The sequence below is a fragment of the Equus asinus genome, chromosome 3 (genome assembly GCF_041296235.1).
Source record: "Equus asinus isolate D_3611 breed Donkey chromosome 3, EquAss-T2T_v2, whole genome shotgun sequence".
Lineage (NCBI taxonomy): Eukaryota > Metazoa > Chordata > Mammalia > Perissodactyla > Equidae > Equus > Equus asinus.
The window spans coordinates 17,964,981-18,037,069 of record NC_091792.1 but is presented as its reverse complement, the minus strand read 5'-3'; the positions used below and the strand labels follow the sequence as shown (position 1 = coordinate 18,037,069).

Genomic DNA, 72,089 nt, shown 5'->3' with positions numbered 1-72,089 from the left:
CCAATGAATCTTCTAATGGTATATAAGCCAAAACCTAGAGCATTGTGGAAAAAAGTGTTTATTCTCTCCTATTTCCCAAGTATACAAATTAAATTTTCTTGTCTTCAATTTCATATACTTTCCTAATAATAATAGGGTAACTAATTTGTACCACTCTCAGTCCTATTTTCAATAATACCAAGTTCTAGGTGAAAAAAAAAAGCATTCCTCCAAATCCACTGAACTACAAGATTGAAATTATGATTGTGTTCCACAGTAGACAGAGGCACTCTCACCCGCTACAGATAAGCATACAAAAATAAGAAATTTGCTTATTAAAGTTTCAATAAGATACTTGAAAAATGCATATAATGAATGCACAAATGATAGATAAAATTAAATATGAAATAAGTTTAAAACCTTCTTTTCCACTCTCTGTAAATCTGAAGTTATAGAATTCCTCTAGTAACTCTCATGATGCGCATATGATCATGAAGAGCACAAAATAACATATGCCAGATCATATAGCCTATGCTGACCAACAGTTGTAGAGCTCTCATATTTTAACCCTACTATTCAATTAGGGGGCGGGTGGCACATGGTGCAAATTCCACACTAAAGGCACATGTCAAAATTACCGATACGCCAAATACATTGAAAAAGTGTCTATGACATACTAATTATTTTTTATAATTCTAAGTACATGACAAAAACAAGAAAGAATCTTCTTGGCTGGTGTAAATACACAGAACATAAAAGCTTTAGAGGGTCATGGGTTTAAAGCGTTTGAGAAACAGGGTTTCACAGGGTCAAGCTAATTAAGGGCATGGCTCCAAGTCCACCTCATTAACCATAGACATTGGCAGCTCTTGGAGTATGAAGTTGGGAGATGACTGCGTTTGGCTTCACCTCCTAAATCATCCCTAATTAGAGCTAGGAAGTCCAGACACTAGAAAACTTTCCTCCTAACATCCAGAAACCAAATCTGACTGTTGAGTGCAGCAGTCTACTCTCTCAACGTGAGGAATATGCCTTTCTCTTTTTCCATTGCCTTAAGCTAGCATGCTCTTTTGGCTTTCAATATATTTGTCTTTTTAGCTTTTAGGGAGAGAAACTAAGCTTCACTTTTCATTTTTTTCTTTTTCACATACAAATTTTTTTCTGATTCATTAAAGTTGATAATTTAAGTGTAATCTAAATTATACAAGCCATGTCCTCTGCTAGTCATTTGAGTTATTTTTTCCCATCCCTTCTTTTTACTGTAGCAGACATTTTTCAGGGAATGGGCAGCAATTGTAAATTACATCTTCAAGAAGAGTTTAGCGAGGAAATTGCCTAAATGCTATCATTTGTCTGCTCAGAACCACTAGATTTTCCATAACATGAATGAAGCCAGTCCAGCAGGCAATTTCCAGGGTGGCAAACTCTCCTAGCACTTTTTCTTCACATTAAAAATGTTAGATTACCTAACAGATCACCCAAGAAATGTTCTAATATCAGTTGGGGGTAGTCTTATCTTGTAATCACCTACACAACTATCAATGCCACATTTTCGTATTGTACTTCAGTCAAAAGGTGGACAACACAATATTTATGTACCTCTATGGGATAAGATATCTGGTCCCTTTATAAAAGGTATTTCACTGACACTACAAAAAATGTAGACCCTTTCTTCTAATGCAGCTTGATGAATACATCTGAGACTCTTTTCTCAAAGAGCTTTAAAATGCACAGAGACTTGAGCTAATACAATTGCTTCAGCATAACAATTGGGCAGTGGATTATAAGGCATGTACTAGTTCATGCAGCCATTCGTTCATCAACATTGAGTACTTATCTTATGCCAAGCATGGTATAAGCTTTGCTTTGAAGATTTAAATTAAATAAACCACACCCTTTTCCTTTAGAAGGCTATGGTTTATTGAGAGAGACAGACACATAAATAATTATACTCACGGCGATAAGGTAAGTGCTATAATGCAGACATTAGAAAGTTTTATGGAAGTCCAGAAGATAAGGCCACACATTTTGCCTGAGGAAGTACAGAAAGTCTTGGGTGGGTTCTTAGAGATCCTACTGATAGAGAACAATGGTGATCGGGTGTGGCAAATGGGGAAGGCAGCAGGAGGCACAGAAGAAAGGTGTAGGTAAAGGAGATAGGACTTCTGAAGACATGTTTGAATATGTTTCGTGTGGCTGGAGTGTGAAGAGGAAACTTAGAGGTGACATTGATAAGGAGAAGTTGGATGGAGCATTCTTGTGAATCCCTTGGCAGAGACCACTAATGTATTGGAGATGACAGACCAGAAAAGGAACTGTGAAAGAGGCAAGATGGCATTCTATTGCCATCATTTTAGGATCAGGCTTCCATTTCTAAGCCACATACTTAAGAAAATCGACTTTTGGAGTTTGAATGTTCACGGAATCTTGACCCATGTATGAAAATTCAGCGAGAAAAGTAGCAACCAAAATACTTCTTTTCAAAGCTATGAGGAGATTTTGGTTTGGTTTTACTTTTGAAAGAGGGGACTTGTCCCCACCCTTGGAGCAAATTGTTCTTTGGTGGTAAAATCAATTAATCAGGCCATTAGTTCTGCAAATGGGAAGCACAGACCACAAACTAAAATGCAGTTATGTGAGACTATGTAGATCAAAGGACCACTTTAACAGAAAATGTAAGGGGTGGTCTGTCTGCATGGAGGGGAGAGATTGTTCTCTAAAATACTTTTTTCAAAGTCTGGATTCAGATTTACCTGTTGCTTTTTAAGAAGTATGAATCAGGGCCGGCCCAGTGGCACAGCAGTTAAGTGTGCATGGTCCACTTCGGCAACCCGGTTCGCTGGTTCGGATCCCTGGTGTGGACATGGCACTGTGGCTAGCCATGCTTCCTACATACAAAGTAGAGGAAGATGGGCACGGATGTTAGCTTAGGGCCAGTCTTCCTCAGAAAAAATAGGAGGATTGGCAGATGTTAGCTCAGGGCTAATCTTCCTCAAGGAAAAAAAAAAGTATGAATCATAGTCCAAAACTTTCTTTTGTTTGTGTAACAAATTCATTCCAGACTCTTAGCTCTGGGATGTCAGAAAGCTAAACATTGATTTTTCTGGTGAACTCCTTCCCCACAACACGGTCATTTATTGCTAGGTCCTCTTCGATGTTAATTTCCGGGATGATACCTGGAGTGGAAGGGAGATGGGGCATCTGCATATGGGAGGAGGTGCAGAATAGATAGTATCTCTCATCTTTCATCATTTGTTTACACAAATTTTTAGGGATATATGTTACCCTTGTCCATGGAACTTCATCAGGAATGGTGACTGCCTAATTCTTCTGGGGACATCAGAGGCCGGAAATCTTTACTCTATGGTCCCTTCTGTAGAGCCTGTGGGGGACTGGAATTGACCACCCCAAGATATGTCTCTTTGGCATGGATTATTTTGGGCTGCTTACTTTTAAAAATTGTAGACATGAGAGAAAATCTGAAAAGTAGAAGTTATCCTCTGTAAGAGACGTTTACATTTGTAAAGGAAATCTCCATCTGTAAAGGTGTCTCCCTCTCTGTACCAGGAAGAAGGGGGATCACCTTATCTCTAGAAACTCTTATCAATGCAGAAGGCAAGGACTTAAATCTGCATAACAACCTTACTCTTGTTTACTGTGCTTTTCTGGTCATCTCCCATAACTGACTCCCCACTCCCCCAACACCCTCACTTGTCTTTAGCTGAGGATGGTATTTAAGGTGAGACCTCTGCCATTTTGGGAGTTGCTCAGTTTTTCTGGGTCTCTCCTATGTTTACATGTTATAAATCTTTTATTTTCTCATGTTATTCTGTCTCATGTAAATTTAATTTGTAGTCTAGCCAGAAGGACCCAGAGTGGGTAGAGGAAATGTGTTCTTCCCCTATAGTTTGGTGACTTGGACAAGATCAAATTTCACTGGTTGGACACTGCTCACTCCTGGACTGCTGCAGCTGAGAGATCCTGGACCCCGGACAAGTGCTGGCAGGAGGTAAGAGTTCTTACCACATCAGTCTCCCAGATATCTGCCTTCAGGGTCCAATGGAAGCAAGAGTGGTGTGTTCCTTTGCTTTCCTAAATTTAGATTAGCAGGAGAAAATGTTGGTGAAGCTCCCTTCTTGGACTCAGTGACTCTTGGATTTGCTTGAGTACTCATTGGTTGTGGATCCTTTTCTTCCCAGAGATCGTACTTTTCCTTGTTTCTGTCTTTTTTTGTCATTTGTCATAAGACACAGGCATCTCTATAAGCCTGTTGCCTGGACCTTTTGTCTTGTTTTATGTCTTGAGAGCTTGGCTTTGTGGCCTTTCTGGTTTCTGTCATCTGGAGGATGCATGTACTGGCATGCATCTTGGCGGCCAGTCGAGTAGACTGGAGTTCTGGGACATGCTCTCTTTGTCCGGCTGTGTCAGCTCTCAGAGAAGTTTGTCATAAGGGGTCCCAATTGCTGCCATAAGGGGCCTTTGTCATCTCAACCTTCATTGCTTGCTGTGCAATGAAGGTCTTTACTTTCTTAGACTGTTTTTGGGAGTGAACTTTCTGGATCTCTTTTGGGTATGCCTCTTGCATCCATGGTTAAGCTTATTGGTATGAGTTGCTGTTAAGATCTTGGGGCTGGCCCTGTGACACAGCAGTTAAGTTTGCACATTCCATTTCAGCAGCCCGGGGTTCACCAGTTCGGATCCTGGGTGTGGACATGGCATCACTTGTCACGCCATGCTGTGGTAGGCATCCCACATATAAAGTAGAGGAAGATGGGCATGTATGTTGGCTCAGGGCCAGTCTTCCTCAGCAAAAAAAGGAGGATTGGCAGCAGTTAGCTCAGGGCTAATCTTCCACAAAAAGAAAAAAAATACATACAAACAACAGAAAAAGATCCTACTCATCAGTGTGGCCAGATGATGGATCATTGAAATTGGAGAAACTTCTACATTGGGCAAAAAAATTGTGAGAGCTCTCAGCATAATTTTTATTGGTACCTATGAAAAGGCCAAATTAAAAAGGAAACACACGCAAGAAAATAGTGACTAGCCTTAAGACTCTGACTTAGGTTACAATTGAATTGATGAAATGTAGAAGTCTAAGTGTTGATAAGATTACAAAGTTTGGAATGCTTGAGCTGATTTTTTAATAAAGAGGTTATATCAACTTTGCCTGAGTATGTTTTAAAATGTCTGGTTGGTAATACTTCCCTATCCAATATTATAAGACCAAGACCTATTGATAAAGTCCTAATGAAAACTATAATTAGAGGTATAAGAGTTGATGGAATTCAGATTAAATTTTGTAGAAAATTGATATGTTTATAGGCTTTATGTAAAGTGATTGTATCTCTTTTTGCCTGATTGTATTATAGATTGTATTGTGCAGACATTGTCTCACTGGGGAATGTTTCCCTTGCCTGATTGTAAGACTTTTAAATGTGTTAGACATTGTCCTGAAAGTTTTAGAATATACAAATCTTTGATTCACCTCTTAAGTTAAAATTTTCCCTGATATAAAGAAGCAGTTGGAAGGGAGTAGCTGAGGAGGGGGGTGAGTCAGCCTCTTTTTCTATCATTCAGGATGTAATCCAGTTCTTTGGAGAATTGGAAGCAACTGTCTTTGTTTTTCAAATCTCTGCAAGGCCAGAGGTATGGTTCTAGAGGGAAGTTTAAGGTTCACCTGTCTTTTTGCCAACCCCAGGGTCTCCTCTGTTCCTCACAAAATGCTCCTAGATGTTGAGACAAAAGATTGAGACATTAGAAACAGATAAGGCAAATATGCCCCAGAAACTCCATCTTGAAGAAAACTTGACTGTTTTCCATGTGCCTTTATGATGTAAATTTTCTGCTCCCATTTTCTCTAGGACCTGAGAGCCATTCTTTGAAATGCAAATGTTCCTTCCAAACTAGTGAGTTTTGTATTGCACCTGATTCATAACAAAAATTTAATGTCTCTGTCTGTGTCTACCTGTGTGTTTATGTGTGTCCATATGTGTGATATTTTACCCCTGGATGGATGGCCAAAATCAAGAGCTGTTTAATTGACTTGAAGTAAGCACTTACATGTCTTTCAAGTTAATGTGATATGAAATAATCTTTGGTAAATGAAATCTTGTTTAATGATGTGGGCTCCATGAGCTGAGGAGTTGAAAGAAAGATTTCTTGGATTCTCAATGTCTGGTAGTAGTGCTCCTTTATTCAGAGAATAGCATGGGGACAGGATCCAAGGGCAGTGAAGAACTGCAAACATGGGTTGAAGGTAGGGCTAAATTTATAAGGCATAGGTATGTGAGTTATTTCTTTACAAAACAAAGGGAAAGATTATGTTAAAAAGTCATTAAAATGGGATCAGTGCAGGTGGGGTCTGGTTATTGGGTGGTCCTACAGGTCGGATCAGGTCAGGATGTCCTATGCTTCCCAGAGGATGATATAGATCGGTATGTAGGGCAGAATACCTTGGGCTTTTCTCCCTGGGGCAGCCTTGATCCTCATCATTTAAGATTGTTGGTTTGATTAAAATAGGCATGTCTTAAAAGTTATCAGCATTGGATATGATATGCAGCCTGGGTTTACTAGTTAAAAAAACAAAAAAAAAGCTCATGTTATCCCTGGCACAAATTTGTCAGCATAATAACTTAGAATGATAGCTAATTTTGTCTAATGTCTCACAAAGTTTTTGTGGGTAATCTAAACACAATTGTTGGGAACAAATGATTTACATATAAATGAAATAAGAGTTTATAGATAAAATTTCAGCCATAATTATAGTTTATGGCATGTGGATTTAAAATAACTTCCAAAATCTCTTTGGTAACTTGAAACTTTGAAGTTTTACTAGGTTGATCTAAATGATAAAATTCAATGAGTATCTAGATCATTTCCAATTAAGGTAAGATATTAGATATTAATTATTAAATGTAAGTTTATCTACTTTTGGCTTCTTATTGCAGAGAGGCTTAAAGTGTTTGGGTCTATTAGTAAACATGTCTTGTGTTTTGTTACTGTGAAGTGGCATGTTTCTAGAAATTTTTATGAAAAGTGTTTAGAATGCTGGTATAAAAGACAGTCCATAAGTACTTACCTTTTTAGTTTTTACTAGGGTCTTTAAGGGTTAAAAAGTCTAATTAATATATCTAATTAAAGGCAAATGTCTTTGTATTCAAGGAAAGTCAAATGTATGTTTTTGGTAAAAAAAGGTATATAGAATGGAAGTATTCTTGTTTGTTGAGTTAAGAAAGATAAATTTGTCCTGAAGTACCAGAAAGGAAGAACAAAAGCGTGGGACAAATTCTGAATGCAAAAAGAAAGTTATAGAAGGTTTGTGAAACAGAAGATCTGAGAGTTTTATGCCTGGTCAGGTTGGCTAAGATTAAAGTAAATCCAATTAAGTAAAGGAGTTTTAATGTAAAAAAAAAAAAATTAAGCTGGTGCAAAAATTAAAATTTGGTTTTCTCTTAAAGGATAATTTTCTTGAACTTTTGGCCTACTCTAAGTCTACCTAAAAGATGGAAAATCTATGTTTCCTAAAATGATTTCCTATGTTCAGAAATAGAGAAGTCTCTCTTAAGATTTTTTGACTTTTTAAACTGCTCTTGACTGTTTCTGTTGTCACTTTGAGTAGATACCTGAGCATTGTTTCGCAGTGAGCATTGTTTCCTATATGACCAAGTGTTTTAAAACCTTTTGATATTTTTGTCAAGCCCTCCCCTCCAAAAAATATTTAAGTCCAGAATAAAGGCTTTCTTTTGGCATGGAAGAAGGAGGAGAATTTCTCTGGGGATTTTCAATGGACCCCTGGGACTTCTCTAAGAAATTTATCTCTCTTCCTATAAAGAGGAAAATACTAAACTAATTAGGCTTATTTTGTATGTTAAATTACATGGGAAGCATTGCCAAATAAGTGATAAACCTTCTTAGGTGGTATTATGTGGGTAAATGTTATTGATATAGGTGTTTAAAAAATTATATAACATTCCTAAAATTCTGATCTGTCCTGGTAATAGGCATAATTCTGGTTATTATTTTGAGGTGTTGTGTGTCACAAAATTAACCAAATTTCTTTGTCAATTTCCATTTTTGAGTCTTTTGTTGTTTACAAACAGTTATTGTTTTAATCTCATACTTTTTACTTTTCCAAATATGTCTCATCTTCAGAGAGATTCATGAAAAGGACTCTGACACTTACTCTGGAATGCAGATTCCTTTTTTCTTTTTTCTTTTTTTGAGGAAGATTAGTTCTGAGCTAACTACTGCCAGTCCTCCTCTTTTTGCTAAGGAAACCTGGCCCTGAGCTAACATCGTTCCCATCTTCCTCTACTTTATATGTGGGCCGCGTACCACAGCATGGCATGCCAACTGGTGTCATGTCCACACCCGGGATTTGAACCACTGTAACCCGGGCCCCTGAAGCAGAATGTGCTCATTTAACTGTTGCACCACTGGACCAGCACCTTGGAATGCAGATTTCTGATGAACTTTCTGGTTATAAAACTGAACTGAGTAAGAAATTACAGGATTCTAACAGAGAAACTCATGACTCCATAAAGCTACTAAAAGAAGATTAAGATCAAAAATCAATTATGCAGAACTGAATGCACTGATGAGGATAAATGATTTATATGACTTTTCATTTGAAATATTGTTGATTTTTTGATGTTTTGTTTTCTCAGATTTAAGGAAATCTTTTTCTCTTTTCTCTTATGCTAACTATGACTTATAGAAATTTGGTGAAATTATACCTTTGTGAGCAGAATTGAAACATTTATCTTTTTCTCTCTACCTGATCCCTCCAGAATTTGGAAGCTCTTAGTAAGTATTGTTATTTTCATGGTAATATAGTTATCTGCATAAGTTCAATAAGAATCTGTTCTCTTTATAACAGGACACAATTGGAAACATTGGTTATCTTAACAAAGCTTTGACTGGAATGTCATAATTGAGAGAAACAGGCATAGAGCAGATATGCAGAAAGCTTTTGAGAAACAAGGATTGGACTTTATGGAATAAAACCACTTGGAAATATGGGCCTGGTACCTCGTTTACAGAGATTCCAGCAATCTTACATGCTAAGTAAGGAAGCTTAATCATCAGGCAGGTGCAAGGAAGCTTCAAATATTTTGGGGGACCTCAAAAAGAGAGAAATCCACCCAAATCTGTAGGTGTTACAGGCAAATCTGATGGCAAATCCTTGGCTTGGCTTTCCTCGCCTTGAGAGGCCTTTAAAGTTCAATCTGAGATTCCTTATAAAAAGTACCAGCAAAGCAGATTTTAAAAAAGCCTATATAATCAATGACTATTATTGCTGTACTTATGTAAATAATTGGGCCAATTTTATTGAAATTAAACTTATTTTGCAAACCAATTAATCTTAATTTGGCTATCTTTGATAAAAATGAGGGTGATTTTAGAGAGAAAAATTGTGTTTCAGTAAAAAACTATAATACAGATCCTAATTGTGTTCATTGTCTTTGAGGCTTTTCTCTACTTGTGAACTGGACTGGATCCTGAATTCTTCTAGTCTCCTGAAATATCTGGCTACAAATCCCTGAACTAGAGTTTTCAGTTTTTTCCATCATTTTCCTTTGGAATCATTGAGAATTGAACCTGGCTTTTTTCCTGAAGCCCTGCAAACTGAAGCTGAACAACTTGATCTAAACTTATTCACGTCTGTTGCTGTGTAAGCTGTAAGCCACTCAGAAAGATATGTGAACACCCAATGATGTCATCAGAGACATCTTAAGCTGCAAAAGATGCTTTGACACTGACATCTAGAAATCTTCTTGAGTGGCTGTCCCCTGGGCTTAGGAACTGGTTTATAGTTTGCTGCAACCTTTAACCTTGTTTTTCCTTTTGATTTCCATAGAAGTACTCATTAAATACCTTACTGCTTGCTTCCACAATATAGGCCTAACTTTGGGAGCCCACCTGCATCACCGACTTCTAAAATGAACTTATCTGGACTGATCTATTATCAGGACTAAGAAATGTTTTCAGTGAGATGAAACAATCTACCACTCAGCTTCTGGACTATGAAACTTCTTAAAGTTTCAAAGGATGTGAAACTCAAAAGTTTCAAAAGCAGGACTGTGGGGGACTGGAATTGGCCACCCCAAGATATGTCTCTTTGGCATGGATTATTTTGGGCTACTTACTTTTTAAAACTATAGACACGAGACAAACTCTGAAAAGTAGAAGTTACCCTTTGTAAGAGACATTTACATTTGTAAAGGAAATCTCCATCTGTAAAGGTGTCTCCCTCTCTGTACCAGGAAGAAGGGGGGATGACCTCATCTCTAAAAACTCTTATCAGTGAAGAAGGCAAGGACTTAAATCTGCATAATAACCTTACTCTTGTTTACTGTGCTTTTCTGGTAACCTCCCACAACTGACTCCCCTCTCCCCCAACATCCTCCTTTGTCTTTAGCTGAGGATGGTATTTAAGGTGAGACCTCTGCCATTTTTGGAGTTGCTCAGTTTTTCTGGGTCTCTCCCATGTATACATGTTATAAAGCTTTGTTCAATTTCCCCCTGCTAGTCTGCTTCTTGTGAATTTAATTTGTAGTCTGGCCAGAAGGACCTAGAGTGGATAGAGGAAATGTCTTCATCCCCTACAAGCCATATTGTAAAACCATTTCCTTCTAGACTCTTGCTACCTCATTGATGAGTTGATTGTCACATTCTATGACACAGACTAGACATTCCAGTTGTACCATAAAACCATTTCTCTCTAGGGACTGGTTACCTCCTTGGTGAATTGATTAGAGCCCAGCTTGGGTTTTTTTTGGCTCCTGAGATCTTTCTCTTCCATGTACTCCCCATCCTGGGGAAACTTCTTTCCTTGTGTAGTTGGGAAGCTCCTCTCACAAGCCAATTTCTCTAGCAAACTCTGTGGCCTTAAATAGTCTTCTCCTGTATTTTCTCTCAGGAGCATCTATAGTGATTTACTACTTAAATCATTTATTTTGGAAATTTAAAACCTGTACAGACTATCCCTTGGACAAGGAAGTAGTTAACATGCTGACTATCTATTTGAATGGGGAGAAGAGATAGAGAGAAATCTGCTTGTGGGGGGGGGATGCAGGAATTAAAATCTCAAAATACTATTTTGGCAACTCATCCCCTGGTAACATCCATGCTTCCTTAAAACAAAAATGAATGCTTTTTGCTCCCACATCCAGCCCTTAAATGAAGGTGGAACTTATACCGCTGGACCAAATGGTTTATTTAGGAAAGTATATCCTAAATGCTCAGCATCACCTGGGTTGGAAAGTTGAGACTGTTCATAGGGTAAATTGTTCAACTTGCTCACCTGCGGTGGTGGTGGAGGGTAATAATACTACCATATTGAGTGTTCATTCTGTGCCATGTGCTCTTCTGCTTCCTTTACATACCTAATCTCATTTAATTATCACAATAACTCTATGAAAAAGGTAATATTATTATCCTTTTTTATACCAGATGAAGAAACTGAAGCAGTGACAGGTAACATGGGTTTTCAAGGTTCAGCACCAGGAAGCATCAGAGCTGTGACTCCAATCAGTTAGTCTGTCTCGGGAGCCCATGCTCTTGACCACTCTGCTCTGCTAATATATCACACTCTACATCTCTCAGGGTGACCAGAGATGGCACATCAGAGTAGGTGGAATTTCCTCTGAGTCTTGATAAGACACTCAGTCATCTTTAGTTTTAACTCTGCTGTGTGAGGATTTAGTTTTGGTAGAAAGAATGTGTTTAATCCCCAGTCAGGATTTTTGCTTATGCCCTCATGCTCCACAGAGCCACCACCCATTGCTTAGATCTGCGCCCTCTAGCTTGGGAGCTGGCCTCCTGAACGTGATGGCCATCATTCAGATGTAGACCAGGGGGTGCCACTATGTGCTCAGTTATTTCCCTCCCCTGACATCCTCCACTACCAGATGGGGTTTCCTTGCCTTATTTTCTACTCAAATTGATCTCAGCTGTTTATTGGAGAGAGAAAATGGGCTCCAACTAGGTCTGGATATGTGCAAAACCAGAGAGTCCATGAGTGAAACAGAAAGAGGCCCATGTTGCTTCTCCTAAATTATTTGTAATATTTTGTAAATGTTTCCCTACTGGGGACAGGCAGAACTTTCTCTAGCTTCCTTGTGTAGGCTTGCCTTCTGCTCTCAGCAAGCTAGGCTACAAATGGAATGTTGAGGAGGCCCGCTGTTTGTCAGGGTAGCCCTCTGACCCCTCTGCCTGCATGCTTGAAACTTAGCAAACAAGCGAGCGCCTAACTTAATGAAACATCTTCAGTGTGTGGGTTAGCACTTCAGTCATGCTAGTTGGAAGGAATGAAGCTGATTCTACTGAAATTTTATTTCCTGCTCCAAGAAGAGGCCAATGCTATTCAAAATTTGAGATAGAAAAGTCCAGGCTCTAAAAGTCAGCTTTGATGTATTTTTTCTAAGCGTTCTACAGAGAATTGTAAAATTTAATGTTGTTAGTAAAATTCAACCACCTGACATTTTGCCCTTGCTTCCTTTTGCAATTTCTATGCCTGAGATTAAAAATCAGTCTGTAGTGTGCTCTCAAGCTCAATCTCATCATAGACCTCTGGTATCCTTGAAATCAGCATTGATCTCTGAGAGGACATATCATTTCTCAGTGAGTACTAATTCTCCAAAACATTGTAACTACCTTTTCTCAAAGTTAGTATTTTCAATTCTGGGCGTTTTCATCCATTCTTGGTTCATAAATGCCCTTTCTCAAAAGATTTAACAACCTTTGATGAACCTCTACGTGTTATTAAGTATAATTCTTTGTCCAAAACTCAGACACAGGATAAATATTTGTTTTTTATTATTCAGGTTACCATCTGACTCAGAGACCACAACCTATAGTGACGAAAAACAGAACCTCCACTATTCCTGGACATCCAGCTTGGCTTCTGCCCCTGTTCCAAGGCATCAAGGGTTTGTCCCATGGTTGTTAGCCTCAGTGAGTCACCAGCTTCCACTGAGACGCCCATCATCTCTGTGTGCTTAATCCTTTAAGTTCCCACTGCTTTGAATTGAATTCACACCACAGTTGGAGCAAGGGAAGGCTTCACAGGGCTCAGAAATACTATAAAGCTATTTTTCTCCAGCGTATCCCTGCCACACTGCCAAAAGTCTGCACTAGGGTCTCCTCTTCGCAAAACCACAGGCATCTTTTTCATTGTTCCTCCGTAGTCTGAGGAGACTTTTTCTCCTATCCCGAGGAAAGCCCTAATCCCTACCCTCACAACTACAGAGTTTCTCCAAATATCATTTTCCAAATCCACTCATCCTCTTCCCGGATATCTCCTTTAGGAGCACTTCATTTAATCTCATCTGTGGGCTTCAGATTTAAAATAATAACAACTTACATTTATCCCTCAAACATAATATGCAGAAAGCAAGCTCAGGGCCTGCTATCTTGTTAAACAGGAGGAACGTAAAACAAAAACAAAACTAAACAGAGAAACTCATAAAGCAATTTTTAAAATAAAATTTAGCCATGTTTGTTTTAGTTGAGTATGTATAAGAGTGTATCGTTGTGTTGTTTGATCATTTATTGATGAGAAAAGCGGAGCTGATGTTCAGAATTTTGTGAGAAGCAGGACACAAGCAGTGCCAGTTCAACACCAAGGAATCAAAGCACCTCACTAAGTTGCAGAAAAATACATTTACTTATTTCCATGTTGAAACTAACATTTTCCTGTTAAGCCATCCAGTGTCAAATGTATGTTCACAGAGAGACAACATCCAGTTGTGGCTGGGCCAAGAAGAGTAGCATTATCATGGCAAGCTTACGTGCTGGAGAGACAGAGGAAGACCAAGACAGACTTATTACCAGATCCACATGAGACACTGCGTTCTGAATACTCTCAAATATAATAGAGGTAGAATGAGGGAAGGTGGACCTGGAGCAATGGTTAATTTCTTGAATAGTAGTGTCCAGACACTCATTGTAACTTCTTGCTAGATCTCCCTGAGTTTCACTTTTGTTTCAATTATTACCACTATGCTTTCCAAATGACTATCTTTGCCTGCAATGGGAACACCTAAGTTGCTGCATCTTTTCAAAGGGTTAGTCTCATTTCTAAATCCCAATCTTTCCCATTCAGGCCTGACTCTCTAGTCGTTCTGAGCCCAGAACCTAACTTAAGGCTCTTGTTTGTCTCTTTTTCCTCCTTTCTTATCCTACAAGAGTTTTCAGACTAACTTTTTTACTGATGAACGCGTGGGGTGGTCTGTTCTTATATTTCTAGATGGGGAGAAGAGATCAAGTTCGCTGTTATATGACTGTCACATAATTAAAGATCAGTTACTTTCCAGGTCATCAGAGGTTGTTTTCTCCACCATTCTTTAAGCATTATAGGGAAAAACTAAGAGGCCAAACTTGAGAAAACATAGAGGGTCAAGAAAAGTTAAACTTCTCTTGAATGTAGAAATGAGGGAAATGTAGAATAAGGAGATGATTATAAGTAAAGAAAATAGTAGAGGGCGTTATGAACAATCCAGGGAGGAGACTCTGGAAATGGGAGAAATAATATCAGCTGTGCTACAGCTGACTTACTCACTGTATATTAGCAGTGCTTTATTTGGTATGTCACATTTGGAAAAATAATCACTTAACATTGTTAGACTTTTGTAAGATGAAAAGGAAATAATATTGCCTTCATTTTGGAGCCTTTGAATGAAGGTCCCTATTATATGCTCACAATATCATTAATGCACAAGAAAACGTACCCGATTACTTCAAGTATTTTAGTTGCCAACATGTACATTTAATATGGGTTTGTTTAAATCAGTGTCCATGTGCACTGTTAGCAGAAAACATTTCCACTAGTTCGGTCTAGAATAATTGAGTCCATTTATACTCAACAGTCTACTGGCACACAACCTGTATAGCATGCTGGGAGAACTCAGTTTGATGTGGGCCTTCTCCCAATGTCTGTAGTTACTGGCAATACTTCCCTATTGTTACATCTCTGACCTTTGCATCCCGTGGAGAGGTTGCTCTCTCTTGGCTCTGCATGGGCAGGATAAACTTTGGAAATAGTTTGCTAATCGGACTGTCCTTTGGTGGATAGTCACCATATCTTTTTCCGATTTGGTCATTTTAATCATCAATTGTCATGGTACTAAGGTTTTCTCTCTCTTCATGATTCATTAAAACTAGAATCTTCTCGGAAAACTGTGTGCTAAACTTAGATCACATGAATAAGTTGGTAATGATTATGTAAGGCAACAGTGGTATCTTAAAACACGAAATATTCTCTTCCACGGGATGCTGAAATTTAAGTAAGAAGTTGATTAAGATGAAAATGCTGAAGTAATAATTCAATACTTCAAAGTTTTAATCAATATAAGCTCTTAAGTCAAATAATTAGACCTAATACAAAATTTTACAGCTCAACTTATATGATTTAATAAAGAAATATATTAATGTTTAATGAGTAACAGATTTTCCACTGTCTTACTGAAAGAAAAATGTGGTAGTCCACAACTACATGAGTAGATCATGTTTTTACAGAATGCCTACAACTCACACTGGGAAGACTGTTTTGAAAGGATTATCTAATAAAAAGGGAGAAAGGACAAGCGGGTACTAATGTATATCAATACCAAACATAACTCAGTTACCCTGTCTGGGAGTCACAATCTATTACACTCTAGTGAAACAGATGTATTTTCTATTTTCCAATTATAGTCTAGATTTTTACTGAGGTCAATAAACATAAATGTTATAGGCCTTTCATAAAATTTTTTTCCAGAGAAATATACGTACTTTAAAGTGCCACCAAGTACATTCCAGTATATAAAAACAGTAGCAAAATTAAAAATTTATGAGAATGAGAAGCAACAGTCACATTGAAGAAACAACATCACGCATGAAATTACATCTTTCTAGATGTAATTATTCCTTAGGCATCCTAATTAAATCGGTAGCTGCCTCCCATAATTTATGTCCATTTCCTAAAATTCTTTTCTTTGGCATTAAAAAATAAAAAGCTATCGATTTCATATTATTATTTTGAAGGTTGATCTTAGGCTTACTTTTTGTTTTCAGGTTAAGACTGTGAACAGAATACAGTGTAATTTCTCACAAACTTATGATAGCTCTAAAATTATTTTTAGATTTTTTTTTTTTGAGTAAGATTAGCCCTGAGCTAACTACTGCCAATCCTCCTCTTTTTGCTGAGGAAGACTGGCCCTGAGCTAACATCCATGCCCATCTTCCTCTACTTTATATGTGGGACGCCTACCACAGCATGGCTTGACAAGTGCTACCATGTCCGCACCCGGGATCCGAACCAGCGAACCCTGGGTCGGCGAGAAGCCGGAACGTGCCAACTTAACTGCTGCGCCACCAGGCCGGCCCCTATTTTTTAGTTTTTAACATTTGAATTTTGCTAACAATTACTAACCTCCACTAAACTTGGAAGAACAGTTCAAGAAATATTTTTCAGAATAGTTTGCCAACCTGATACCCCATCACCATCAAATACTTTAGTGTGTAATTCCTACAAACAAGGCCGTTATCCTGTATAACCACAACATACCACCAAAACCAAGAGATTAACATTTGTACATTACTATCATTTAATTCTCAAATCCCATTAGAATTTCTTCAATTGTCCTAATAATGACTTGTATAGCAAAGGATTCAGTTTACAATCACATGCTTCGTTTAATTGTCACGTCTCTTCATATTCCTTCAGTCTGGAATATTTCCTTTGTCTTTCCTTGACTTTGGTGACCTTCGCATTTTTAAGATTGTAAGCTAATTATTTTTGTATTCCAATTTGAGTTTGATTAGATTTAGGTTATGCAGATTGGGCAGTGATATCATAAAAGTGATATTGTTTTTTTCTCATTGCATCTTATAAAGTGGCACACAATTTCAATCTGTCCCATTACCAATGATGTTTACTTTGATCATTTGATGAAGGCAACGTCAGTCAAGCTTTTCTACGCTAAGTTACGCTGCACCCTTTGTAATTAACAACTGCTTTATGACGCTGTAGTTTGAAATGATAAATATTCTATTTCTTGTCAAGCTCTCAATATACCCATTAATTGTTTTATATTTATATTGACTCACCATTTGCTGTTTTATTCAATGAATTAAATCCTTTATTATCACTATTTGGAAGATCAAATTATTCCTTATTTAGTCAGCAGGACTCCATTCAAGCAGGCTTCTAGGGGTTTTCTGTCATTTTTTCAGCTTTTTTGACATCACGAACATTCCAGGCTTATCTTGTGCTCTCTTTGCTAAACTTTGATTTAAGATCTAGGATGCCTCCCCCACACCACTCTATTTGTAAATGATTTATAAAAGTAATACGAGAGTTTTCCCATTGAGAAGTTAGACCTCCAGAGTGGATTCACACCTTGGATATAATTCATTTTCATTCATAATGCAGAAACCATGTTAGGCACATAAAGGCAAATCTGAGTGAGGCACCACTCCTGTCTACCTGGAATTAACTGTGGAAACGAGCAAACAAACAAAAATTAAACAAAAACACCAAAAGAAAGGATCAAGTTTTGAATGCCAAATAACAGAACACTCAGTTTCAGAACAGTGGGTAAAAGGTTAGAAACGTGAATGCATGTTTAATTTTGAAAAAGTTCGTTTACTCTGATACCAGAATATGTATGTGAAGATTGTATAAAGAACTATTTTCACACTGCAAGGCACGAATAATTCACAGTAACTGATTCACATGCTACTATTGTCACGGAAGCATTAGCAAAAAGGACAAATTTGGAGAAGATATAATGAGAGTAAAAAATTTTGCAAATATCTTAGTTTACACTAAAATTCTTAGCCCTAAGTGGCCACTAAGCCTGTTATTTAACTTACTTGCTGTGTCAGAACACACTTCTCAAGAATTGGCAAACCTAATCTGAAATAAATCCAATCTGCTAATCTCTGAGAGGAACCATTTACTGAGTGATGAGTAAATCCATGAGAAGGGAAGTCTGAGGGAGTCTGCAAGCATGAAGCCCGAGGCCAGTGTGACGCAGGATCAGCAGCCAGGCCTGCCGTGAACAGAAGTAACCATTATGTACTTGTCAGACTTTATGAGACAGTTTAGATATAAACAGCATGAGTAGCAGCCAAATCTAGTCTTTCCATCCTTCTCTTCTCTCCGTAGCTGTGGCTAAAACCTGCGCCAATGACCACTGGGATTTGTAACACCCTTTTGCCAGTAACAGAGGCCAGACGGTCATTAAATTGGATATAAACAAGGCAGAAATTAAGAATGGGCAATGGGCGGTCTGGACCTCCTATGAAACCATCTGGAGAAAATCCAGATTTCCCAGATGTAATCTTAGGCCTTAGAGTTCAAATCAGCAGTTGTGATCTGAAAGAAATGGAGGTAAGGCCATATCGTGTGAGGATGGGAAAAAGTAAAAAGTTCTCACCACTGAGCATACAGGATACATACGTGTACATCTGAACTCCCCTAGGGTCATTCTCACATACATACATTTATGCATATTTCTCTTCCTCTCATGTTATCCATACATCTGCATATCCATTCATAAAGTGGACTCTCAGATTGATTTTAATAATCAATATATCTTTATTAAATAATTAAATGAATTTTAACTTCATGCATGAAAACTAAAGAAATCCACCTAAAAATGACAGTAATTCTCATAAAGTTTTAAAATTCCTCTTCAGATTAGGTCCTACTGCATTTAGTGGAAACAGATTTCCTTCAGGATGTATCTTCTTAAAGGAACCCTGTGGTCTTAGCTCTCTGGAGTCGGTCCAGCCCAAGGAGAGTTGTTTAGATTACAAGTCCAGGCACAGAGAACACTTTCGTGCTGCTGCAGTATGATAGTACTAAACACAGAGGCAAATTCTCATTCAGTTAATGAAGCTGAGGCTTCAGAGCCCCTCACTTGCATGGACAACTTCTACAGCACTGGGAGGCCAGTGCAACTTCCTACTAATTCTCGTGTATTATATATCTTAAATGAAGCCCCCCAAATTGTATGTTTCCAGCCCCACAAAGAATACGTGAGTAAAAAAATTCTCCTATTATCTCCTAACTAAATTTGTTTCTAGGCAGGGTATGGAATTGTTTATTCATTGACTCAGTCATTCAAATGTTGTCTATTGAACATTGGCCTTGCATGAGATACTAGACAAAAATTTGCGAAAAAAGTCACAGAACTAGCTTTCAAAGAGTTTATATTCTCTTAGGAGAGAGAAGTGGAAACAAAAATGTAAAGAGTAGGAAGCTAAATTTATCACACGTGATGTTCTCTGTACCCAATACACGTGAGTTTGCAGGAAAGTAGAAAGTTCAGAATAAAAAGGCAGTAAGTCATTGGAACACATGTTGAAATTTTGAGTGTGCTTTGACTATATTTACATTATTGTTAAGGTAGCTTTTTTGGACAGTGCTATTTAAGCTTACTAGAGGTCTTTAGGGACCTCGTATAAAGGGCATAAAGACAGGAAACATTTGGTAAACTACATCATATAACATGAAAACAAGTTATTATTCATACTTAAATGCCATGTTGTGTTTTGAAAGCATAACAACCCTTCTAATCAGGCTGTGGAAGTCGTAAAATGCCACCCAAATTTAGCTGTTACCACAAAGTCGACAAGGATGTGTTTTTTGTCTTTTTTAGGTATCTAGACGTTTCTCTGGTAATGTGTAATCTCAGTTCACTCCAGTACATACATTTTTCTTGCTAATTTCTATTGACTTAATAAAATGAAGTTAAAAATTGAACAACATAATATTAGGCTTTTAAAAGTTTCATGCAATTTAATTTTACTATATTCATTAACAACTTCACAAATATGTGAGATCAGGATTTCATTCAAACACAATGTGAATTATAAATCTCTTCTCAAATAAATTATGTTGCTACATACACAGTGTTAGGTCCTCTGCTGACATTAAGTGGAAATTTAAATTAAAACCAATCCAATATAAGTTGACAATTCTTCAAACAGTATACATAATCAAACCTGATTTTAAAACAAATTGCTTACCACTGCCTCAGTTATTCACAGAAAATATGGCATTTGTGAACCTCAGCAATATGAAGAGAATGTTTGCCTCACAACAGGCATATTCTTGTAGCAAAGGTATAATCTTGGTTAATTATGTTTTCAAGAATCATAAATTCAAGGGCCTGCCCGGTTGCACAGTGGTTAAGTTCGTGCATTCCGCTTCAGCAGCCCTGGGTTCATTGATTTGGATCTCGGGTGCAGACCTACGTACTGCTTATCAAGCCGTGCTATGGCAGGAGTCTCACATACAAAATAGAGGAAGATGAGCATGGATGTTAGCTTAGGGCCAGTCTTCCTCAGCAAAAAATGAAAAAAAAAGAGAGGAGGATTGGCAGCAGATGTTAGCTCAGAGCTAATCTTCCTCAAAAAAATTAATTAAAAAAATCATAAATTCAGTTCCTAAAAGGTGTCAAGTAATAGGCTAGACTCTGTCACAATAGACTTGAAAACCAGTGGATATAGACACATAAACAAAAATTATAGCATAGCAAAGAAAGAGCCTTTACATAAGTAAGAACACAATGCGGTCACAGCACACTAAGGATGGAACCAATTGCTCTGCCACAGGCTGTGAGGTGATTCTCCAAGAAGAAGTGGCAATTTCTGTCTTTTCAGAAAAATAACTGGAGCATTCACATAAAGAAAAAGATGGTTTTTTCAGGCAGGGAAACAGATTGAAAAATGACATGAAGCCATGGTAGAGCCTGGTACACTCAGGCAACGACAGATTCTGTAGCTGGATTTGAGAAATGGCTCAAACAGGTGCTGAAGAGATTGATAGAGTAGAGAGCAGTCAGACTGTGGAGGACAGGACTCATTCCTGTGGACAGCAGGAAGCCAAGGGAGATCTGAAGCTGGCAAATGACATAAGCAGATTCCTTTGTATATAAGCAACACTTTGAGTCATATGGAAAATGAAATATAGGGGGTGAAAGTGAAGAAAGAAGTGACCAGATGAGAGGCATTGGAAACAGACCTTACAAGAGATGATATGGATCTGACCTAAAGACAGTGGAAATAAGGGTGGAGGGAGAGAACAGGATTTTAAGACAATGCTGAGGCAGAATCTCTAGTATTTGATGAGGAACTGACATGACATGAGAGTAGTAGAAGGAATCACTGAGATTATACTTGCCTGCTCGGAAGATTTGGGATTCTCATTTAACTGAGATATAGAGTGCAATAAAAGTACAAGGTAGAAAGAAAATCTCAGTTTTAAATACATTGAGTTTGAGACTCCTTGAAATGTGCCAAGTGATGTAAAAATTTATCTCCAAACCAATAAATTGATATCATGGCCTCCAGGCCCTATTCCTATTCCCTCCAATCCGTCTTCTGCATTGCTGTCAAAATGACTACAAAAACTCAATTCTGACCATGGGATTCCTTTTCATCAAATCTTTCATTGGGTCCATGTTACCGTCAAACTTAAAAGTAAAACAGCCAGTTATTTCACCAGCAAAATGAGTTTATTTGCGAATAGCCAAAGAATTGCAATTCGGGATGTGTGTGCTATGGTGGACCACAGGCAAATCCAACAAACAAGGGAGAGGAACGCTATTTTATAGAGAAAAAGGAGGCAATTGGATGGGTTGTTTTGAATGAAAGTCCATTGGAGAAAAACAAGAGTTCAGAGTGGTGATGACTTCTCATTGGCTGAGTTGCTAGGATAGTCAATTTCTGTTTAGGATGCAATGTATGTTTCTTCCTGTAACTGACGATTCTTTCCTATCGCCTCCTTTCAATTGGGGTCTGTATTTGACTCTCTTTCCCGTAATTGACCTGGAGTGGCACTGCATGGGTAGCTCCCTCTTCTGGCCTCTTGAGTCCATTTTAAATGAAGTTTACCTTTATTAATTTTCATGTTTCATAGAGGAAAAAGGTTCCAGATTCTCTTTTGGACTCCACAATCCGGACCCACCTGCCTCTCTAGGTTCTCTTGTTGCACTCCTTTTTTAAAACATTTCTTCAGATAAGTCGATGTATTGCTCTTTCACATTTCCCTTCCATTTTTTCCTGGCTGTTCATTCTGCCTGGAATGCCCCAACAAGCAAACATTTTTTTAAGGCTCAAATCAAGAATTATCTCTACCATACCTTTGCTAAAACAGGAATTGACTATCCCCCTGTACATTATATGTGCCCATCTAGGCACTGTAGATACCTATGGCCCTTTAGTGCACTTATTTATCAACACATCTCCTAGAACATCCGGAACAGTAAAGTACACTGTTTTTACATCTCCAGTGTATTGCACAGTGACTGGGTTTGGAAAGAAGGAGAGAAAAAACTATTAATAGAATGAAGGGGAGATATTAAAACGTAAGTACCTTCAAAAAATAATTCTCCTGTTAAGAATTTATTCTACAGATGTTAAGTGCATGCACAGGCACTTGCAGAAAAATGTTAATTGTGTTAATGTTAGTGGTACCAATCAATGAGAAACCACTTAAATGTCCATCAATGGATGGCTGGTTAAATAAATTTTGATACTGCCAAATAATGAAATACTTTTCAGATATTAATAGAATTTGGTGCATTTACATGTGTTGATGTAAAAATTCCAAGAGAGTCACAGTGAAAAATTAACAAATTACTACCAGCTTAGTGGCTTAAAACAACAGAAATATATTGACTCTCCGTTCTAGAGGCCAGAAATTTGAAATCAAGGCATTGGCAGAGCTGCACTCCCTCCAAGGACTCCGGGGAGAATTGGTTCCATGCCTCTTTTATCTTCTGGTGATTACTAGCTTCCTCAGCTCTTAATCACATCACTCCAATCTCTGCCTCTGTCTTCACATCTCCTTCTTTTCTGTGTGTATCTCTTACAATGACACTTGTGGGACTTAGATTACAACCAGATAATCCAGGATGAGCTCTTCATCTCAAAATCCTTAACTTAATTACATCTGCAAAGTCCGTTTTTCCAAATAAGGTCACACTCGCAGGTTCCAGGGTTTAGACGTGGAGATATCTTTTGGTGAGCTGCCATTCAACCCACTGCAGGCAGATTTTTCTATTTGTTCAAACATGGACATTACCTGAAAGGAGATGCAAGAAATTACTGAGGTTTTCGTATTTTTTGTTTTTGTTTTAAACTCCCTCTTCAGTGGAAGCAGGGGCTGGTGATTCTGGCATGGGAAAGAAAATTTTCTTCCTATACATTCTCTTAATGTCTGAGTTTTGTTTTTTACTGCAATTCTTTTATAGTTGCAATTAAACAAAATGTAATCTAAATCTTTAAAGGATTCCAAAAATTACTTGACTTGAAATTTATTTAATAACTTGAAGTTTTACTTTTGAAAACCCCTTGCTATGGTCTGAATGTTTGTGTGCCTCCAAAATTTATATGTTGAAATCCTAATGCTCAATGTGATGACTTTAGAAGGTGGGGTCTTTGGGAAGTGGTTAGGTAATGAAGCTGGGGCCCTCAAGAATGGGATTAATGCCCTTATAAAAGAGACCCCACGTTGCTCCCTAGCCCCTTTCACTCTGTGAGGACACAAGAAGAATTCTATGACCCAGAAGAGGGCGATCATCTGACCATGCTGGCATGCTGATCTCGGACTTCTGGTCTCCAAACCCGAAAAATAAATTTCTATTGCTTATAAGCCACTCTGTCTGTGACGTTTTTGTCATAGCAGCCTGAAGGGACTAACATACCCCTTATACAAACAGACTAAGTAAAATAGAGGCAGAGTGAGTAAGGAGTTTTGTGAAGGCAATCACACCCTAAGACACAGAAAAGCTAGATAAGTTGAGTTTTCAATAACTAAACCATTGGAGAAGAATAGAAATACCAATTCCAGAAAATCATATCATTTAAATACATTTCTTCTTAGCTTCTTGGATGTAAGAACTCCACAACACATTCCTGCCCTATCAAAAATGTTAGCATCTCTGTATCACAGAGGAGAGTGGTCCTTCTCTCATCCCTAGTCCACTATAGACAGGATCACTGCTTTGGCCCCTTGAGGGTTAGGGCATCCTGTGGAAATCCAGGAGTTACTGGTGAGGAGCAGAAAGTACATCTAGGATCATCTAGGATGATCAAAGTGACTTACAGAATGACTTTGGTGGAAATGACTAGTTCTGGAACACACTTCACACTTGGGAATTCCCAGAAATAACCAATGTGGTTTTTTTAGGATTAGGAGGTCTTCTAAGAGCAATGAGCCAAAAAATTTTCCTGATTAATTATATTGTGATATGGTTAAATATTCCTTAAAAAAGACCTGAAAATATTTTATTTCTGCATATTCATATACTTTTCATATGAGCAATTAATGAAAAGAAAATAATCCTAAGCATTATACCAGTTTCTTTAGGGACAGAAAGGTTTCTCCACTACCAACTGATTATGTATATATATATATATATATATATATTACATATATATAAAGTATATACAAATATATACTTTATTTTGGGGGCGGTTTTAGATTCACAGCAAAATTGAGAAGGTACAGAGATTATCCATGTACTTCTGCCCCCACACATACATAGCCTCCCCCGCTATAAACATCCCCTACCAGAGTGGTACATTTCTTAGGTTGATGAGCCTATATTGAAACATCATCATCACCCAAAATCCAGAGTTTACATCAGCGTTCACTCTTTTTTTTTTATTAAGATTAGCTCCAAGCTAGTGTCTGCCTCCAATCCTCCTCTTTTTAATGAGGAAGACTGGCCCTGAGCTAACATCTGTGCCCATCTTCCTCTACTTTATATATGGGATGCCTGCCACAGCATGGCTTGACAAGTGATGCATGGATCTGTGCCCAGGATCCGAACTGGTGAACCTCGGGCCACCAAAGCTGAACGTGTGAACTTAACTGCTGAGCCACGGGGCCAGCCCCTAGTATTCACTCTTGGTGGTGTACATTCTATGGGTTTTGATGAATGTATAGTAGTGTCTATTCACCATTACAGTATCATACAGAATAGTTTCACTGTCTGAAAAATCCTCTGTACTCTGTCTATTCATCCCTCCTTCCTCCCTAACTTCTGGCAATCAATGATCTTTTTACTGTCTACATAGTTTTCTATTTTCCAGAATGTCATATAGTTGAAGTCATACAGCAGCCTCTTACACTTAGTAATATGCATTTAAGAGCCCTCCATGTCTTTTCATGGACTGGTAGTCATTTCTTTTTAGTGTTAAATAATATTTCCTTGTCTGGGTGTACCACAATTATTTATCCATTCGTCTATGGAAGGACATCTTGGTTGCTTCCAAGTTTTGAAAATTATGAACAAGCTGCTATAAACATCCATGTGCAAATTTTTGTGTCGACATAAATTTTCAAATTATTGGGGTAAATACCAAGGAGTGTGATTGCCGAATTTTATGGTAAGAGTAGGTTTAATTTCGTAAGAAATTACCAAACTATCTTCAAAAATGGCTGTACCATTTTGCACTCTCACCAGCAATGAATGTGAGTTTCTGTTGCTCCACATCCTTTCCACATTTGGTGTTGTCAGTGTTCTGGATTTTGACCATTCTAATAGGTGTGTAGCAGTATCTTATTATTGTTTTAACTTGCATTTCCCTAACAGTAAATGATGTGGAGCATCTTTTCATGTGATTATTTGCCATCTGTGTATTTTTTTGGGGGGGGGGAGATGTCTTGTTTTTTTTTTAAATATTTTATTTTTCCTTTTTCTCCCCAAAGACCCCCGGGACATAGTTGTGTATTTTCAGTTGTGGGTCCTTCTAGCTGTGGTATGTGGGATGCCACCTCAGCCTGGCTTGCCGAGCGGTGCCGGGTCAGCGCCTGCGCCCAGGATTCGAACCAGAGAAACCATAGGCCGCCAAAGCAGAGCATGGGAACTCAACCACTCAGCCATGGGGCCGGTCCCTGGTGAGATGTCTTTTAAGGTCTTTGGCTTATTTTTTACTAAGTTTGTTCATTTTCTTATTGTTGAGTTTTAAGAGTTCTTTGTATATTTTGGATAACAGTCTTTTATCAGATATTTCTTTTGCAAATATTTCCTCCCAGTCTGTGACTTGTCTTTTCAGTCTTTTCCAGAGCAGAAGTTTTTAATTTTAATGAAATCCAGCTTATTAATGATTTCATTCATGAATTGTGCCTTTGGTGTTGATCTAAATAGTCTTTCCCAAACCCAAAGTCATCTAGATTTTCTTACACATTCTTCTATTTTCTAGAAGTTTATGATTTTGCATTTTACAGTTAGGTCTCTGATTCATTTTGAGTTAATTTTTGTCAAGGGTATAATGCTTGTGTCTGGTTTCATTTTTCTGTGTACAGTTATGCCAGTACCATTTTTGAAAAGACTATCTTTATTCCATTTTATTGCTTTTGTAAAAGATCAGTTGAGAACATTTATGTTGATCTATATCTGGGTTCTCTATTCCATTCCATTGATCTACTTGTCTATTCTTTCTCAAATCCCATATTCTATTGATTATGATAACTTTATAGTAAATCATGAAATCTGGTAGTGTCAGTCCTCCAACTTTGTTTTCTCCTCCAATATTTTTTGTCTATTCTGGGCCTTCTGCCTATCCCTAGAAACTTTGCAATCAGTTTGTTGATATCGACAAAACAATTTGCTGGGATTTTGATTGTGATTGCATTGAATCTGTTCATCAAGGTGGGAAAAACTGACAATACTGAGTCTCCCTATCCGTGAAAATGGACTATCTCATTTATTTAGTTCTTCTTTGATTTCTTTCATCAGAGTTGTGTAGTTTTCCTCACATAGATCTCATACGTATTTTGTTAGATTACTACCTAAGTATTTCATTTTAAAGAGATGCTAATGTAAATAGTCTTGTGTTTTTAATTTCAAAATCCATGTGCTCTTTCCTGGTATATGGAAAAGTAATTGACTCTTGTTTATAAACTTTGTATCTTGCAAACTTGAAATAATTACTTTTAGTTCCAGGAGACTTTTGGTTGATTCTTTCAGATTTTCTACATAATCATGTCATCTGTGAACAAGGACAGTTTTATGTCTTAATTTGGTTTCTCACATAAATTTGGGGAAATTCTAAGTCAATATTGCTTCAAATATTTCTTCTATTGCTTTCTCTCTTTCTCCTTCTTCTGATATTATCATTACATGTATGTTAGACTTTTTGTAATTGTCCCACAGTTTTTGCATATGTTTTGTTTGATTCAGTCTTTTTTTCTCTGTGCTTTTCAGTTTTGTAAGTTTACATTGCAATATCCTCAAGTACAGCAATCTTTTCCTCAACCATGTCCAGTCTACTAATGAGTGCATCAAAGGCATTCATCATTTCTGTTACAGTGCTTTTGATCTCTAACATTTATTTTTGATTCCTTCTTAGAATTTCCATCTCTTTGATTCTGGCACTGCCCATCTGTTCTTACATGCTGTCAACTTATCTATTAGAGACCTTAGCATATTGGTCTTAGTTGTTTCAAGTTCCCGGGCTGATGTTCCAACATTCCTGCCATATCTGATGCTTGTTCTGTCTCTTCGAACTGTGTTTTTTGCCTTTTAGTAAGCCTTGTAATTTTGTTTTTGATAGCTGGGCATGATGAACTAGATGAAAGAAACTGCTGTAAATAGACTTTAGTAATGTGGTGGTAAGATGGAGGGGGAAGAGAAGCATCTGTAGTCCCACGATTAGATCTCATTCTTTTAGTGAGCCTGTGCCTCCAGACTGTGAACTTCAGAAGTTCTTCTTAGTCCCCACCTCTTTAAATGAAACAGGATGACTATAGTGGAGTCAAGTACTTGCCTTCTCTCATATAGTATGCTAAAGGGGACCGGAGTTGGGAATTTCTCTTTCCCCTTGTGGAAGACTAGAGCAGACTGGAGTTAGCTATGTCTCTTCCTCCAGGTTAGTTAGGTTCTGATAATACTCCAATAGCTTATGCTCTGGTAAAATAATTTCTTTTGAAGGAAAGCCTTGTTAAAAAGAATAGAATGCTCTGGCTTATTGAAAATGTTTCCTGTTCCCCTCCCTTGCTGGAAGGGATATTTTTCTCAAATAATCACTATGAGAACCTGATCAAGTTCCTGGAGTTAAAATTCACAAAAGTTTGCCCCCTTCCTCCCCTCCCATGACGGGGTCACCCTGGAGTTTGTAACTCTCAGACTTGTCCACACTGAGCCCCCAGCAACTCATCAATTTCAGTTCAGATTTTCCTACCCCAGCACTGATTCCTGTGGAGATTTCTTCTCCTGGGTTACTGCTATGGTAAGTAGTGATTCTCTGTACTCACCTGTCTGTCTCTTCAATTTTACTGACAGTGGTTTGCCCTTTTACCTCATTTTTCTGATGAATCTAAGAATAGCTGTTGACTTTTTGCATTTGCTCAGGTTTTTACTTGTTGTTAGGATGGACTCCCAAGCTCCTTACATGAAAATTGGAAAAGAGAAGTTTGTGTTATTTTGTTTTAGTTTAAATTTTAATTCCTTTCAGGGTACAATCTTGTGCTTACTTGTATTTGAACTGTCACCAAAGTAAGGATTAGAATGGCATAGGGAATGTCCCTCCTATGGGAAAATGAATATACTATTCCAGAACTATTTTTAATTGACAATGCTACACTAATTGGCTAGGCATGGGCCACATGCTTATCTGTGAACCAGAGAATGTAGTGTTCTGGCCAGCTTGGGCCACATGCCCAGTGTTATTGTGGTGGATACAGAGGAAGTAGGGCTATCAAAGTAACAACTCCATCAGGTAGGGAAAACAAAAAAGTCTGAGTAGACTAAACTTAAAATAATATCACTATAGTTACAATATATAAATTCATGAAGGGTCATTTACCAGGGTAAACATCAAACAGACCCTTTGATTTAGAAAATATAGGCAATTTTCTTTTTATCAACAAAATGAATATAGCAACTGAATAATGTGTGAAAAATAAAAGTAAAAACAAGGAAAAGAAATATTGAGATATAGGAAGAATCTGTGATTTTGTTTTTATTTTACTCTAGGGACTTAAATTAGCAGCTTTCATTTCACAGAAAGCTGTTCAGTTTTTTCCAGTCTTAACAGCATCTAAGAATAGAAATGGAACATTTTAGAACAAAATTAAATGAGCAGATTATGATTATAATACTGAAGTGCTCGTTGTGAGCACATATACCCATGCATTAGTCCATTTCCATCTGAGGTTTCTGCCTACCCTTCCTTCCCTCTGTTATCAGTGTTATTGACATCCTCATTCGATTTCTGCTAGCTACTCAGGACATGTGTAATCATTTCATAACTTAGGGGTAAGGCTTGATCTTTTAAACTCAAGGAATAATTATTATTTCAAGTAGCTCTTCTTTTTCAATGAGAATCCTCTGGGATCAGTCTGGCTTCCAGCTTTATGTGAATGAGAACAACATTGTGTTTATTGGTGCTGGAATTCTGTAAACTACAGAGAGATTTTGGAGCCCATTTCTTCTGTCTTCCAGTACTTCTTCCACCCTTCTACATAGAGCTCTTTTTTTCCACATTAACTTGAGTACATAGCAGTAAGATACTATGTATGACGTTGAAACTGCTTCTAACGTGACCTAATTTCTTACGCCACATGAACTGGAAAATCTGAGTTCTAAAGAGTAAACCATGCCTTTCCAATAACAGTGATCCAATTTCCTAAAGTTTATTTATTTTTTAAAGAATATTTATATTCTTAAAATATTATTCTTAATTATTCGACATTGTCAAGGTATTGGCTGAGTTTTTGGAAATTCTGAAAATCTTTTTATGAATCCAATGGTTTTCATCAATAGGAATACTTATTTAAGATTGTTTCAATATCTTTTATATATATCATTGAAAATGCAGGTAATTGAAGAAGCAGTTAAGCACTATAGCTCATCATTATTTCTCCATTAAAAAAATCTAATTTCAGGGAAAAATAAAATTTTTAACTCTTCATAAACAGAAGTCATTATTCCTGGTGAACAAATATTGTGTGATTAAATATTTTAAATTCTTTACATGCATTGTGTTATCAGTATTATAATGTTCTTGGTATATCCTTCATATAGCTTCACTGAGGGACCTTTGCTAATTAGCTGTGAAGTCTTTGAAATCTCTACCATCTTTACAAGGTTTTCTAAAATTCCGAGACTATCACAGTTAGTGGAAGAGATGGCAAGGAGACAGATGGGAGAAAGGTTTTCCACCTATTGGTAGCATATGCCAAAATCAATTGAAAAATGGGAATTTTTTTCAAACTACAAATGCCTCCTCCAAACCCAGTAACATGGTTCTGATATAAAGCTCCCTACCTTGAGGGTCAGAATCTCAATGGGCCACTTTAATGCTGGAAATATGTATTTCATTCCGCAAGTTGTCAAGATGGTCAAAAGTTTGAGAACTACCAATCAAATCAAGAAAAAATGTTAAATCAAACGAGCTGTTTAACAATTAGTAAGTAAAACATTTAGATAAGTATTTTTTCTGTATTCACTACACATTTGTGTGTGTGTGTGGTATAGAGTGGTCTTTATTCAAACTTGGTATTCATCTTAAACTGTGTGCATGAATATTTTCAAGAAAATATCTAGAAATGAATTATCTTTGCTAGAATTTTAAACGTTTTAAATTATCTTCTCAACAGAGTATAACATACATACTCATATTATAGAATGATTTGTTTGCTCAAAACCAGTGTTCATCATAGACTATATATTTCAAGAGTCTTGGGATTGTGTGTATTTTGTGTTGTATCTTCAGCACAGTGGTTGGTACATTGTAGACACTCAATGAATTTTTTTTTTTTGAGGAAGATTAGCCCTGAGCTAACTACTGCCAATTCTCCTCTTTTTGCTGAGGAAGACTGGCCCTGAGCTAACCTCCATGCCCATCTTCCTCTAATTTATACATGGGACGCCTCCCACAGCATGACTTGCCAAGCAGTGCCATGGCCACACCAGGGATCCGAACCGGCAAACCCCGGGCCGCCGAGAAGTGGAACGTGCGAACTTAACCACTGTGCAACGGGGCCAGCCCTCAAAGAAATTTTTAAATGAAAGATGTTTATTGGGTGAAAGAGAGATCATCACAATTTATTTTGTACTTTATTTACATTACAAAATAATCACTTATTATGCAGAAATTCAACTTAACCTAATTATGTATTTTAAAAAACGAGCCAACTAGGAGATAGCTATCCAAGGGAAATAGTATGAAGATAATACCCAAAGATCTTGTAACACTGAGAGGAATAAAATGCACATAAAACATATTTTTTTAAAAAATTTTTTAAATTTAATTTTATTTTTTTTAAATTTTTGGATGTACATCATATTTCAAATTCTGTGTACATTACATCATGTTCACCACCCAGAAACTAATCACAGTCCATTAAAATATCTTAAAAATAGATATTAAGCCAATAATCTGATATGATAAAAAGCCTATTCTCCAGAAGTCCTTACTACTAGATTACAGAAGCATATTAATTTTCTTAAATTTAAGTGATCATTTTTATACAAAAGTAAACTGTGAAGGATAATACTTACCTGGTAGACTTAACCTGTCATTACTTTCAAATAGTCAAAGATCATTTTCACTTAAAACTATGATTATATGAAACTGTTTTATCAAACATTACTGGCAGGCGTGTTATCACAAATTATTTTTTAGGGAAGATGACAGGGAGCCTGCTGCTAAGTCAAGGAAAAACTGTTTCTGTCATCAGAGTGGCAGCAAACAAGAAACATAAAATTGCAGTTGTGTAAACAGGCTCGAGATGAATGGCTCCCATTCTGTTTTCCTTTCACTGGCCCCTTTAGTGGGTCAAACGACCCTGTAGACCACCTACTCTTAGTCTCACCACCCACGGACACAGCTCTTAGGGTTTCCTTAGGTTTCCCTCCCGCCGCCACTTGATTTTTGTCATTTAAAGTTACAGGAAAATGAAAACTAGAGGAACTGATTAATAGAAAAAACCCAGCACCCTCATATGTGTTCTTCTGCAAGATGCTCCTCATAGACCGAAGTAGCGGAATGCTTCAAATTTAGATCAAAATCAGTGGTAGGAGATGATAGAAACACCAACACTAATTGTACTGCTTCTCCAAATACCATTTAATTTTTCTTTGCAAATCAAGAAAATTGATTCACTTTCCATAAAATGCTACAACAGCAATTATCTATATCTATTATTTGAGATTCCTCAGCAACTTAGCACTTTAAACAAGAGCACAGTTAAATATAATCCTATGCTTTCAACCCCAATGCTGTCCTCATCTTTAGTGATGTTTTCTGAAAAGCTAACTGAATCTCTGAGCTGAAAATGATTGGTTCTATAATTATAGCTTTTGTTTCCTAGATTCATTCTCCTCCCTTAAAATCTGTCTTTCTTCTTTTTTTTACTGAGTAGTTACTTACCTTTAGCATTAATTTGTACCTCTAACACTGAAGTTTAAACACAAAATGGAACAATTTTACTTAAAGAACATGTATTTGAAAGTTAAATAAACATCCATTTATTTATTCACTTAAAGAACATGTATTTGAAGTTAAATAAACATCCATTTATTTGTTCACTGTATTGATTTAATAGTTGGAAAGCATACAGTTTTTTTCAAGCTTGCTATATTATCGTATTTGATAAAGCTTTTTGCCTAGAACCCACAGATCTGTTCTTTATGGGAGGTATTTTGAAATACCTTCTTTTTGATAGCCACTAGCTAATCTTGCTAAGCAAGTTTTTTATTAATGTTTCCAAAGTGCATTTTGGAATCGTTAATTCCAATTTAGTTTGGAGAATCCACAGCAATTTAGATTATTTTGCAAAGATCTATGAGAGTAGTCTGAAGAGTTGCCTTCAAAGCCAGACACAAACTAAAGGTGATAGAGAGAGCTTCCACACGGAAAGAAGAGCTAGCAAAAGAAAAAAATCATGACAAAAATCTCTCTCAACCAAAAGATGCTTCCTGTTTCTGATCTTAGATGTGTTACAATTTTACAGATCATTTTCCCCAAAATGTCTTTTATCTGGTATTTTTCCAAATTATATTTTGCAAAAGAAAAAAGTCAGTCTCTATCCACTACAAAAATCAAAGAGTTTGTAGTTCTTAGTCTTCTTTCAGTGTATTTATAAATAATAAACAATTTTTGTTTCCTACCACAGAGAAAACGTGGCGTTTTGACAACTCCTGGAAGAGAAGTGTTTTACAAAATGCCACATGACAAATAAGGAAAAAAGAAAAAAGTGAGAAAAAAGTATGCTAAAGGAGAAACAGTCCAACCACCAATTTGAAGTGTCATAGGAGTCCATCCCTTTGTAGAGGAATCTGACAAGCATTCTCTCAGAGGCAAAACTAGGCGGAAAAATGGATGTTAAACAAAGAAAATGAAGTCAATTGGAAGCAGAATAGATAAAGTGAAGCAAGCCAAGTTGGGCCATTAAGTTAAGAAAGAAACAAAGATTATTAAGATAAGTATATATAATATTGAAGACTAAAAGGAGAAAACATTTAATAATAATGCAAATGTTTGAAATAAATTTTTCATAACATTCAACATTTCATGAAAGGAAAAATGTCAAAAAGTATATAAGTATTCAAAATCTTTTGAAATGATCACTTTTATTCTATTATAAAGGAAGCTCAGAAATTAGTTTAATGAGAGAAGAGAGCAGAGTTGTGCTTTGGGTCTTCTTCAGTATATACTCTTTACTAAATATAGAGATTATTATGTCCATGGAAACTTAGTTCACTAGATGTATACATGTTAATTTCCTATGTTAGGTACATGAGTTAATATGAAGATATATGAATGTAGGACATTACATTAAAGTCACATATTTTATCCAAAAGTAGAAAAAAGTAAATGTAATAATTTTGGGATCAGGGCTTGCTTACAATAAGTACAATTTAAAGTTAAACTGAGTCATCTGTGCAAACTGTACTTAATTAAATAAATAATTCTATCATTTTTCTGTTATTAATATAACTCATGTCCATAAAGGAAAACTAGGCTACATGAAAAATGTTCAAAACTTTAAAAAATTACTACCCAAAGAAAATAACTCTTAAAAATGTAACCCATTTTTTCCAGTCTCTTTTTCATGCAGTTTATCATTGTTCTTGTTTTTGGCTTTATTATTTTATTGTTTGTTTTTATCTACTAGTAATCATATGTAACTAGTCTTTTCCTCTTCAGTAAAACATTTATCATAAACCTTTTCCATATTAATACTAATGAGCATAGAAGGCACTTTTAGTGATAATAGAGTTGTGTGAAAATAGCACATTATACTTATTCTCCTATTAATAAATATGCTTTTGCTTCTTAATATTTACATAAGTTTTTAATTTGGTATAAGACTCTGTGATCAGCTTCAAACAGACTATTATAACTATAAAGTGTTTAATGTAAATTTCATGGTAATACAAAGAAGAAGTCTATAGCAGATACAGAAAAGATAAAGAGAAAGGAATCAAACCATACCACTACAAAAATTGTCAACTCACAAAGGAAGACAGCAAAAGAGGAAAAAGCAACCAAGAGACTATAAAACAGTCAGAAAACAAGTAACAAAGAGCAAGACAGCAGAATAAGTTTCAATCTAAAGTGGACTTCACCAAGATATATTATAATCAAACTCTCAAAAATCAAAACAAAGAGAGAATTTTGAAAACAGCAAGAGAAAAGTGAATTGTCACATACAAGGTGACATATAAAGTGAATTGTCACATATTCCTACAGGAATATCAACATATTTCTCAGCAAAAACCTTCTAGGCTTGGAGAGAGTGGGATGATATATTCAAAGTGCTAAAAAAAAAAATCTACCATCTAAGGGTACTTTACCCAGCAAAGCTGTCCTCCGGAAATGATGGAGAGGTAAAGATTTTCCCAGACAAACCACTTAAAGGAGTTCATCACTATACTTGACTTAGAAGAACTACTAAGGGGAGTTCTTCAAGCTGAAATGAAAGGAAGATAATTAATAGCATGAAAGCATATGAAAATATAACTCACTGGTAAAGTATATAGTCAAATTCAGAAGATTCTAATGCAGTAATGGTGGTATGTAAATAACCTACAAGAGACCCACTTGAGCTTGAAGGACACATATAGGTTGAAAATGAAGGGATGGAAAAAAAATATTCCATGCAAATGGAACCAAAAGAAAGAAAAAATAGCTATACTTATATCAGACATAACAGACCTTGTGTCAAAAACTGTTATAAGAGACAAAGAAGGTCATTATGTAATGATAAAAGGGTTAATACATCGAGAAGATATAATATTTGTAAATATGTATGCACCCAACATCAGAGCACCTAAATGTATAAAGTAAATATCCATAGTACTGTGAGAGGTGATTGATATGTTTACAGCATTGACGGTGCTGATGGATTCACAGGTATATACTTATCCCCAAACTGACTGAGTTGTATACATAAATATTGTTCTTCTATATGTGTGCTTCTTATATGTCAATCATACCTCAATAAAATGGTTTAAAAATAAAATAAGACTATGACAAATACACAGAATAAGGAGACATTGGACACAATGATACCATATAAACAAAAACAATATTTTATATGATATATATGTATATATTACCATAAGGGTCAGTAGATAGATAGATAGACAAGTAAAAATACAATGTATAGTAAATATATGAAGAAAACAGTCTTCTTACATTAAGAGACTATTTAAAGGCATAAATGTAAATAACATCATTGTCAATATCTGATTTCATTGTCTCCTTTTTTTAAAAATAATTTTAATGAATATGGTTTCCATGCCAGATAAGCTTTTTTTTTATTTTTGAGGAAGATCAGCCCTGAGCTAACCACTGCCAATTCTCCTCTTTTTGCTGAGGAAAACTGGCCCTGAGCTAACATCCATGCCCATCTTCCTTTACTTTATATGTGGGACGCCTACCACAGCACGGCTTTTTGCCAAGTGGTGCCATGTCCACACCTGGGATCCAAACCGGCAAACTGGGACCACTGAGAAGCGGAAGGTGCGAACTTAGCCGCTGCACCACCGGCCAGCCCCCTCATTGTCTTGAATGCTAGTGAAGAGGAGGGGGTTTAGATCATATAGGATCTTACAGAAATAATAGACATTGTTTTATACTCTGAGGAAGAGGGAAGCTTCTGCAAGGTTTTGAACAAAGAATTGACGTATTCTAACCTACATATCATAAGGATCACTCTGGATGCTATTTTTGAAGAGAAACAGTAAGAACGGAAGTAGGCAAACCTGTTAAATTGCTAATTGCAGTAATCCAAGTGAGAAATCATGGCGGCTTGGACCAGGTTCACAGTAGTAAAGGGTTGAGAAGCAGTCATTTATGAGAAATATTGATGGCAGAGCCAATCACTTTTGTTGATGGATTAGACATAAGGTGTGAAAGAAAGAGGGAAGTTAAGAATGGCTCCAAAGTTTGAGTAAATACTAGAAAAATGAGATGCCATCCACTGAGATGCAGACTATGTGAAAAGCAGAATTTTCCAGGGAGGGGTGGGTTGCAGTGGGGGTGGAGTGGCAAGGTCAGGAGTTCCGTTGAAAAAATAGATTACCAATTAGACATCCAAGAGAAGATTTAAAGTAAGCATTTAGATATGTGAGTCTGAAGTTCAGGAAATGTGTGGAAGTAAAAATGCCACTGGAATACAAATGGTTTTTAGAACTCTGAGATCACCAAAGAAGTGAAATTACATAGGGAAGAGTTCTAAAGACCGTGCTCTGTGGGCGGTCCAGTATTAAGCAGTTGGGTAGGAAAAGAAGACTAGATGGAGGTGGGGCCACAAAGGAAACTGTTGTTACTATACTTATGAGAGAGAATGGGAGAAGCACACAGACAATGCTTTGCAGGGATATTCCTGAAGGAGAATAGAGAAATGATGCACAAGCATGTGGGCAAATTATTGCAAAGAGTAGTTTTCATTTATTTCTTTTAAGATTGTGAAAACTATAGCATATGTGTATGCATATGAGAAGGATTGGTTAGAGGGAAAGGCCGTGATTTAAGAGAGAAAATGGAGACATGATGAAGCAACACAGTAGAGCAGATGAGAGCAGATGGGGTCTGATCCACAGCGGAGGGGCTAGCTTTGGATAGGAGCGCGGAGAATCACCTATATTAATGGGCGAAAAAGGCAGAGAATATGCTAGTAGGAGGGTAGGTGTATTGGTAGGAGTTTGTGGAAGTTCATTTCTGGGTGCTTTCATATTCCCACTCAAATATTCAGCAAGATCATAAGCTAAAAGAGAGGACAGAGAAGAGGTGTTTTGGGTTTGAGATTTGTGGCTACAATTTGAAGTTAGTACAATCCACTTGGTAGAGAGATTTTACCCAGCTATTTTTTGCCACCTATATTATTTACAATTTCTTAAATTGATATTAAGCCATATTTCTTTTCATAATTTTTTTTCCAAAGTGAAGTTTTAAAATGGATGTCCTTCATCTCCTCTCTTATTCACTTGATTCTTTCAGCTGATTTTGTAAAGTTCATAGCTTAATTATATCTTTTTTTGAGGTTAACAATCAGAATAGTATTTTGTTCCATCAAATTTTACAAGGAAAGGTAGGAGTTGGGGAGATTGCTAGAAAATATCCAGAAAGGGGAAGCCACACTGACCAAGTATGTATCTACTAATTTACTCCTTAATTCAGTGTTTCTGTGTGTGTGTATGGGATGGGAATATGTCATATGTATATGACATTCATATATAATGGAATGTTTTCATTGGTACAAAACTTTAATCTGTTTATCCACGTGACTTTACAATGCAGAATAATTTTAGAACTCAGTGAATTCCTACTTAGGCTGGAAGTATACTGACCTCTGGAGTGGAGGTGAGGCATAGTATTTCTCTAGTGGAAAACAAGACCAAGGTGGTCTTTACTTTAGTCTAGAAAGAATCTAATTGTCACAAATTGAATCAAGGAAAACTTCAGAGCAGAGGAGATTAAATAGAGACTAAGCTCACGAGGCATGGGAACAAGAGATCATTCGCTATTCATTGGTTGATTTGCTCTTAAGTTTCACAAAAATTAAATTTAGGAGTTATAATTTTCCTCCTTTAACTGTAAAATATTGAGGTAATTTGGGCAAAATATGGTCACAACTTGCATTTTGTGCCAAGTGTTAATATTTATTTTATCCAAGGGAGTTTTCTTAGCCAATGTTTAAAAGAGCACATATGGTTCTTTTCTGTGGAAAATACTTAATATATGTTTTCAGAAATTTGAAAATAATGACAACAAAAGTAATCCATCAATCGTGTATTTCCATGTGCTGAGATAGAAAAAAATAGCACAAATAGTCTTATTTTCTTAAATTTTATCCAGCAGTTTTAAAACACCATATTTCATTTAATTTTGGCATTATTTGTTTCATTGTTTCTGATTCATTAATTTTCTTAGTTGTTTTAGTTTTCTTACCTCGTTTCTTCCTTCACAAAGAAAGTAATGATAATATTATTTTAGTTTGCAAAGACAAGCTAAATCATAACCACTACTTTTTTTTTTATTAAGGTTATGAAAGTTAACATCCTTGTGAAATTACAGTTGTACATCATTATTAGTCATGTTGTAGGTACACCACTTCACCCCTAGTGCCCTCCTCCCACTCCCCTTTCCCCTGGCAACCACCGATCAGTTCTCTTTGTCCATATGTTAACTACCACCTATGAGTGGAGTCATACAGAGTTCGTCTTTCTCTGTCTAGCTTATTTCACTCAACATAATACCCTCAAGGTCTATCCATGTTGTTGTGAATGGGACAACTTTGTCCTTTTTTATGGCTGAGTAGTATTCCATTGTATATATATATACCACATCTTCTTTATCCATTCATCAGTTGCTGGGCACTTAGGTTGGTTCCATGACTTGGCTATTGTGAATAATGCTGCGATGAACATAGGGGTGCATAGAACTTTTGGAATTGCTGATTTCAGGTTCTTAGGATAGATACCCAGTAGTGGGATGGCTGGGTCATAAGGTATTTCTATTCTTAACTTTTTGAGGAATCTCCATACTGTTTTCCATAGTGGCTGCACCAGTTTGCATTCCCACCAACAGTGTATGAGGGTTCCCTTTTCTCCACAGCCTCTCCAACATTTGCCACTCTTGGTTTTAGATATTTTTGCCATTCTAACAGGTGTAAGGTGACATCTTAGTGTAGTTTTGATTTGCATTTCCCTGATTATTAGTGATGATGAGCATCTTTTCATGTGTCTATTGGCCATCCGTATATCTTCTTTGGAGAAATGTCTGTTCATGTCCCCTGCCCATTTTGTAATTGGGTTGTTTGATTTTTTATTGTTGAGTTGTGTGAGTTCTTTGTATATTATGGAGATTAATCCTTTGTCAGATAAATAACTTGTGAATATTTTTTCCCAATTAGTGGGCTGTTTTTTTGTTTCAATCCTGTTTTCCCTTGCCTTGAAGAAGCTCTTTAGTCTGATGAAGTCCCATTTGTTTATTCTTTCTATTGTTTTCCTCATGTGAGGGGTTATGGTGTCCGAAAAGATTCTTTTGAAGCTCATGTCAAAAAGCGTACTGCCAATATTCTCTTCTAGAAGACTTATTGTTTCAGGCCTAATCTTTAGGTCTTTGATCCATTTTGAGTTTATTTTAGTAAATGGTGAAAAAGAATGGTTGATTTTCATTCTTTTACATGTGGCTGTCCAGTTTTCCCAGCACCACTTGTTGAAGAGACTTTCTTTCCTCCATTGTAGGCCCTCAGCTCCTTTGTCAAAGATTAGCTGTCTGTAGATGTGTGGTTTTATTTCTGGGCTTTCAATTCTGTTCCATTGATCTGTGCATCTGTTTTTGTACCAGTACCATGCTGTTTTGATTACTGTAGCTTTGTAGTATGTTTTGAAGTCAGGGATTGTGATGCCTCCAGCTTTGTTCTTCTTTCTCAGGATTGCTTTAGCAATTCGGGGTCTTTTGTTGCCCCATATGAATTTTAGGATTCTTTGTTCAATTTCTGTAAAGAATGACACTGGAATTCTGATTGGGATAGCCTTGAATCTGTAGATTGCTTTAGGTAGTATGGACATTTTAACTATGTTTATTCTTCCAATCCATGTGCATGGAATGTCTTTCCATCGCTTTATGTCGTCGTCGATTTCTTTCAAGAAGGTCTTGTAGTTTTCCTTGTATAGATCTTTCACTTCCTTGGTTAAATTGATCCCAAGGTATTTTATTCTTTTTGTTGCAATTGTGAATGGGATTGAGTTCTTGAGATCTTTTTCTGTTAGTTCATTGTTAGCACATAGAAATGCTACTGATTTATGTATGTTGATTTTATACCCTGCAACTTTGCTGTAGTTGTTGATTGTTTCTAATAGTTTTTCTATGGATTCTTTGGGGTTGTCTATATGTAAGACCATGTCGTCTGCAAACAGTGAGAGTTTTACTTCTTTGTTGCCTATTTGGATTCCTTTTATTTCTTTTTCCTGCTGAATTGCTCTGGCCAACACCTCCACTACAATGTTGAATAAGAGTGGTGAAAGTGGGCACCCTTGTCTTGTTCCTGTTTTGAGAGGGATGGGTTTCAGTTTTTGTCCGTTGAGTATGATGTTGGCTGTGGGTTTGTCATATTTGGCCTTTATTATGTTGAGGTACTTTCCATCTATACCTATTTTATTGAGGGTTTTTATCATAAATGGATGTTGGATCTTGTCGAATTCTTTCTCTGCATCTATTGAGATGATCATGTGGTTTTTGTTTATCATTTTGTTAATGTAGTGAATCACGTTGATTGAGTTGCAGATGTTGAACCATCCCTGTGTCCCAGGTATGAATCCCACTTGACCATGGTGTATAATCTTTTTGATATATTGCTGTATTCTGTTTGCCAAAATTTTGTTGAGGATTTCTGCATCTATGTTCATCAGTGATATTGGCCTGTAGTTTTCATTCTTTGTGTTGTCCTTGTCAGGTTTGGGGATCAGGGTTATGTTGGCTTCATAGAATGTATTAGGGAGCACTCCATCTTCCTCTATTTTCTGGAATAGTTTGAGAAGGATAGGTATTAAATCTTCTTTGAATGTTTGGTAGAATTCTCCAGGGAAGCCATCTGGTCCTGGACTCTTATTTTTGGGGAGGTTTTTGATTACTGTTTCTATTTCTTTACTTGTGATTGGTCTATTCAGATTCTCTATTTCTTCCTGATTCAGTTTGGGTAGGTTGTATGAGTCTAGGAATTTATCCATTACTTCTAGGTTGTTCAATTTGTTGGCATATAGTTTTTCATAGTATTCTCTTATGATCTATTGTATTTCTTCGGTATCTGTTGTGATTTCTCCTCTCTCGTTTCTGATTTTATTTATTTAAGACTTCTCTCTTTTTTTTTTAGTGAGTCTGGCTAAGGGTTTGTCAATTTTGTTAATTTTTTTGAAGAACCAACTCTTTGTTTCATTGATTCTTTCTACTGTCTTTTTTGTTTGAATATCATTTATTTCTGCTCTAATTTTTATTATTTCCCTCCTTCTACTGACTTTGGGCTTTGTTTGTTCTTCTTTTTCTAATTCCATTAGGTGTCGTTTGAGGTTGTTTATGTGAGATTTTTCTTGCTTATTGAGGTGAGCCTGTATTGCAATGAATTTCCCTCTTAGGACTGCCTTTGCTGCATCCCCAATCACTTGGTATGATGTGTTTTCATTTTCATTTGTCTCCAGATAATATTTCATTTCTTCTTTAATTTCTTCAATAATCCATTGTTTGTTCAGTAGCATGTTGTTTAGTCTCCACATTTTTGGCCCTTTCCCAGCTATATTCTTGTAGTTGATTTCTAGTTTCATAGCATTATGATCAGAAAAGATGCTTGATATTATTTCAACCCTCTTGAACTTATTGATGCTTGCTTTGTTTCCCAAGGTATGGTCTATCCTTGAGAATGTTCCATGTGCACTTGAGAAGAATGTGTAACCTGCTGTTTTCGGTGAAGTGTCCTATATATATCTATTAGGTCCATCTGATCTAATTTTTCATTTAATTCTATAATTTCCTTGTTGATTTTCTGTCTGGATGATCTGTCCATTGGTGTTAATGGTGTGTTGAGGTCCCCTACTATTATTGTATTGCTGTTGATGTCTCCTTTTAGTTTTGTTAATAGTTTCTTTACGAATTTTGGTGCTCTTGTGTTAGGTGCGTATATATTTATGTGTTATGTCATCTTGGTGGGGCATCCCTTTTATCATTATATACTGCCCCTCTTTGTCTTTCTTTATCTGTTTTGCTTTGAAGTCTACTTTGTCTGATATAAGTATGGCAACACCTGCTTTCTCTTGCTCATTATTAGCTTGGAGTATTGTCTTCCATCCCTTCACTTTGAGTCTGTGTTTGTCTTTGAGGCTGAGGTGTGTTTCCTGGAGGCAGCACATTGTTGGATCTTGTTCTTTGATCCATCCTGCCACTCTGTGCCTTTTGATTGGAGAGTTCAATCCATTCACGTTTAGAGTGATTATTGAGACGTGGGGGCCTACTGTTGCCATTTTATCACTTGTTTTCCGGTTCTTTTGCATTTTGTCCTGATGGAGAGCTGTTACTTTGTGTTATTGTCCTTCTGCTTATCTCCTTTGTTCTGGATTCTGTAACCCCTTTCCTTTTTTTGATTTTTCAGGAATGAGGTTCTTCTTGAGCATTTCTTGAAGAGGAGGTTTTGTGGCGATGAACCCCCTTAACTTTTGTTTATCTGGGAAAGTCTTTATTTCTCCATCGTATTTGAAGGATGTTTTCACTGGGTAGAGTATTCTTGGCTGCAGGTTTTTGTCCTTCAGAGTTTTGAATATTTCATTCCAATCTCTTCTAGCCTGTAAGGTCTCTCCTGAGAAATCTGCTGATAGCGTGATGGGGTTTCCTTTGTAAGTTATTTTCTTCTGCCTGGCTGCCCTTAGTATTTTCTCTTTGTCATTGACTTTTGCTAGTTTCACTACTATATGCCTTGTGGTTGGTCTTGTTGCATTAATAAAGTTTGGAGATCTATTGGCTTCTGTCACATGGAGTTCCATCTCTCTTCCCAAGTTTGGAAATTTCTCAGCTATTATTTCTTTGAACAGGCCTTCTGACCCCTTCTCCTTCTCTTCTCCCTCTGGTATACCTATAAGCCTTATGTTGCATCTCCTAATTGAGTTGGATAATTCTCAGAGAGTTTCTTCATTTCTTTTTAGTCTTAGTTCTCTCTCCTCCTCTGTCTGCAGCATTTCTATATTACTATCCTCGAAATTGCTAATTCTGTCCTCCACATTATCTACCCTACTGTTCAGAGAGTCCAGATTTTTCTTAATCTCCTCCATTGTGTTCTTCATCTCCAGTATTTCTAATTGGTTCTTCTTTATAGTGTCAAGCTCTTTTGTGACATAGCTCCTGAACTCATTGAGTTGTCTATCTGAATTCTGTTTTAACTCGTTGAGTTTTTTAATAATGGCAGTTTTGAAATCATCGTCATTTAGGTTGTAGATTTCATTGTCTTTGGGATTGTTTTCTGGGTGCTTATGATTTTCCTTCTGCTCTGGAGATTTAATATATTTTTTCATACTGCTTGATGGCGTGGATTTGTGCCTCCGCATAGAGATAGAGTTTAGTGGCTACTTCCACTTGTTGTGACTGGTTGGCGGGGGGGGGCAGCTGTTTAGACTGCACCAAGCAGGAACCCTGTCAGCTGTTACTGACTGGACCTGGACCCCTCCTCGTAGTCACAGTGGTCCTGTGGGGTCCCTTGTCAGTTGTGGGGGCAATCACAAGGGGGCCTCAGGCTGCTGGTGCCTAGTGTTGCAGCCCACTTAGACGCACTCCCTCCTTGTGGTCTACAGTGGTGTTGTGGGCTTTCCCAGCAGCCAGGAGCAGGATCACCTATAATCGCTGCTTTGTCCCTAACAGAGCCCACAAGATCACACTTGTCCTCTATAGGTTCCAGCAGAACTATGGGTGTCCTCTGCAGTCTGTGCTCACCTAGCTGTGCTACTTTTGCCCCAGGGACTTCCTGCCTTGCGATTGCCAGTCGGGACCTCTCCACTAGTGCTGTGCAGAGGCTTTCGCTGAGGCTGCTGTAGGAACCTGGAGTTCCCCCCTGGGCTATGTAGCCATTTCACCAGAGCTCTACTCTGCCCCACTCCACTCTCACAGGATCTCTGGGAGCCCCTTGCCTCGTCTGGGACACGGCCAGAGTCCGTGGGCCTGGCGGTGGCTTGTAAGCTGCTGCCTTGTGGGGAATTCTGCTCTAGGGAGCTTCCTGGTGTTCTGAATGCTGGGTAGGGCCTCCCTGCCAATGGCGAGCAGAGGCCCTGCCTGCTGGGGGAGTGCAGGACCTTGGAGCATCCCCCCGGGCTGCAGAGCCAGGTGTTGGAGCTCCACCCAGTCCCCAAGCACGTCCACGGGAAGTCTGGGCACCCCCTGCACCGACCCGTGTGCCAGAGACCGTGGGCCCCACAGCAGCTTGCAGTCTGGTGCTGTGCCAGGGAATCCGCCCATGGGGAGCTTCCCTTTGTTCTGGATTCTGGGCGGGGCCTCCCTGCTAATGGTGAGCGGAGGCCTTCCCTGCCAGTGGGTGTGGGACCCTGAGGATTCCCCCTGGGCTTAGGTGTGATCACGGGGGGCTTGAGTAGGGCTGTTGTCATCTGTTTCCACCATCACTTCGTTGGTGAGTGTACACTCCCACCCTTGGTGTGTGGCAGTGCTATGGGGGAATCTGCTGGAAGAGAGCCTGCTGCAGGAACTAGGCTGTCCGGGGGTCGGGGGTTGGAGAGTTTTCACCTATTTCCACCTCCTCCCGGGGGGGAGTTTGTCCGCCTTCCCATGTATAGTAGCACGAGACTCTTAGGCATCTTGAGATGCTATCTGGATATCCTTTGTTAATCGGTGAATGTCCAATTAGTTGTAGATTCGAGGGGGGAGAGACGAAGAAGACCACTCACCCTGTCATCTTGGTCCCGCCTATTAGCACACTCTTATTGCAGTTGTCCTCTTAATTGGGTTGGTACCCAGTGTAGCTCAGGGGCGTACAGTTGTGATAGGCCTGAGGCCAACAAGGCTGATGTCAGTTCTCTTAGGAGTGCAGCTGAGTAGGGCTAGCCCTTGGCATGGAGGCACTCCGTTGTTTCAGGTGTTGGAAGGTGGGTCTGATCCTTTTTATGGCTATTTGTGAAACACAAGTCTTCTGCTGCTGATAAGCCTCACCCCGCTCTGGACCACATACACTGTCAGCACAGTCCTGGTCCATGCACACTTCTCAACCCCCTGGAGTGTACCCCACCGCCACACTGCAGAGGCCCCCACCTGTGCCCCAATGCCCCCCACAGTTCACCTGGTCCTCACACAAGCCCTGCCCCACAGAGGCAGACACCCTTGCCTGCCTGTAGAGGATCAAGGCACTCAGTCAATGCAGGCTGAAAGGTAGCCTGAGGGCTTGCTGTTAGGTGGGGCCAGTCCCTAGGGTGGGTTGCCTGCCCTGGCTGAACTGGATTAAATCTGTGCTCTAGTGGATGTGGCAGACCCCTGGGCTAACAGCCCAAGGGACGCACCTCAATGGCCCCCACCTGTGTCCATATCAGCATGCATGGACCAGCTCAGAACAACGGCCCCCACCAATGTCTCAGTCTCAGGAGAGGATCCTCCTCTCACCAAAATGCCCCCAGAGCCCACCAGGTGAGTCTCATTTCACCAAAGGACAGTCAGCCTTCTCTCTGGTGATTTTAGGTTGCTGCAATGAGTGAGTTTGTGCTTGGACCCTTTAAGACCTGGATCTTTTCGGCTTTTGGCCGATAGCTTTTCTGGGGTGTCCTCGCTGCAGTTAAAAGCCACAAAGCCAGACAGTAAGACCCCCATCTCAGTTGGGCTCAGTATAGCAGTATTGCCCCTGCTCCGGACCTCACTCCTCCAGGGAGGGCTGCGTACCTTAGGGTGGTTCCCTCCTGGCCAGCTGAGAATCTCCGCTGCTCCCAAACGTGGTTTTTTTCCTCTCCAGCCAGAGTTACTGCCTCTTCTGCTTTCATCAGGACTGTCCCTTGTTGTGGGGGTTCTTTTTATCCAGTTTTCAGTTTTCAATCCAGGGTGATTCTTCTTAAAATTGTTGTAACCTGGTTGTGTTTGTGGGAGGAGGCGAGTTCAATGTCTGCTCACAGCGCCATCTTGAAGAGAACTCATAACCATTACTGTTTTGATACTTAAATTATTAAATACGTAAAATGCATGTACTCATGAATAACCAGGATGCAGAGAGTGTATAAATTACTATAAAACCAAATGTTTGGAGTTATCAGAATTAAACTTTAATAAAATACAAATTAGAATCATAAGATTTTCTACAATAATTTTTGCCACTTTCTGTTTAACTTTTCATTTTTAAACATGACATTTTTCATCTCCAGATGTGCAGGATGTGAGGACCTTGTTGATTAGTATTATAATTTTTATCCTAATTTCAGGTTATCAAATTTCACATATAAAAATGGAAAGAAAGAGAATTCAACTCAGAAAGACAAGACCTAAAATGATTAAATATATTAGTTTAGATTAATTATATTAAATGTATTAGTGAAAACAAAATTTTACACATATGCAAATGAAATTTTATAATGGAAACATCTTTAAAGAAGTATGTAATATGCATAAAAATAGGAAATAGTTATGATCTCTGCTATGTCCTCTGGATAAGAGATTTCCCGTGTATTGAGGAACTTGCCCCTTTTATTTGAATGGTACCAGGAAATTTTTAGCTTCTAATACATGTTTCATTGTAATAAATGAGTATTTCTATTTATTAAGTCAGGGCATTACTTCAGGAACTTAAATGCAAAAGAGTTTAAGCATTTAAGGGAAGGACAAGCAAATAAATTTTAAATATATGCACTTTGGGAAAAAGTTAATAGCAAGTAATAATGGCAGAAAGTAGTTTAGGCATAAATATGATACTCAATCATACATAACAGATTGTACAACTTTCTCAGCAAGCCTCTACGCTCCTTCCACATTCTGCTTACCACGTTCTGGATGCTTTCCTTGATCACGTCTTTCTGCATAAGATCACGCTGAGAGAAATGCTGGAATCGGTGGAGACAGCCTAAAATGGATTAGGAAAGGAAAAAAGGGAGAAAGAAAGAAAGAAGAAAGTTCACACATTATTTACATTAATGAATGTAGGTTGATGACTAATTTGACCACCATTTAAATATATAACATAATTATTTCAATAATTTTAATTTAAAATATTATTTAAAATTCCGTTTATTTTCACAAGAAATTTAAGGACCGTCATTTTGCTCTTTACTGTTATGAAAGCTATAAGGAAAGATTATTTTCACAGAGTATCTGAATATGTGCTTTCCTTGGTTGATGAAGGATAATATAATAACTGATAGAAACAAATAGAAGCAGCAAATATCTTGAACAAGGTTATGTAACCTGACTTGAACATTGTATTCTTAGACACTTTGATTTAATATCCTATCATAAATATAAAAATTGAAATAGAAAAGATATCAATAGTTTAGCGGATGTAATAGAAATCATATTTGAAAAAAATAGTTAAAGAGCTGTTGTCATTTGCATTCTCATGACATGACCTTCTCCCTAGTCAGCCCCAGGCACCTAACTGCTTCAAAGTAATTAAAACTGTTAGAGTAGGAGTGCAAGAGGAAAATAAAACACCAATATTCAGGTTATGATATTACAAATATACATTTTCAAGAAGATATTAGGCTTGAAAATTAAGCATTATATTAGGAAGAAATTAGCTTTTAATTATTTTACTTCCCATTTCAACCAATCAAGATGCAAGCTCTGTGACCCAGACAATAGAGGAAAGTCCTAGGCTGGCAGGAAGAAATAAGCAGACACTCCTAATCTTTGGCATTATGGGAAAGTACTAGGCAAGGAAGCTGTCAGATCTATGTCCTAATTTTTCCTCTCCGGGTTTGGCCTTCAGGAGCAGATGTGTCAATTAGCTTGAAAAGAAAGCTGAGGACAAGAAGCTCTTATCCAGTTCTCCATCTGGGACACTTGGAAAAGACTGCAGTAAAAAAGGCCCCTGTGTCTCCATGAGGTGGAATGTTATGTTTATGGGATGGAGAAAAAGGGCCATAAGTAAATAGAGTCTGGAATGATCTCCCACGCTTCTCTTGCTTCCTACGTGGCAAGAACCTGCTGTGGAGGAGTGGCAAGTCTGGGCCAAGGATCCAGATGGAAGAAGTGGCAAAGAGTCTGAAACACAGCAAGGGCTGAGTAATCAGAGAGTTGTTGATAGAGCAGAGAAAAATTACATTTGTGTTCATCAGCCCCAGATGTCAGCAGCAAAAGCCAACAGAAAATCCTGAGAAAGGACCAACCAACCAAGTAATGCAGCAGACACCCACTCTGCAGTGGTCTGAAAACCAGTAAGTACCTGATGGATCCAAAGACTCTTCCTTCTTTCCCTGTATGTTCATAAAAGTTCCCAACTCGATTATCCCTACATTTAACCTAACACCATCTTTGAGAAGATCAAGTGTGTGGGGAGAGTGAAAATAAGAGAGCCAAGTAGTCATTTTCCAAAGACAGACTATTTTCTTAGAGGACTGTTAATATTATTGGATTGGATCAAGTTTTAAACCAAATTGGACTAAATGCAGCTTTTTATTTCCAACTAATCATAAGGGAAACCAGAATTGTTATAGGCAAAATGACACAAAGAAACTGTTTTTTCTTGCTCTTCTTATTATAATGTGAGCAACAGTGGCATCTCTGTGACACAAATACCAAGTGAGCAGAAAAAAGTGTTGATATTGGGAAGGTTAAAGATTAGTGAAATACTCTAGTGGAGCTAGAAAGACGAACTAGAGAGTAACAATGGTCAATTTCCTTGGTTAAACTAAACACTGTTTTAAGCATTTTCCATGTATAAATCTCTCAATAACCCAGCTGACATTTTACAACTGAGGCTAAGAACGTTTAAGTGATATACTTGGTCTCAAACTTTAAAATATTGACGTTAATATTCTTCTTATAAACTGTTCTGCTAGGAGACTGGCGGTACCTATCAAAATTTTTATTTATTTCATATTTTAATTGCTATATTTAGGTAGATGTACTTAGATAATTCAAGATGTAGGATTTAGTTATTTCGGGAATCTTTTTCTGTAATAAAGTTTATGGTTGGAATCTAGTATCTCTGCCTATTATTTGATTTCAAATAAGTAGATGAGTACAGATACAAGAAACTGAAATTGTAGTCATTAGGAAAAGAGGGTTATGATTATTTTAAACCAAAAGAACTATAAACCTAACTTTCATAAAATTATGTAAAAGCAAAAAATACATTTATCTCTCCCAAAGAGTTGGAAGATAACTATATTGGAAGTTAGAGGGATGGGCCAAATTTATTTGGAAGATCTTTAATTTCCTACCATATTAGGAAAATAATATATAAGTACACCAAATTTGCAACAATATAAACTTAATATCCAGACTGCATAATGGAAATGAAAATAATGCCTTGACTTTTATCTATTCTAAAAGAAGATTTAGGACCTCACAAAATAACTCTTGAAATGCTATTCATTCACTGGGTCTCATCTCATTACTAAAAGTTTCCTGAAATGGCCATGCCAGCACATCCCAAAATTATCTATTCTGTTGGGGGCTCCTATTTTACAGTGTAATTCATTTGCTATATTATTTATTGTCTCATAATCTAAAATGTACGTGGGTGTGCATATACATGCAGCACACACATACCTTTAAGATAGTAGACACTCAATAAAAGTATTTTATAATAATCATAATAACAAGTATAGCTGGCATACGTAGGTTTAGGAACAAATACAAATTATTCTTATTAAGTATTTAACTAAATTTATGGAAGTAGAAGTACCCAGGCAAATTTTAAACTGGCCATAAACCTTCAGAGTGATCTGGTCATATGCCAATGTTTTTCTGGGAAAAGTAAATGATTTCAGTTAAAAGAGTGTCTCCCGCAGATTTTCTACTAGTTTTAATTGTATTTAGTGCAGATATTAGGCTACTGTTATTGATTCCTTTCAAAAGGTAAAGTACAAGCTGAATTATGAGGCAGTATGTAAAATTTCTCTTATAAAAAGTTAATATAAGACAATGTTGTGATTTCTCAAAGTTAGAGTTTTTGGAAGTTGAGTCATCTGAAAACAAAATTGAACTATATCATGAAAACTATTGTTTTTTTAGAAGAGCAAGTGTTTAGTAAAATAGCTGAAATAAACAAAATAATATTAGGAAAAATTTATTAGCTATGCTAGAAAAATAACGTAGTTAGTTCAAAAGGATTATTTTCTAACGTCAGGTACATTTATTTTTTTCTTCTTTGGTAAAAGTAAAGAGACATGATTCCAAGTGAAAGAGAATATGTAAGAAAATATTGTTCCTACCCTAATTTGAACTCTGAGTAAGTAGGAAGTCAAGTGTAAAAGTTTTTGGATTGAGACTATGGAAACTGAGTTCAAGTCCTGGCTTAGTCACTGGGTGGCCTTGAGTAAGCAACTTAACATTTCTGTTCCAAGACCGGCAAAACAGAAGCATTTAATTAGATTGCTATTAAAATTGAGCCCAACATTAAACTTCTATGAATCTAGGACTTCCAAAATCTGGAAAAAAATAGAAAGTTTCAGATAAATTATTTAACAGTGAAAACAACCGAGTCTAGGATAAAGAATTTTACTAAAGGTCTCTAAATCTTCTGTAGTTTACATATAGAAGGGGGTGTGAGTAAATGATGAATTAGCAAAATTTAATTTAATTCTTTTATACAAATATGGGAAACAAAGTGCCGAATAATTGTTCCATTTCATTTATTGGAATTCCGTCCAGATGTACTCCATGGCAGTCGAACTCCATGGCTGTGGAGAGAGTAGTCGGTGAGGAGAATGGCATAGGCACTGTAACCCAATCCTTCACATAGCAGTCTGGCACACTATATAATGTTGAGTCTTACCCTTCACTGCCTGCATGCTCATATTTAATATTTAAATGGAAAAGAAACTCAAACTATCTCTTTCTCTCTACATATGCACATACACACAACTTTGTCTTCCATGATTTCAAATTCTTCTGAAGTGTTTAGAGCCATTTTGGCTAAAGATTATGAATCATTCCATTTACCATCATCATAAACAAGATAAATGTCACTCGTGCAAATGAGCAAAGAGTAGAATTGAAAACATCTGTGTTCATTTCATTATGATTACATCAAGCAAGATGTATAATTTGGTTCTTTGAGAGATGCTCTAGTCATTTATTAACCATTTACTATAGTCTATAGCCTGTCCTAGGCATTGGGGAGAAAGAGCAAGGTAGAAATGGCCTCTGCTATCAGAGTACACTAATGAGAGAGACACACACATGAACAAAAAAACAAATGACTTGTCAGAGGAGAGATTTAGATGGAAGTGAAAGAAAACTTGAATCAAATTAAGGTAAGCACATAATGGAAATTTACACTTTCACAATCTCAAAGCATCCAGGACAATTTGACTTCAGGTATGATTTGGTTCAAGACTCAAGCAATGTGACATGGACTTGAGTTTTCTCACTATGTTTCTGGGCTCTTGTTTCTCAGATGTTGGTTCTGACCTCTCCCTTCATTACTACAAGATAGTTTCTAATAAATCTCAGAGGGCAGGGCCGGCCCAGTGGCATAGTGGTTAAGTTCACATGCTCTGCTTCAGTGGCCTGGAGTTCGCAAGTTCAGATCTTGGGCATGGACCTAGCACTGCTTGTCAAGCCATGCTGTGACAGCATCCCACATGAAAAATAGAGGAAGATTGGCACAGGTGTTACCTCAGTGACAATCTTGCTCAAACCAAAAGAGGAAGATTGGCAACAGATGTTAGCTCAGGGCCAACCTTCCTCACAAATAAAAACAGAAACAACATAAATCCCAGAGGATAAAAGACTTTCTCCCCCTTAACTGTTAAACAAATGTCCATGGATTGGCTCTGAGTTGCCCAAATTTGAATGTGCTCACACTTGAATCAACCTCTGTGGAGCTGGTAAATCCAGTACCAAACAAATGATTGAAAATGAGAGGCGGATATTAACCCAAAAGAAATTCCTGGGAAAAAAAGAAAAGGAAAGGCAAATGCCCAATTTAAGGAGCAGAGTGGTTAAGAGATAAGGCTCTAAATCAGGCTGTCTGGAATTAAATCCTGGTTCAAATTAAGATATTTCCTAATCTCTAAAGCCTTCTCTGCTCATGAATTGAATGATAATGATAGTAGCTTCAAAAGACTAAAATCATTTGAGGATTTTATGATGATCTCTGTTAAGAGTTAGCAGAGGCATGGAATTTACTAAACAGTTCATAAATGTAAACTATAATTACTGATTTAGTTTTCTGCTTCCTTTTCTGCAGCACGAATACTTCTGCCCTTTATTACCATCAATGGCAACAAGTTCAACTACTGAATTTTAATTCTCTGACCATATTTCCTTTTCTCAGAAACCCCTAATGTCACCTTATTTTGAGATCTCTTTATCTTCTCCTTGCATCTCAACCTTAGCCTGCTTTCCTTATGACTGTTAGATCATATTTCATAGAAGATGTATTATTTAGGCTAGGTTACGCAACAGCAAGAAGAAATCCCAAAATATTGATGACTTTCAACAATAAATGTTTGTTTATTCACATTATTTGATCACTTGGCAGTGCTTCGATCCATATACCCTTCACGCTGGGAGACTGTTGGGCTTGCAGCAAAGGAAAAACAGAAAGGTCAAACTATGAAATGTCTGTTAAAGCTTCTTTTGGGAAGTGGTATCCATTACTTCTGCTCACATTTCATTAGCTAAAACAAGGCATGTGGTTAGACAACAGAGTGGGAATATATACTCATCCTGTGTAGAATCAGTTAATACTTTGATAATAGTAAATTATGAAATCTACTATAGCAGGCAATCTTTTCTCCTCCTGTCTCTTTCTATAGGCAAAAATTCTCAACACATGAGAATCATTTAGGAATATTTTTCAATCTAAATCTTACCCACATCGCTTTCTTTACTAAGATTCAGTTTGCATGTCAATTCTCAAATGGGCCCATGTACATGGAGGGCAAGGAGAGACTGAAGAAAGAGGCTGACCACTCCAGATTGGTAGATGGCAGGTTTTAATAAACAAGGGAACTTACTTACGGGGCTTGTCACGCAAGATGAGTAGATCTCCGTAGTCACCCGCCAAATCTTAAAAGTTTATAAAGAGCCGTTAGCAGGGTGCACTCACATATACCATCTGGATGCTCTCAACAACACCTTAAACTCTCAAGGCCACATCCTTGAAACAGCTCCCACTGTGGGAACGGTGGGCAGAACATACATTCCAAGGACAGGAGAGGGAGTGAGGAGCCTCTGATTGCCCAGATCCATCTCGAGGGTCAACTGGTGATCATATCCTCTCAATGACCTCCTCCATCAACATGCCTCTGTGGTTGACAGTTACTTTTAGACATGTCAATGGTCACTTTACTTATTTGTTTATGTATTTAACATGGGATCCTACTGTTGATCCAGTTCAGAGGCATGTCCTTCTTTGTCAGTGGTTCTGAATGTATGGATGTATGTATGGATGGCTGGGGGTCCCCAAATCTCTTTATTGGGTTCAATGAGATCAAAGCTATCTTCATAATAATTCTAAGACATGACTTACCTATTTCATCATATAAAGATTTAAACTAATGGTATAAAAACAATGGTGAGTAGAACTCCTGGTGGTTTATTACCGATCAAAGCAGTGGAATCAAAGTATACTATATTCTTAATACTTTTATTCTTCATTACCACTCTAATTCTTCTTTAAAACCAATTTCACTTTAACATATCCATAATGAAGCAGTAAATATTAGTAAATTTTATTACATATGAACTTGAACACACATCTATTTAATATTCTTTGTGATGAAATGGAACGTTGACATCAGCCCTTCTGAGCAGAGAGGTATGATGGCTCATTTGCGAAAAAGCACTTGCACAATTGAGTCGTGAACTGAATGAGCTACTTTTTTTAACGGAACACTTTTTACTTGAAAGAATGACAGAAAAACAGTGATTATTGAGATTTGCATATTTGGCAGACATTTTCTCAAAAATGAATAGAGTGGCTCCATAATGTTAAAGAAAGCAACTGACAACATTTGTTTCCAGTGACAAAATTCTGGAAAAAAAAAAGCTTTTCAGTGAAAACTCAAGGTTTTGGAAGAGTTCCATCTGTTATCATAAGCTTGACAGCCTCCCAATATTCCAAGACTTATCTGATGAGTTTGGTGGTGATATTAATGAACGCGATTTTCAGGTATTGTATAGTAAGATGTGTCAAGATCTATGAGATCCCCTCAACTTGGTGAACCAATATTTGCCAAGTGACACATGCATGTTGTTTGTTAGGCATGGGTAAAATATCCACTCAAAGTGCAAGATAGACTTGCACTTTAAATGTAACAGTACTAAAAGTTAAATGATATGTTGCCAGGTTCCACATTACAAATGACTTTCAAGAAATTGCTTCTCGAGTTTTGTGTAATATCTGAGAGAAACATCCACAATTATTGAAATTGCTAATACAATTCTCCTACTTTTTTCCAACTGTATATCTGTCTTCCTTCCTTCTTCCTTCTTTCTTCCTTCTTTCCTTCTTTTCTTCCTTCCTTCCTGTCCCCCTCTCTCTTTCTAAGTGTTTATATTAAGTAAACACTTTTAATTAAAGGATGTTTTAAGTAATTATTCTGATTTTAAACCATAATTTAGAGATAAGCAGCTATATTATTTTGTATCTATTATACATTTATTCCATGTATATCTATAAATCTATTTTGTAAATTATTTTTATTTTGCATTTTTAAAGAATGTTAAAAATTGAAAGAGATTTTTATAATGGAAAATACACTAAAGAATCTGAATGGAATTACGGACTTGACAAATAATTTGGAGATTCCAAGACTATTTGAAGCCTGTCAATATGTGTCAAAACACAGTTGGGTTTTATCCTGAGTGAGTTTAAAAACTAGAATTGTAGAAACCCAGTACAAGAAGGAACCCAATGGCTACGTGGTTCTGTCCCCTCACTTTATGACTGAGGAATCTGACTGAGGATGTTTGGGTAACTCATTTGAGATCACAGAATTGGTATCAGAGTCAGGACTAGAAAGCAGTGTTCCGACACGAGTCCAAAGCTAATTCACTTCTAGCCCAGCATTATGCCTTCTTAGAACTGATTCATTGCACCATGCTTCCCACTACATTCAAGCATCCTATATGCTTTATATTTAGACTTTGACACCTTAGCACAGTAATTCCATCTGCCAGATACTAGCTCAGTATTGGTAGTGTTGCCATCTTTGGACAGGAGGGTTATCCAACTCTTTGTATTGGAATGCACTACTATTTTGTTACTATTTAATTTAAAAGAACAGAATAAAAAAAACACAATAAAAGTACTACAACTGGTGATTAAAATCATTGGCTTGTAAAATTAGTTTATTTGAGGTAAAGATGGGAGTCCCTTGCACTTTTCAATCTGCAACATCTAACAGAGCATTCACTCTGTTCAACAAGTAAGTATTCAACAAATTCTTGTGAAACTGAATTGAACAAAAGTGAATTGAATTGAGTTGAGAAGTGAGCTACCCACACTGGAAATAGAGGTAACGCTCTGAGGCCACTAGGAGGAGATGCAATTCAGAACATTAAATTACAGTAGTTCCCCCCCAACCCATCTGTGGTTTTGCTTTTCATGGTTTCGGTTATCCATGGTCAACTGTGATTCAAAATATTAAATGGAAAATTCCGGAAATAAACAATTCGTAAGTTTTAAATTGCATGCCGTTCTGAGTAGTGTGATGAAATCTTGCGCCATCCCACTTCATCCCCCACCCCCGGGGCGTGACTCATCCCCTTGTCCAGGGTATCCAAACTGTATAGGCTATGTGGCCCGTTAGTCACTTAGTAGCCGTCTGGGTTATCAGATAGACTGTCACGGTATTGCAGTGCTTGTGTTCAAGTAACCCTTATTTTACTTAATAATGGCTCCCAAGTGCAAGAGTAGTGATGCTGACAATCCCCATACACCACAGAAAAGCTGGAAAGTGCTTCCGTTAATGAAAAGGTGAAAGTTCTCTACTTAATAAGGAAAGAAAAAAAATTGTATGCTGAAGTTGCTAAGATCTACAGTAGCTTTTATTACAGTATATTATTATAATTGTTCTATTTCATTATTATTGTTAATCTCTTACCATATCTAATTCAGAAATTAAACTTTATCATAGGTATGTATGTATAGGAAAAAACATCGTATATATGGGGTTCGGTACTATCTGTGGTTTCAGGCATCCACTAAGAGTCTTGGAGCATAATCCCTGTGGATAAGGGGGGACCACTGTATTTCTAGGAAACCACAAACGATGACTTTACTCCAACCCTGAGTCTTACTTTAGTGTTGAAATTTAAACCAACGTTGTATTTAGCATTCCAGAAGATGATGAGAATACATCATCAAAAATTTTTCTTTTACTAAATTAGGTAAAAAAGATAGTGTACTCTTTGAATAAAAATATGTCAGTGCTGAGGCATTAGAGTAGGTTCATTGGGGGGAAACAGTCTGGGAAAGACCTTGAGACTGTCTCTGCCATCCAAGAAAGATAATTGTCTTTCTTTTTACAAAATTCTCCAGAGATGGGAAAAACCTATCTTGGTCTGAATTCCCTATAAACAAAGAAACAAACAAAACCCTGTCTGCTATTAATCTTAAAACAATATATACAACACAGATGGTGGTAATGAAAGACGCAATTGAATGCTTCTCTATTATTGAAAAGTTTAAACTATGTAATTGCTGGACTATTTCATTTCATTCCCTTCTGTCATTTTAATAATATATCTAAGACAAACAAAGAAATGTCTATAATAAATTACTACAAGAGTGTACTTAGTTTTCTCAAGCACAAATCTGATGAGAATGGAACTTTAATGATTCTGACTCTGACGATTCAGTCTTACATGGAACCATTAGATCAACAAAGCCAGCTGTTTTTAAGTTCCATTAGGAGCCAGTATTCAAATAAAAGTAAATATTAAGTCTGATCCTAATTCTATTTTACAAATATTGTCATTGATTTTTAAAAATACTTTGCTTGATTTATCTTTTTAATTTTAACTTCTTCGACTTGATTGTAAAATATTTTCTCTTCTCATTTTGTACGTCAAATAATATGTGTTTCTCCCAGTGAATAAGATTCTTTGAACTAGCCTCTCTACTTCACCCACCATCTCGGCCCTTTAAGGACTCCAAGATATCCCAAAGAAGTGTTCTGGTAGGACTAGAGGGTGATTTTTCTATAAATTTACTCAAGCATTTTATAAAAGTTTTATGTAAAGGTTTACTTCTGTAGGATCCTGAGAATTTGGGATGATCCAAAATATTTGGGCAAATGGAGATTTGTACTCCTACTAGATCAGATTTCAAAAACAAAAGAGTGGATAGACTTCCTCACAGGTCAGTTTAATAGGCAACAATGAAGAGGACGTGGAAGGCATACACACTTATTTAGAACCTACTATTTGCCATACATGTCAGGACATATGAAATCAATGTTAACACAATTTACATTTAAAAATCCTATGCTTGTGAAAGTTAAGTAACATCCTCAAAGTGTCCCTGCTAGTAATCAACAAAAGCTAATATTCAAATGATTTTCTATCTCCTTTTTCCCGGCCTGTGTTGTTTCCTCTACTGTGCTCATTCCTCAGGAGTCATTATAGGATCCAAAGATTCTCTTAGCCCATTAGCTTTGGTAGCACCTGTCCTAAGTGTTTAAATATAGCTCTCAAAGGCAAATGATTATCATTTTCTCTGAGAATCTTCTAGCTTCCTTCTTTCCTGCCTGTGGTCCCTGAAGGCTGCAAATCCCCTTCACGTATCATCGTCTCTTAGACCATGTTATGACCTGAGCCACGCACTTCAGCTGCTTAATCAGGAGCAGTTACTTCAACCCTATTGTTTTTGCAGTCTTCAAACTCTTTGCTCACATGAAGGCATCACAGGGAAAAGATTTAAATGTCTTTCTTTATTTTATTTTTATTTTTTTTTAAAGATTGGCACCTGCGCTAACATCTGTTGCCAACTTTTTTTTCCTTCTTCTTCTTCTTCTTTTCCCCAAAGCCCCCAGTACGCAGTTGCATATTCTAGTTGTGAGTGCCTCTGGTTGCGCTATATGGGACGCCGCCTCAACACGACCTGATGAGCCGTGCCGTGTCCACGCCCAGGATCCGAACTAGCAAAACCCTGGGCTGCTGAAGCGAGCGCGCGAACTTAACCCCTCCGCAACAGGGCAGGCACCATCTTTATTAACTTTTGAAGGTTTAAAATTGTTTCTTTATTTGAAAAACACCTTGGAAAATTATTCTAGGCCAAAAAAGTGGTGTTAGTAGGTAAATTTGAAACTGAAATTAATTTATTTGCAGCTTGAGCCTGAGGAGAATTTTATCTTTTTCCAGTAGGAACGATATATATGGTCAAGCTGACGTAAGGAAACAAAGCTAGGCAGTAAGAGTGGTGGATCATCTAGAAATCCAAGAGTCCAAAAATGGACAATTAGCTTATTCTGCATTCTCCAGAATATCTTGCTTAAAATCAAGTAAATCAACAAATGATACATTTAAAAAATTATTTCCAAGGCACTTAAAATTATCAGCAGTAATTTCTTAGCAGATCTAAACTGTCCTAATTTCCTGAAAAATTGTAACTATTTTCCATAAACTTTGTTTTGCCAATGCTTTCAAAAAAAAATTTAAGCCCTTAATTCTCTGTGTTGAATACCTTCCTATCCGAATTATCTAGGCTAATTTCTCTTTTCCTGGACAAATCCTGATTGTTAAAATCTGCTTTGCTTTTTGTGATTAAAACCATCCACTGAATCACCACCTCACAGGTCTATATTTAATATGTGATTATATAATCACATTCTCTAATAAAATAAATGGCAAGTTGTAGTGGGTGGCTAGGTGAAAAAAATGAGTAGACCATCCAACTTACTTTTGATTATTTTTATCATCATCTACATTAAAGAACTGTTTTCAAGCTTGAATAGGAAGGAATCTGAATGTATTGTAAGTCTCAATCTTAATTCATAATACTTCAATTTTAGTATTTTAAAACTTCTCCAGATTACTTAAATGCTGTATATCAATTAAATTCAAACAAAAAACAAAATTACTTTACTGACTAAAGTCTTTTAAAAGCAGTTAGTAACACATGCTCATTGATTTTTTTTCTAAGCAGTATTAGTATTTCTACGTGCAGCTAAAAACAAATTACACTGTTGATTACTTTAACACATACTTCCAACATCATAGTTTAAGGTCTGGAAATTTTTTAAACCAGATAACATTGGCTACTACAGAAGATAAAGATTCATCTTAATTACCATCCAAATGGAAATATTAGAGTTATCAAATCTTCATCACCTTTTCACATCTTTATCAAGCATACCCAGTATGTAATCAGATTTTTCCCTTTAAATATTTCTTAAGATATTCTCACAACTGCTCGTCACTGATCTTCCTCCCAGTAGTCTCTCTCTTGTCCATCTTCTTTCCACACCATGGCCAGAGTAACTTTTCTCATCAAAATATGGTTATGTCACTCTATTCCTCTTTAAAAAAAAAAAAAAAACTCTTCTAGGCTAGAGTCAGAATTGTCAGGATCATAGACCTCCTGCAGGGTACATGTCAGCCATGCATCCAAAAGAGACACAGAACATCCAGGAACTGGCTGGGTGCTGAGTGTATGATGGGAATTTCTATCTCCTTTAAATATTTGCTACAAGCATAGCTTGCATATTTGTGAAATATTTATCTCGTCTAAATTTCACTTTCTCTAGTCAGGATGCATTTTTCTCTCCCTCTTTACATGTAAGAAGATACTGAGGGAGACCCATCAGGGGTAACAGCAAAGCATATGGGACTCAATTATCTGCACGGCATCGGAATTTACCTCCCTGCGTAGTGGAATCAGTGAATGCTTTCACAGTGGGGAGAGGGATGAAGAATCCTGCCCTACCAATGCAGACACTCTAACCAAAGTGACCCAGGTCAAGGGAGACCAGCAATTGCCTGAAGATGACCAAATGTCACATAGCATTTGAGAGTGAAATAGTTAACTTCTCTATCATTTAAAGATATGAGATTGCAAGATTTTATCATGAGTAGATATTTTTACAGGTACTTAATAAAGTTCTATTTTTTATCCGTTCCTCTCTGCTTCCTCACAAAAAAAAAAAGAAATAACACTTTCTGATCATACTTCAGAAAGATCATCATAGTAAATTTTCTGAGAAGTGGAGTATATATATATATATATATACACATATATACATATAATGTTTTAAATGCATATTAAATATTATATAATTAAATATATATTTATTGCCCACAGAAATGGAGAATAGAGAGCAAGGCAATATTAGTCAAGGTATTTCTTGAATAACAAGAATTTTTTAGAAGCCATGCTCTCTCCTCACTATAGGGGGAGTATATTTCTATGTAATTGATCAATTTTTTTAATTGCACTGGAGATGATGAATTCTGTGTGCTTAATAAGGAATCTCCTTACTCAAAGTGATTGTGATGTCACGGCCGTTCTATTGTTTCTAGTCAATGTCTATTTTAACTCAGTTCTTTTTAAAATCAGCAATTATTGCAAAGGAAATCTGTATTGTTTATGATGCTTCCACCATTCTTTTCTAAAACAACGAGACTTTATCAAAAGCAAAGTTGTGTGTGGCTATTTTTTTGAGTTTTTATTTTATTACCAGTAAAAGAACAAAACATCAGACAAGACTATTGTCTGATCCATCTGGTGTTATATTTCCTCCACACAAGCCTTGTATAACACACACACTATTTCAACTGCAAATGTTGTTTAGCTTTTAAAACAATTGCCTATCAAAGCATCCAGGTCCCATTGATAGTGGAGCAAAGCCTTTCCTGTAATTGTGAGCCAGGAAATGCTGGCCCCCTTGGCAAGTCTCATATGTCCTGTTGCTTGTAATCTCCCTCCCTCCTTGCTGGAATGTGTTATTTTTAAGCAGCTAGACTAACAGGAAGAGAAAGTTGTTACTTCTTTTCACGGGATGGAGGCAGGCGGGGGAAGGCAACTGTGTTTTAAGAATTGGGGCTGATCAAATCATAAAACCACTTACCAGGTACCAAGTCACTGCCGCGAGGGAAATCTCCAGTTCAAAACAGTTTGGGATCCATAGCAAGTTCCCCATTCCACAGCCCAATACATTTTGCAGACTTCTGAGGACTGAAAAATAGTTAAAAAGTAAAGACACAGACTGTATTGAAGGTGCATAGACCTTCAGTGTTCTGTACTTACGCGGATGAAAGAATGCGTTTTCATTTTTCAGAGAGCTGCCCTGAAAATAAATTACCCTAAAGATAACCAAAGAAGTAGAGATACATTTTATTTCATGATGATTCCTAGAGGTTGAACCAATATTCAGTGGACATTTTACTGACCACCGAAAACAGAATTGTCTAACTTGAAAAAGAAACACACTCTCTCATACTTACCTATGTCAGAAATAGGATTATTAGCTTCAATCTATCACATCTACTCATGTAAAAATTAATCTATTGCCTTACATAAATAATTCGCTTTTTGTCCCCTAAGGGAGTTTGCTTTAAAAAGCAGATCAGCCTTAAGAAAACAAATATCCAAGGACACATCGAGTATGAAAGGCCCTTGCTTGCCCTTCTTGAACAGACAGAGCATGTCCCTGCCTTTGCTCCTTTGCTCTTGCTGCTCCTCCTCCCTAAAATGCTCTCCCCGCTGCGGGACATTGACAAGTCTTCCTCTCTCCCTTAATCAAGGCTTTGCTCAAATAGGACCTTCTGATGGCCATATAAAATAACACACGCCACCCTGAAGCTCAGTCTTCATCCCCTGCCCCACTTTATGTTTTTTCATAGCCCTTAACATCATTGATAGACTCTATACATTACTTGTTTATTTTGTGTGTGTGCGTTTTTATTAATAATTTCTCCTCATAAAAATGTAAGGCCCCTGGGAGCAGAGACTTTGTTTAGTTCACTGTGGTATCCCAAGCACCTAGCAGAGAGCCGGGCCACGGCAGGTGGTAGAACGCAATAAGCAAATGTGCAATGTTTGAATGAGCTAATTTTTAGATCCTTCTTTATTAAATTGTCATGGTGTACACTTGGTTCCAGTTATCACTCCTCCTACATATGCAAATTGTTCAAATGAAGTAAGACTATGGTACAGAACACTGTAGTCTAGTTTATATAAAAGATGTCACCTGGACATTATGAATCCATAAAAGTCACACATGGAAATGTGTGTGTATGCATGCACCCATCAAGGTACTGAACACTGAAAAAGGAGCTGGAATATAATAAATGTCTCATCTTTATTCTTGCCTCCCCACATCCTTTATTTGCTCTGATATGTTAATATTAAATTATCACGGCTAGATTATGCAACCTGCTACACCTGTGTACCAAAGAGCCAACATCCTCTCACTCTCACAAACTTTACCAATGTTCATATTCTCTGCATTGCTCCTAAAGGCCTCCAGTCTCTATCCCAGCTTTACAGATCCTTTCATGGCAGCGTTTTCCATTCAATCTTTCAACAGTCAGTTCTAAGTCCTAGTAGATTCCAAGTTCCAAGTTGATTGGTATTTAGAACATCTCTATTATCTCTCCTTTTGAACAGCCATTAATACTTTTTTTTTTTTGGTAAGAAAGATTGGCCCTGAGCTAACATCTGTTGCCAATCTTCCTCCTTTGACATGAGGAAGATTATTGCTGAGTTAACATCCACACCAATCTTCCTCCATCTTGTATGTGGGATGCCACCACAGCATAGTTTGATGAGTGGTGTGTTCATCCACACCCAGGATCTGAACCCACAAACCCCAGGCCACCCAAGCAGACTGTGTGAACTTAACCACTATGACACCAGGCTGGCCTCCCCTCAATACTTTCTAAGATTTATCTTAGGAAGTAAAAGAAAAGAATGTAGAAATGACAAATAAGTATTAAAGAGATATTATTTTATTAAAATTGTATTCTTACTTAAATTTTAAGCCCTCAATCTGGGTTTACTATTCAGAGGAAGAGAGACCAGGCAATACTGCTTGCAGAATTTTGTTTATTTCAACCCACAAGACTGGTAGGACATTGGTTGACTCTGGTCCCTCTGTCATTCTGAATAATAAAGTGGGGCAAAGTTGAACACGTAGTGTGGGACAGCAGGGGGAAGTGAGTTTGTTGTTATTCTACTCTCCCCAGCAGAAAGCTTGCTCTTTATTAGAGACTTGGATGACTTCGAGGCTCCCCCAAATCAGCCATTGCTATTGGTTTACTCTCTAAGCTCTCCATCCTCCCGATCTCACCCTTAAATGACTTGTCAAGATTTCCTATGAGGAGAAAACTTGCAATAATGAGTTAAACCTTTGCTCTTTTTCAGGAACCTGCACATCCAGGCCTTATATTGACAGAACAGAATCTCTAGGACCCAGTCGTGTCATGTGGATCACAGCGGCCTCCAGCTCGCCCAAGTTTGCACCTTACACATGTGGTCATTGCACAGGTCAAGTGTCTGGAGCACCCTTACAAGACTGCACTTAGTCTTAACCCAGAGTGAAGTCACATGCCTGTGCCTATATCCAGTCCCCGTACAGGACGCCAGATTCAACTGAAACCTGACTAAAGAGGAACATCCTCCATCCATGCATTTCATGCATCCACCCATTCATCAACTCTATGCCCAGCACTCTTTTCTCGGCCCTTCGCTGGGCTCACTGTCTACAGACCCAAGACTTTGTCCACCTTCTCTATATTCTGTGTTTCCTTGTGGTCTTAACCCCAGACCAGGGTTCATATATCTAACTGACCACTTGTTACATCCACTTGAATTTCTCACCAAAATCTCAAACTTAACATGTCTCAAACTAAGATCATAATCACCTCCTTCCCCTCAATAATACTTCCTTCTAGCGTACTCTAGCTAATACTCTACTACTACTCTAGCGACTAGCAGCGCTACCCATCTAGTGGTTTAAGCCAAACTTCTGATTCATTCTTATCTCCTCTCTCAGCCTCATCACATACACAGTCCAAGCTCTGTTGTTTCTGCTTCCCTTATATCGCCTGAGCACTCTTTTTTCTTTCTTTTCTCATTGCCAAAATCCATCATTGAAATAATTTCCTAAATACATATATGTGTGTGTATATATATATACATACACACCCGCATTTACTCTATTTCTTAAATTCATTTTGAATGATACTTTCAGGACATTTCTTTTATAAAATACAAATAATGTGCATCAATTCTATGCTGTAAATCCTTGATTTGTTTCCCACTTCCCATGGAAACACACTCCAAAATACTTAAAATGGCCCAGGATGGCCTGGCCTGCCCACTTCTTCAATCTTATCTCTTAGCACAGTCTCCTGCACTCTCTCAGTTCTCTCCATAATGCAAAATGCCAAATCATCTGCCTGAAACGCTCTCCCAGGCTGTTATAACCTAGGTTACCAGCATGCATTCTTCAGGGGTCAGCTAAACAGCATCTCCTTAGAGAAGTCATGCTGATTGCCTGTTACATACTTTTCTAACACATTCTTGATCTTAAGAGTTTTAAAAATTCATAAAAATTGAGTATATTATTTACAATTTTACTTCATTCCTACGTTCCTAGTCTATTGCAAGCTCCATGAAGGCACGAAATCTTGCCAAGCATAGTCATGTCTATGTCCCAAAATATCTGCTGCAATGCCTGATATCTAGCAAAGACTCAAATATTTGATAAATGAATGAGTGAAAACAACCATTGAGCAATTTTTATGGCCAAGTCCTCTATGTTCCTCAAGCTGGTGTTTCAATCCTATGAAGTCCATTCAAAATTCTTAGCTGCCAAGAGAAAACTTGAGTAATGTCTCTTGGCAAATCATTACACTTTCTTTCATTTCTCTCTGTTTAAAAGTGATTTCTCTCTCTTAAAAAAAAAAAAAGCCTTTCAGTAAACAGTTCTAATAAATATCAGCTAATAAAAGAATGAATGTATCAAACAAACAAATTGAGAAAGGTAAACAAACCAAAGAAAGTATGGAAAGAAAATCTAAAATGACATAGAGATTCCTTGAACTTTGAATCTAAGGGAGATCTAAGAGAATAGATGTTCTATTGGAAGAATAGCAGAAAAGCATTGGATTTAGTTATGAAAAAAAACCCAAAGATTATAATCAGTATCTTCCTAGCTGGAGGAAGAAAATAAGCTGGTAAATAAACAAATGGTGGGTATGCTAAAGAACTACCCTAGGGAAGTTTGAGTAAATAGGAGTGAAAATGATTATGGTCTGGTATATGTTTTTCACATGTCACAAGAAAGAAACACCCATTAGAATCCACACGGTGGACAATAAGTTGCTCAATAGGAATGCTGAGCTGGGAGGATGAGGCTAAACAGAATACTGGGAAGTATGGGCAGGCTTGGCCAACCGTGTTGTTGAAAATGACACAATGGCTGAGCCGATAAAAACACATCTGCTTTCTTTCCTCGTATACAAGATAATAAATGCTTCTAGTTAACTGCAAGTCTTGCCCCTGGAAACTTTGATATTGCAGATGTAAAATAAATCAAGACAAGACAAAAACAGGCAAATTTATTGGGAAAAAAACAAATGCAAATTTAGAAAGCTCAGCATGTAGGTCATTGAAAGCAGGGAAGAAAATTGTTTCTAGATAGTGTTCTAATTCACATGGTTTAATTTTCAACTGATAAAGTATAGCTCAGCCCTGCCCCTGAAACATCTGATTTAACAAGCAAACTGCTTTGGAGGAAAGCAATGCATTTTCATGGCTCTCCTAGGGGGCAATGCTGTTATCCCTGGTAGGTAGCATTTTCTAGGTATTAATTAGTTTTTAATTAATTTATTTTTTATCATTAGTCTTTCTGAATTTTCTTAATTTTACTCCTTAACTCGAACCCGTACTCACCATGCATGTGTTAAGCCCACTACCATCTACTGATCTGAGCCTCTACCTTACTGACCTCCTTTCCTACCACACCCCTCACTCACTCCCTCTGATCCTCCTCACTGGCCTCTGAGCTGTCCCTTGATGACATCCCGGACACGCCTACAACAGAGCTTTAGTCCTCGTTCCCTCTAACACACGGGCTCTGAATGTGTCCTGCCCGGTGGGTGCTCCCTGGATGTCTACCATGACACTACCCAGAATGATATTTTATAACGTATCAAATTCACAGGATAACAAATGTAACCAATTCTATTGAAACAAAACTATCAAAAATATTTTTAAACTAAATGTGTTTTGTAGTGACATATATCCTTCTTCATTAATTCGTGCAAATAACAAGATCTAGCAGCAGGTCTAACAGTAACCATAATGTCAAAGTAGGGGTGACTATAAGTTTTTTTCACGATGTCTGAACACTGTTATCTAAAATAAAAATATCTGTAAACTGTGTGGGTGACAAAATTACAGTTCCTGCCAGGACTCCTGTGAATTTTTTTTTTTTTTTCCTGAGGAAGATTTACCCTGAGTTAACATCTGTGCCAACCTTCCTCTGTTTTGTATGTGGGTCACTGATGAGTGATGTAGGTCTGCACCCAGAACCCAAGCAGGGTGCTGAAACGGAGTGTGTAGAACTTAAACATCAGTCCACAGGGTGACCGTCTGTGGATTCTTGATAAAATTCAAAATTGAAGGGAATACTAAATTTCAATTAGAGGTTAATGAGAGTAACATTTTAATTTTTTTTTTTCTAAATCGAGTTCAGGGACTGCCTGAGTTCTAGGGGGATTCCAGATTAAAAAGTCCTGCTCAATGGAACACTCTTTTTCCAGGTATCTGCTTTACTCACATCTCGTGTCCTTCAGTTCTCTACTTGTGTCCCTTATTCTTAAGTAAAATAGCTCTCCCTGTGTTCATTATTTCATATTTTCCTTACCCTACTTTATTTTTCTCCATAGCACTTACTGACCCAATAATATTCACTCGTTCTTTATTTCCTGTCTCCCCACTGGTATTTAAGCTGTGTGAGGGTAGGGTTTTTCTTTCTTTTTCGTCATTGCCATATCCCCGAGTGCTAGCAGAGTGCCGGCACAGATTGAGTCTTCAGTAGATATTTGCTGAATGCATCGGATGAATGGATGATCTTTTAGCACAGCCTATAAAACCCTTCAAGATCTCACCTCAGATTGTTTTGCTAGTCTCACCTTGCACTGCTCCCCTCTTCACTTACTATGCCCCAGCCACTCCTGTCTTCTCTCTGTTTTCAGGAAGAACCAAGTGCCATCCTGCCTCAAAGTCCTCATCCTGGTATCTCAAGCTCTCTGGAGTCCTCCTCTTCTAGCCCTTTCCCACTCCACTGGGCCTGGTGAACTCCTAGACATCCTGCAAGACCCAGAATGCCTTATTTAACACTCTGCATGAAGCAGATCTACTTGTCCTGTACACTTATATATATGTTTCTTTCATTACACTCTTCAGGAATGTAGTTAAATGATTATTTGCATAGTCTTTCATTTAGTGTCTCTTGTTCATGCTAGACTATGACTCACTGGAAGCAAGCCACTCACATTTAGAAGCACTCAGGCAACATTTTAAAAAAATAAAGTGAATAAACCAAAGAAGTCACAGAGACTACCCTCTACAGATTCTTCTAAATGTAAAACTTGGCACACAATAACAAAGTTAGTTGGCCTAGCTTGAGCAGTCATCGCTTGCACCTGTTGTCTTTGAATTAAATTGTAATGAGATGGCAGAGACCACTCATAAATATTGATGAAGACGAGGAATTTGGCACAAACTGGCACTGGGCTGCAAACCCTATGTGATGTTATTTCTTGTTCAGTAGCTTTCCAGTATCACAGCCCCAGTTCCATCCTAACATGTTGCCAAAAATTTGATCTCCAGAAGGAGCTTTTTTTTTTTCTAGCTTGATTAGAAAGACTGAATTTAGAAGAGACTCAACATTTTCATATAATTTTATCTTAGAGGCAGTTAGCTTCTTCATTTTATTCTAAAACCACTAGATTTCAGTAAACAAAATGCTATGTAAGAGATATGCTTCATAGAAAGTAAGCACTGTAGACAAAAGGAATGTCACTTTCCTTTTTCTTAGTCCTACTGTTTACAAACATGGTCAGGACAGTGATGTTGGATCTTAAAAGTAAAGAACATTCAATGCAAAAGTCTGAGTTACAGAAGGATTTGTAAAAACCAAAACCAAACCAAGCTAACAAAATCAGCAATGTTGTTAGAGTCCTCAAGAAATGAAGGTTAATAAATTTGAGGGACAACTCCTAAATACAGCTTCATCTCTTTAGCAAACACCTCCAGGTTGTCTATCAGCAATATGGACATTTTGTCACCTTTCTGGAATGCTTCATTTCTATCTGTCCAACTGCAATTAGCTGTTTGGGAATTTTTTATGCCATGTTCCTCTGTCTTTATTAACTCACAAGACCATACCTCAGTGCCAGTATTTTGAAGGAAATCTCATTGAGGAGTGAAGGATTGACACTCTCGTCGATGAACAGTACAGAAGACCGCAATATATTAGAAGAGACTTAAGGAAAGTTAAGTAGATTATTCTGAATTTTAATTCCCGATGATTATTTGAGAGTTGAAAAATAACTGAATTAATGTCAACCTTATTACTTGGAAGTAATTTTCACTTCCATCTAACACTTTGGAAAAAGAAGCAAATGCACCCAAGGATCTCTTGAAAGTTACAAAAATATCAATAGTTATAAGAAAGAATTATTTTTTTTACAAATTTGGAGCTCCCTGGGAGGGTGTTTTTATAAAGACAAAAGCCTGCTCTTGAAATAGTTGTAAGTAAAATGAATGAAACCACTGAAAAGACAGAAACTATTTTGAATAAAGCTTAATCAGTATATTCCTGAATTATTTTTGCAACTGTTTAGAGCTTTGAATAAAAATTTCCATGAGAAATATTATACTCTGTCAGCCTATGAAAAAAAAATAGTGATTAAGCATAGAATTACACATTTCAGACTTGAATTGCATTGATTGTAGTGAAGTCATGACACTTTTCTTTGTACTACAGGAGGGTCCACACGTCGTGTGCTCGTGCGTTTACCTGCACGTATATAGATGCCACTAGCTATTACCTAGTGCACTCTATTCTGTGACCACTGAAGCAAGAGTGAATTTTGTCCTGTATACTCACACATATTCTCTCTCTCTCTTTCTCACACACACACACAGAAACACACACGCATGGGTTCACAAAGCCACTTTTGAGAAAAGTCAGACATCAATTTTTCTAGCTTATCTACACTGTACAATATAAACAACTAAGCTTCATCCCAGTAGGAAACAAGTGATAAGTCATTTCTTAGAGCATAATTTTTCAATTTTGAAAAAATCCTTTTGGTTCGCCTTTATTAAAAATGTTTGCTCATGGGGATTTTTGCAAGTCAAACCAGGAGTTTTGTTCACTTGTGCTCATCTGCATTAAATACATTTTTGTTCATCTGGTGAGAAATCAATTACAAAACAACTGCTTATCAAAATTAACATCTGAAAAATCAAACCGGTAATCGGTCTCATGAACTTCAGTATATTCAGTTAACATAAATCATTCTCTATGTGGACGTATTTTTCTAGACAACAAGAATGTAAAGCTTCTGTGAGGATTGAGGAGAAGGAACTTTATGCTGGAATAGTAGGGGATATACGTGAGGAGCAAGCACTTCTGAAAGGCAGTGATTAACTCATCTCAGCGGAGAACGGAAGGGTTCAGAAAGGATTATACGTTTGAATACATTTTTGCAGAAGAGTAGATAATTTTTAGTTAGAAAAAACTGACAAGACAGCAACAAAGCACTAAGAAAATGAGATCATAATATCCCATCTCTTGCACCAAAATTACAGAGTAACAGCCAGATATACCAGAAGGGAGAGAGGGAGGAAAAATACATATCTATCTGTATCTTTCAAAGTAGACGACATATCATAGATAGATCGTGAAATATGACTACACATTAAATCAGCTACACACTTTTCAAGAGAACAAAAATAAACCACAGTACTATTTATTTTACCACCGTTTAAATAGCAAAGCAACTTCACTAAGAAAGACGCATAAACTGGAAATCAGCGATAAGCATCTTCTAGTCCTATTTCATCCTGTTGCCTCTGTTTGTGCTGGCGGCTGGTGGGCCAGGGCACAGGTTGCCCAGGGGCCTGCAGGGCGTCCAGCCTCACTCCGAGGCTGCTTCAGTTGGGAAGAGCGCTCAGGTGGAGAGAGGCAGCACAGTGTCACGCGAAGGGTGGAATGGCTGCAGCTTCAAGTGTACCCCACAAGCATTCAGATTATTTCTGACAAAGGGGTTTCACTGGAGTAGGTTACCTCCCTCTGGGTGGGAAACAGGCAGGGAATATTTGAAAAACAAGGGACTCAGCTGTCTCTTTTGGCTGAGCTCTTTTCTAAGGAACCTCCCTTAAGAAAATAGCTACTTTCAGGGTGTCGTTTTCCTGAGTAAGGACGATTTAAACTAAGGTGAGAATCTCTGGAAATGGGAGCGATTTGGAGAGGCTGTATGGGGAAGAAAGGAATGCGGCTGCTAATAGCCAAGAGAGCTTGAAGAGGTAAAACTAAAAGAATTTCAGAATACATTTTGTAAAATTTTACTTTAAGGTGGGCATCTCTCCCTGAAATCGTTAGTAAAATCCGTATTGCTTGCCTTAACAGACTGTGGTTGGATTGTTCGTTTTCTAACAAAGCCTTTGGATGAACCACAATGTGGGGCAAGAGCTGAGAGGGCTCATGGGAGGCCAAGCAAATATGGATTTGAACTGGATTTTGTAAATTATAAGGGAGTCTTATGTCATTTATTGAAACAAAAATTAGCTGTTAATTGAATATGAGCATTCGTATGCGAAGCTTTTACTAGACACAGCTTAAAAAATAAACCCCATCCCTCATTGTGTGGAAGATAATTAAACAAAGTTGAAGTAAACAATTCTAATGGTAAGAGATATAGGTTCTTTTTAGCTGTTTTTTGGTGGGATGGAGAGATTTCTTGCAATTATTTTTTTGTAGAAGGAACTATGACGATGCTCCATATAGCCAACAAATCTTGTTCAAAACGTGGCCATGTTGCTTTGTTTGGTGTAATAATTTCTTGTTGAGTACTTACTGTGTGCTCGTCATTCGATGCTGCGACTTTGCACCAGTCCGGGGATTCAGTGGGGAGCTTGGAGCTATGGCAGTCCCGCAGGCCCCCATGAAGAGTTTGACGTGTGTTATCTCATTTTATCCTCACTCGAGTCCGGTGAGGCGGGTTCTATTGTCCGCATTTTACAGGTGTGGAATCTGAAAGACGAGAAGAGAAGTACCATCCGAGGGCCCAGAGGGATGACGCAGCTGAGTCAAGATTCAACCCTACGCAGTTTACCTCTCTAGTAGACACATCTTTGTGACAGTGCTGTGTCACAGGAAGGGAGCTGTCGGGGGGAGCATCCTGTGCTGGAGGAAATCAGCCTGGGAAGGGAGATGCAGGGCTGACTGGGTGCAAGGCCTTAAGAAAGCTGCTCGTTATTCCTAAGATTCAGAGTCAGAGTCACATTCTTCCAAAATTTAATTGAAACTGTAAATATACAAGAAGTGTTTTTCTTTTCCCCCAGTAAGTGTTAGCAGTCCCTCACACAAAGTAACTAGTACAAGTCCTCTACAAACAGAAAAAATTTCAGATTCCATTATATTTTAACATTTTACTATAGAAATTTTGTTTTATTTACATTTCTTTTATTACTTATATATGTATGCATGCTTGTATGTATTTTTTCTTTGTCTTCTTTGTGGATTCCATGCCTGTTACTGCCAAGCTGTTCATCTTTTCTGAGAGGAAATTCTCTAAAAGGTAACTTACGAAGTCTTTTTTTAAGATTCTTCAGATTTGAGTTCTTTTTCTAATCTTCAAGGGGCTTTGCTCCTGCTATTTCTATTCCACTGCTTTTTTGTCTCTATCTCTTTGCTTCACATATTTGCTCGCTATATTATAAAACTAAGTTGTAGACTTTTCTCTCTCCTTATTCAGAAACA

The 72,089-nt window shown here is 37.4% G+C and overlaps 1 long non-coding RNA gene across 1 annotated transcript; it reads right to left on the bottom strand.

Moving 5' to 3' along the window:
• Positions 1 to 21,478: 21,478 nt before the first annotated feature.
• LOC139044775 (uncharacterized) lies at positions 21,479 to 71,460 on the bottom strand. Its single transcript, XR_011501904.1, has 5 exons — positions 71,185 to 71,460; positions 61,152 to 61,258; positions 46,944 to 47,023; positions 45,859 to 46,091; positions 21,479 to 23,065 (listed from the first exon to the last, which is right to left on the bottom strand). It is a non-coding gene; the product is annotated as an uncharacterized lncRNA (long non-coding RNA).
• Between the last annotated feature and the right edge of the window lie 629 nt (positions 71,461 to 72,089).